The following is a 69,964-nucleotide window of genomic DNA, read 5'->3' as shown; positions in this document are numbered from 1 at the left end:
CACTTTTCACAACCTAATATCACTGTGTGTCATTTCTTTACAGGGTGTGGGGTGGCGACACAATGAATGTCTTACTCATGCTGTGTCCTCAGGACCTGTCCTGTGCCTGGCACATCCTAAGTGCTTAATAAATGTTTGCAGAACCCAACGGTAGTTCCCTGTCCTAGCCCTGCTCTCAGGAGGGGGCGGCTGCGCTTCCGGAGGGCCTGGCCGCTAATGGGCCCAGGCAGGTATTTCACAAGGGACCTGGAGATCGCTCGGAATCCCAATACAGGCTGGGGCCTCACGGGCGCCCGTGCTCCCAGCTCACCTGGGAGATGGTTCACTGCAGGCGGTGACTCAGCAGGAGGAACCTGAGACTCTGCATGCCGAGCCTGCTCTTGGGTGAACCCCATGCACTCAGACCCCGCGGGAGAAGCCAGAGCACAGTCCCTAGAAAAGCCTCCATCTTTGAGCCTGGGGGTCACGGACAGGGTGAGCGTAGGTGCCCGGGAGTCAGAGCCTGGCTGGGTGGTGGGTGCGTCTCCCGAGCTGGAGCTGCTGGGACCCGGGACCCAAGGGCAGGGAGACGAGGAGCAAAGAGCTGGGTCCCTCTGGGCCCCCAGCCGCGCAGCTGGAGAGCAAGAGGCTGGGATGGACTGTTTCAGGTTCTCCTGGTCCCATAGAGGCTTCCAGCCAGGAGCCTGCTCCTTCCTTTATTCACTTATTTCCTCAACCAATGTCCGCGCATTATCAGCCCCGAGGACGCCGTGGGGACCAAAGTCTCTGTCCCCTTGGCATTTACAGTCCGAGAAGGACCTGGATTTGAGCCCTTGGACGTGTGCATGCGTGCACACATGTGGGTGTGCGTGCATGTGCGTGTGGGTGTGCGTGCATGTGCGTGTGTGTGTGGGTGTGCGTACATGTGTGTGCGCGTGTGCACTTGCGCGTGCAGGTGTGTGCACGCGTGTGTGCATGTGTGTGTGCGTGTGTGTGCGTGTGTGTGTGCGTGTGGGTGTGCGTGTGGGTGTGCGTGCATGTGCGTGTGCGTGTGGGTGTGCGTACATGTGCGTGCGTGCGTGCAGGTGCGCGCGCGTGTGTGCATGTGCATGCGTGCGCGCATGTGCGTGCGTGTGTGCGTGCGCGTGTGCACTTGCGCGTGCAGGTGTGTGCACGCGTGTGTGCATGTGTGTGTGCGTGCAGGTGCGAAGGGGACTTCGGTGCGTCCTGTCGGCCCGCCAGCCCTGGCGTAAGGTGCGGCCCGCCCGGGCGCAGGCGCAGGGCGCGTCGGGAGGAAGCGGGAGCCCGCCGCCGCCGCAGGTGCAGGTGGCGCTGCTCACAGAACCGCTGCCGCTGCGCCTGCGCCCGCAGAAGGCGGCGACCCGCGGGAGGACCGCGCCCGGAGTGTCCGTCCGCCGCTGCGCCCTGTCCCGCAGGCGTCCCACGGCCCGGCTCGGGGCGCTGCGGGGGAGCCGGCGAAGGCCCGTCCTGCGGGCAGGTGTGTTGGGAGGGGGCGGGACACCGGCCAGCGCGCACGTGTAACCGGGACAGCCAGTGCCGAGTGGTCTGGGAAAGCGGCCGGGCCGTCTGGGGGGACGGGCGCGAGGCCCTTCAGCCGGAGCTGGAGGAGCGGCTCCCGCAGGCGAGATGGAGGTGAGGTCCGAGTAGCGACAAGAGGACAGCCTGCCGGCGTCTGGGGGGGTGTGCTGGGCAGAGGGAACGCCCTGCCGAGGCCTGGGCAAGGCTGAGTGCGATGGGTTCAAGGAGGAGCCGGTGGCTGGGCACAGCCGAGTGGGGAGAGGGGCCTGGATGAGCTCAGGGAGGCCGAGGGGCCAGGGAGAGGCGTGGACCCTGTTGGAAATAAGATGGAGAGCAGCTGCGGGGAGGGGGCTGAGTAGACTTGTGATCTCCCTGGAAACTGCGTGGGGACCTGCTCCTAGGGGTCAGGGGGCATGAGTGGGCAGGAGGGCCGCTGAGAGGGGGTGGCGGTGGGCTTGGTGAACATGACGGTGATGACGGGGGTGACGGTGATGTCAGTGGGTGACGGTGGGTGACGGTGATGTTGGTGGGTGACGGTGATGTTGGTGGGTGACGGTGATGTCGGTGGGTGACGGTGATGTCAGTGGGTGACGGTGATGTCAGTGGGTGACGGTGCTGTCGGGGGTGACTGGGTGACGATGCGGGGCCAGGATGATGGCAGTGGAATGGAGAGGCGGGAGCGTTAGGGCTACACGTTGGAGGGAACAGGCGGGGGAGGGCGGTGAGGAAGATGCCGGGAAGTGACGGGTTTGGGCACAATCCCACCTGCTCTGCTATTTGGGGAGGAAGCACAATGTCCCGGCAGGACTGACCGCACTTCTCTGCCGGCGGCAAAGGCAAGGCCCCCTGGGACCAGAGGGAGACAGGCCTGTTCCAATGCAGACACGCGGGCTCTTCCTTCCGAGGGGGCGGGGGCAGAGGCAGAGCCGCCCCGGCCCCCTTCCCGCCCTCTGACGCCTCGTGGACGGTCTCTGCTTCTTTGAAAGGGGGGAGCGATCACCTTTAACAAGGAACGAGCGGCACTGAGACGCGCTCGCTGCGCAGGCGCTAACTCTGCTGCAGCTGCTTCTCGCTGGGAGGGGCCTACGGAAGGGCGATGGGAAGGACGGATGGGGCACTCTTCCCAGTTTCCCGTAGGGCGGGTTACGCCCGTCCCTTCGGTCCCTACAAACCCAGGAGATGGAGAATGCTGGCATTATCCCAGGCTAACGGGCCGGGGACACCCCTGGGCAGGTGTGCCACTCGACTCCAGCCGTCACATGCCTTTAAGCTTGGGTGCCACGCTCATACCCTCTGCTTACCATGCGGGAAGACTGCAGCTTAAATTAGCCCCATTCTCATCACAGGGAAGGAAAGGTGTAGCTGTGTGAGGTGAGGGAGGTTACCTAGACTTACTGTGGCCGTCATTTCCAAGCACACGTAAAACGAATCATTATGTGGTGCACCTGAAGCCAGTGTCAGGTTAGACGTCAATTATATCTCAGTGTAAAACCACCCCAAGCTTCGGCAATTTCTGGAGAAAAGCACACTTCAGGCACGTTGTATTTTGCAGGTTAACAGCATTTATTTGTTTAATGTAAGAATTTAAAAATATCTCACAATTTCTTCACTTAAAAACATACAGCTCCCCTCTTGTTGCCCCAACCACGGGATGGGCCGGGCCCCTGCCCTCCTGGCCGGTCCTGGGGGGAGTGTTTTGAAAGCTGAGGCCGCCTTAGCAGCCAGGACCATTCCTGTCCCGCCCCGTCCCCTTGGACTCAGTCCCTTCCACACCCAGGAACAGAAGCACAAGGCAGAGCCCGTGGAGGGGGAGGAACAGGTGAGGTGGGAGGGCCGGTGGCTGTCACAGGGGCCACAGTCCCCCTCGGTGCCCGCCCTGGCCCCACGGAATTGACGGTTTTCCTCGCAGCCCGGCAGCTGCTTGATGAGGCCCAGGAGAGGGAGGAGGAGATCGTGTCTTTTGTGGCTGCAGTGGCATCTTCAGAGTTGCCCCAGGTCTCCCCACACCGAGCACCAGCCAAGCACGCCCTGCACTGAGCCAGCAGTCAGGCGCCCCCCCCCCCCCCCCCCCCCCCCAGTGCACACGGATTGGAATGCACTTTCTCCACGTGCCTGAAAGAGTCGTGGCTGGAATTCCGGCTACTCCTCGGCAAAACATGAGAATGGAGTTCTTTCTTAAAGGTGGCCAAGGGAGGGGAAGAGACGGTTTTATCTGGGAGCTGTGACTGCCACCTGGTGGCTGGTAATAGATGAGCAACTAAAAAGGCTCCTTACCTGAGGTTCGCCACTCTTCTGGTCCCTTGTTTCTGGGCAGTGGGGGGGCGGGGGGCTCAGTGAAGGGGAGAGAGAGAGAGAGACAGCTGCAGCGCTGTGTGTTATGTGTGATAGAGGCTGTGATGGGACAGTCCTGAGGAGGGGACTAGGGCGTGGACGCAGGACCCACCAGCCCGGGTTGCAATCCCTGCTCTCTGACCGCCCTGCTGTGACCTTACCTCTCCTTGTCTTCGCTTCCTTATCTATAAAATGGGGCTGACAACGGTCCATATCTCAGAGGGTGGTCCTGAGAATTAAAGCACACACTCCATGGAGATGCTTAGCACAAATTAGGTAAGCCACAGATGAGAGACACATCGTGCAACACATACAGCTGAGCTAAGGTACAGAATATATGAAGAACTCCTCTTAATGCATGAGGACCCGTGTATACACAGAGAAGGGATTAAAACATCAGAGGCGATATCCAGTGGCCAACGAACTCAACTTCATAAGCCACCAGGGAAATGCAAATTACAAGAAAGAAATGCCACATGGTTAATTTCATGTGTCATATTGGCTTGGCCACGACCCAGGATTTTGGTCAAACATTATTCAAACATTTCCATGAAGGTACTTTTTAGACGAGCTTCAGATTCAAACCAATAGACTTTGAGTAAAGCAGATTACTCTCCACAATATGGGTGGGCCTCATCTAATCAGTTGGAGCCTTAATGGCAAAAGAATGACCTCCCTCAAAGAAAGGGGAATTCTGCCAGCAGACGGCTCTCAGACTTGAACTTCAGTGTCAGCTCATCAATTCTTCCCTGGGCTGCTGGCCTGTCCTGAGGATTTTGGACTTGCCAGCCTCCCCAATTGCGTGAGCTAATTCCTTAAAATCAATCAATCTCAATCTCTCTCTCTCTCTCTCTCTCTCTCTCTCTCTCTCTCTCTCTCTCTCTCTCTCTCTCTCCCCCCCCCCCCCCATTGGTTCTGTTTCTCTGGAGAACCCTAATACACATATCCACCAAAATGGCTAAAAGAAAGACTGACAAGCCCCATGGTTGTGTCCCTGTGGAGCACCTGGAATTCTCACACTTTGCTGGTGGGAGTGTGAATTGGTGCAGCCACTTTGGCACCTGCCTGTCAGTAGCAACTAAAGCGGAACATATGAACACCCTACGCGGTTCCACACGGAGGTACATGCGCTGTAACCTGTGTTCAACAAGAGGCATCTATAAGGATGCTCCTAGCAGCGCTGTTAACACCTGGACGCGGCCGAATGCCCCACAGCCGTGGGACGGATGGGTAAGTGGAAGTCTGTTCCACGATGGACAGCTCGAGCCGGGCATGCCTCTCCCAAACACAACGTGAGTGAGGGGGTCTCACAGGAGGGCCAGACCTAGTTGATGTTTGAAACCGGGAAAGAGGAAAGGAATTGGTCCTGGCTGAGGACGCGAGGTGCTTCTGCAGGGCGCCCTCTCTCGCCCGGCGTGGGCATTACACGGTGTGTTCACTGTGGAAATCCATCCAGCTGTATACCGATGTTGGCTTCACTTTTCTGCACTTATCTATAATTCCATTGAAAAAGTTTATTTTAAGAAAGTATGTCACTGCCTATTTCTTTGGGGAAGTCACTCCACATCTTGGAGCCCCAGTTCTCTGCTGTCAGATTGTGCACGGCTTGAAAAAAGAGGGTCTAAGGCAGTGGTCGGCAAACTGCGGCTCGCGAGCCACATGCGGCTCTTTGGCCCCTGGAGTGTGGCTCTTCCTAAGCCTTAGGAGTACCCTAATTAAGTTAATAACAGTGTACCTACCTATATAGTTTAAGTTTAAAAAATTCGGCTCTCAAAAGAAATTTCAATCGTTGTACTGTTGATATTTGGCTCTGTTGACTAATGAGTTTGCCGACCACTGCCCTAGGCGATGTATCCATAAACATTGCTACGAGAGATGTCTGAGATTTTGCTGCCTGTGGTTTCTTCTAGGATTTTTATAGTTTCACGACTTACATTTAAGTCTTTTATCCATTTTGAGTTTATTCTTTCTTTTCATTATTTAGAGAATACTTTATTAGTTTCTGTAATCAAACCCATGTAGATTAAGACCTTACATATTTAATACAGTGCGTTACCCCTGTACAAATGGAAAAAAAAATTACGTTAAATGTTTCTAGACCAATATGGCTGTTAATTTCTGTACAATGCCAACCCAACACAGTACAACTGGGATAGTTTTTCCAAAGTTGACAGCACAGCTAAAGTTTCCAAAAATTCAAATCATATATATATATATACCAATAGCAGTATGTTATGCATCAATAGTAGCAACAGCTTTTCCAGGTTCTGCAGTCATCTGAACAAAATTATAGACATCCAGCACACTCCAATAAAAAAAAAGGTAAAAAACAAATCTTCAGAAAACAGCAAAGTTCTGTTACTGTTGTGGTACCTGGCACCATTTTTTTTTAAGCTTCTCCATCATCATCTGGAAAGAAAACATTCTAGGATAACACCATTAAAAACAGCTCTGGTAAAGTAGTGATACGGTCACTACTATGTATCATCAAGCAGGTACAAGGTATTTTCCATTCACAGAGGTACGATACTGCCCTACATCTATAATACCAGAGACACAATTAAAAAGGCCTTGTTTGAGACTTGATTCTGTTTTCCCAGCAGAGGCCCCAAGGGTGGGACGGCAGCTCTGGGAAGACGCACCTTCTCAGACAGGCTTTCCTCTCATTAGTGGCAGTTCGAGGTACGGACTGCCCTTCATGAATATCACCTAAAAACCGTTTCAGAAAGACCAAAACGAACAAAAACAATAATCCCCCCCACGCACACCTCACTGGATTCATAAAGATGACCAAGTGGAGGCAGGCGAGACTCTCCCCAACCAGTGTTCACCAAGCCCGCGGTGTGAGCGGTCAGCGCTCCACAGAAGCGAAGCCCAGCAACACTTCACAGCCTGGGCCACGACCAAAGCACGGCGTCATTTCAAAAAGCAGCAGCAGCCGGGCACTGCCCACCGGGCATGGTCAGGGTGCTGACGCCACTATTTCACCACCATCGCGCGCTCATCCAGGAAGAAGGGAGGCAGATCAGTTACTATACTTTGTGTTCAACTCAATTACCATGTTATAAAAGCAGCAGGCTGCCCGGGGAAGACGTGGGCCCCTCTGTGCAGCCCTAGTTCTTCAGCTCCTCACCACTGCGCCCACCAGTGCCACCACCACATCCACAGGCCGGAAGGGATTGCCACTGCTGTGTTACCAGCTGGGACCAGGCGCTGTTCGGGCTGGGCTACTCCTCTGCAGCGTTACTTTCTTGATTTCTGGTGTCTTCCTCTAACCATAAGGACTGAGTTCTAAATGGCACACACTCCCAGAGCGTGTGCACGTGTTTGTATGTAAAGACAGACTGAGATGCATGGCCATCAACAGGGGGTGTGTGGTGTAGTGGGTGTGAGCTGGCAAAGCCTCGTTGTATGGGTGTTGAGTTTATATTCTTTATGTGGTGTAAGTTGGTGGTCTAGTTTCATTTTTTTGCGTGTATCTGTCCAGCTTTCCCAACACCATGTATTGAAGAGACTGTCTTGACTCCATTGTATGCTCTTGCCTCCTCTGTCAAATATTAATTGAGCGTAATGGCTTGGGTAGATTTCTGGGGTCTCTGTTCTGTTCCATTGATCTATATGCCTGTTCTTGTCCCAGTACCAGGCTGTTTTGATTACAGTGGTTTTGTAGTATAAGTTGAAATCTGGTATTGTGATTCCTCTACCTTTGTTTTTCTTCCTCAAAATTGCTGCAGCTATTCAGGGTCTTTTTTGATCCCACATACACTTTCGGAGTATTTGTTCTAGATCTGTGAAATCCGCCATTGGTATTTTAATTGGGATTGCATTGATAGTATAGATTGCCTTGGGTAGTATGGACATTTTAATGATGTTGATTCTACCAATCCATGAACATGGTATAGTCTTCCACTTGTTTATATCTTCTCTTTTTTTCTTTTTCTTTTTCTTTTTTTAATATATTTTATTGATCTTCTACAGAGAGGAAGGGAGAGAGATAGAGAGTTAGAAACATCGATGAGAGAGAAACATCGATCAGCTGCCTCCTGCACATCCCCCACTGGGGAAGTGCCTGCAACCCAGGTACATGCCCTTGACCGGAATCGAACCTGGGACCCTTCAGTCCGCAGGCCGAAGCTCTATCCTCTGAGCCAAACCGGCTTCGGCTATCTTCTCTTTTTTTCAATGTCCTGTAGTTCTCCGAATACAGGTCTTTTGCCTCCTTGGTTAAGTTTATTCCTAAGTATCTTAATTTTTGTTGTTGTTGTTGCAGTGGTAAATGGGATTGTTTGTTTAGTTTCTGAGTATTCATTATTGGTGTATAAAAAAGCCACCGATTTTTGGGTGTTGATTTTGTATCCTGCTACATTGCCAAATTCCTTTATTAAATCTAGTAGTTTTTTGGCGGCATCTTTAGGGTTTTCTATGTACAACATCATGTCATCTGTGAATAGTAAGAGTTTTACTTCCTCCTTTCCAATTTGGATGCCTTTTATTTCTTCTTGTCTGATCGCTGTGGCTAGCACTTCCAGCACTATGTTGAACAGGAGTGGTGAAAGCGGACATCCCTGCCTTGTTCCTGCTCTTAGGGGAAATGATTTTAGTTTTTCCCATTGAGTATGATGTTGGCTGTAGGTTTGTCACATATGGCCTTTATCATGTTGAGATATGCTCCCTCTATTCCCACTTTGCTGAGAGTTTTTATCAGAAATGGGTGTTGGGCTCTGACCGGTTTGGCTCAGTGGATAGAGCGTCGGCCTGCGGACTGAAGGGTCCCAGGTTCAATTCCAGTCAAGGGCATGTACCTTGATTGTGGGCACATCCCCAGTAGGGGGTGTGCAGGAGGCAGCTGATCAATGTTTCTAACTCTCTATCCCTCTCCCTTCCTCTCTGTAAAAATTCAATAAAATATATTTTTTAAAAATGGGTGTTGGATTTTGTCAAATGCTTTTTCTGTGTCTCTTATTATGATCATGTGATTTTTTGTCTTTCAGTTTGGTTATGATTATTGATTTGCAAATATTGTACCAGCCTTGCATCCCTGGAATAATCCCACTTGGTCATGGTGTCTGATCTTTTTAATATATTGCTGGATGTGATTTGCTAATACTTGGCTGAGGATTTTAGCATCTATGTTCATCAGGGATATTGGCCTGTAATTCTCTCTTTTCTTAGTGTCTTGATCTGGTTTTGGAATTAGGGTAATGCTGGCCTCATAAAATGAGCTCGGAAGTGTTCCTTCCTCTTGGATTTTCTGAAATAGTTTGAGGAGAACGGGCGCTAGTTCTTCTGGGAATGTTTTGTAAAACTCCCGGCTTTGCTGGGAGTATTTTGATTACTGCTAGTCCCTCTGGTCTGCCCCCACCCCAAGGGAGCTGATCCCCAAACTCTTAACACCGCTTTCCAGATGAGTGGTCCGTTTCCCCCCCACAGTGGTCCAGTCCAGGTCCTCAACTATTTACTCCTTGCTGGCTGCCCCCCACAGTGGTCCTGCCCTCACTACCGCCCCCCCCCCCCCGCAACCCCCCCCACACACAGTGGTCCTTCCCCTCGGCCCCTCCCCCACACACACACAGTGGTCCAGCTCTGACCTGCCCCTCCCCCACAGTGGTCCTTCCCCTCGGCCCCTCCCCTCCCCCCACACACAGTGGTCCAGCCCCGCCTGCCCCGCCCCCACAGTGGTCCTTCCCCTCGGCCCCTCCCCTCCCCCCACACACAGTGGTCCAGCCCCGCCTGCCCCGCCCCCACAGTGGTCCTTCCCCTCGGCCCCCCACCACACACACACAGTGGTCCAGCCCAGTCTGCCCCGCCCCCACAGTGGTCCTTCCCCTCGGCCCCTCCCCCGACACACACACAGGGGTCCAGCCCCGCCTGCCCCGCCCCCACAGTGGTCCTTTCCCTCGGCCCCTCCCCTCCCCCCACACACAGTGGTCCAGCCCCGCCTGCCCCGCCCCCACAGTGGTCCTTCCCCTCGGCCCCTCCCCCCCACACACACAGTGGTCCAGCCCCGCCTGCCCCTCCCCCCCACACACACACACAGTGGTCCAGCCCAGTCTGCCCCGCCCCCACAGTGGTCCTTCCCCTCGGCCCCTCCCCCCCCCACACACACAGTGGTCCAGCCCAGTCTGCCCCGCCCCCACAGTGGTCCTTCCCCTCGGCCCCCCCCCCCCCCCCACACACAGTGGTCCAGCCCAGTCTGCCCCGCCCCCACAGTGGTCCTTCCCCTCGGCCCCTCCCCCCTACACACAGTGGTCCAGCCCAGTCTGCCCTGCCCCCACAGTGGTCCTTCCCCTCGGCCCCTCCCCCCTACACACAGTGGTCCAGCCCATTCTGCCCCGCCCCCACAGTGGTCCCTCCACTAGGCCCCTGCCCCCAGGCCCCTGCCCCCCCCAACAGTGGTCCAGCCCATTCTGCCCCGCCCCCACAGTGGTCCTTCCCCTCGGCCCCTCCCCCCCACACACACAGTGGTCCAGCCCCGCCTGCCCCTCCCCCCCCCACACACACACAGTGGTCCAGCCCAGTCTGCCCCGCCCCCACAGTGGTCCTTCCCCTCGGCCCCTCCCCCCTACACACAGTGGTCCAGCCCATTCTGCCCCGCCCCCACAGTGGTCCCTCCACTAGGCCCCTGCCCCCAGGCCCCTGCCCCCCCCCAACAGTGGTCCAGCCCATTCTGCCCCGCCCCCACAGTGGTCCCGCCCCTCCGCCCCTCCCCCCACACACAGTGGTCCAGCCCAGCCTGCCCCGCCCCCACAGTGGTCCTTCCCCTCGGCCCCTCCCCCCTACACACAGTGGTCCAGCCCAGCCTGCCCCGCCCCCACAGTGGTCCTTCCCCTCGGCCCCTCCCCCCTACACACAGTGGTCCAGCCCATTCTGCCCCGCCCCCACAGTGGTCCCTCCACTAGGCCCCTGCCCCCAGGCCCCTGCCCCCCCCCAACAGTGGTCCAGCCCATTCTGCCCCGCCCCCACAGTGGTCCCGCCCCTCCGCCCCTCCCCCCACACACAGTGGTCCAGCCCAGCCTGCCCCGCCCCCACAGTGGTCCTTCCCCTCGGCCCCTCCCCCCTACACACAGTGGTCCAGCCCATTCTGCCCCGCCCCCACAGTGGTCCCTCCACTAGGCCCCTGCCCCCAGGCCCCTGCCCCCCCCCAACAGTGGTCCAGCCCATTCTGCCCCGCCCCCACAGTGGTCCCGCCCCTCCGCCCCTCCCCCCACACACACAGTGGTCCAGCCCCGCCTGCCCCGCCCCACAGTGACCCCGCCCCTCCCACACAGTGACCCCGCCCCCACAGTGGTCACGCCCCCGCCCCTCCCCCCACGCACACGTGGTTCCACTGGGTCCGCCCCCGCGGCGCCCCGCCCCGGCCCAGGGCCCTCTGGTCCCCGCTGGTGGCGGTTGAGGTGGTTGCGGACGGGAAGCTGCGATGGCGAAGGCGGCGGCCGGCAGGAAGCAGGAGCGGGACCCGGCGCGCTTCGTCTACGTGCCCCGCTTCGGCTCGCACCAGTGCGGCGGCGTCCTGCGGCTGGGCGGGCGCCGGGCCGGGGAGCGGGGGGCGGCGGGGGCCCGCGGCGAAGGGCAGCTGCCCCCCGGCTCCGAGCCCGGGGCCCCCGCGGCCTCCTCGGCGGCGCGGGCGTCGAGCGCGCGGAGCAGCGGGCGGGCGGCGGCGCGTGCAGGTGGCCGAAGGGGACGGGGTGGGGACGGCGTGGGAGGGGCGGGGCCCGCGGGAGGCGCCTTCCCTCCTCCTGGCGGCCGTCTGTCCGTCTGTCCCGCGGTGTCGGAGTGGCGGCTGTCAGTCCTCCCGCCTCTACGCCCCCGGCTGGCGGGCCACTCGGACCCCGCCCGGCCCCGTCAGCGTCCGGTCCGCTCCTGGGTGCCCGGGACCGGCGCCCAGATGCCCGTGAAAGGCATCGCCACCCGCCGGCCGTCTGCGTCGGAGCGGCCATTGGCGGAGCCCCGGGCCCGGAACCAGGGCCGCCTGGCGCTGAGCGTCCCCTTGGGGGGCAGGGCCTCGTCCAGACGGTGTCGCTTCCTCCGCTGCCCCCGCTCCGGCCCCCCGCGGGTCCTCCGGGGTGTCTGTGTTAAACCCCGTAGGGTAGCCGGGTCGCGTCCAGCTCCGCCCGGGTGCGGGCCCTTCTCGGCTCCTGCGAGAGGCTCCCTCTTCCATAGCGGCCCCTTCATGCCTGTCCTTTGTGCTTATGAGGCCTCTGACCTTTAAAAAGCCACCCGTGTTCAGCATGAGCTACACACATGGTGAGGAGGTTGGCCCAGTCCCGCGGCCTGGTCAGCGGCAGAAGCCCTGCTGGCGGGGCGGCGCCCTCCGTCCGCTCTGCTGAGAGATCGCCGGCCACGCAGCCCCCACCGAGCCGCTCCCCTGTCCACCCGGAGCCTTATCCCCCCCGGAGGAACCCTGCCCCGTCAGCACTCACTGCTTCTCGCGCCCCCTCACCCCACCCCTGAGCCCAAGCAAGCACCAGACTCCTTTCTGCGCCACAGCTTTGCCTGCTCTGGACACCTCTGCTAATAAAAGGGCAATATGCTAATCAGACCGGGAGACCTTCCGGAAGTCCTTCTGGACGTCCTTCCGGACAAAGCCATGGTGGCAGGGCCGAGGCAGAGGCGGTTAGGGGTGATCAGGCCAGGAGGGGAGGGCAGTTGGGGGTGAGCAGGTCCATGAGGGGGGCAGTTGTGAGCGATGGGGGAGGGCGGGGGGAGGCAGTTAGGGGGCGAGCAGGCAGAGTGGTTAGGGGCCATCGGGCAGGCAGGCAGGTGAGCAGTTAGGAGCCACGGTCCCAGATTGCGAGAGGGATGTCCGACTGCCGGTTTAGGCCGGACCCCACAGGCCGGCTATCCCCCAAGGGGTCCCAGATTGGAGAGGGTGCAGGCCAAGCTGAGGGACACCCCCCTTGTGCGCGAATTAGACCGGACAGCCAAACGACCTTCTGGACGTCCTTCCTGATGACCTTCCGGACGAAGCCAGGGTTGGGAGGGCTGAGCCCCTTGCTGAACAAATTCCGTGCATCAGGCCTCTGGTTTCATATAAGTCGAATGATACAATATGTCAGTTTTCCTGATTGGCCTCTTTCACTTAGCCTAGTGATTTCTGTATGTTAATTTCAGATCCTCGTACTTCACTGAATACTTTTATTATTAGAGTTAGTGTTATTGTTGATATGCATTTTCCAGGCATACTATTATTTATAAACAGAATTTTTTTTTACCCATTGTTAGGCCTGCAATAGATTTGTTTTGCATAGGCTAATACCTCGAGTATAGGTTGATGAATTGTGGTGGAGATTGTGGGCATTCTTGCCTTATTCCTGGTTTTAGGGAAAATGCTTCTAGTGTTTGCCATTGAATAAGGTATTGGCTTTATGACTACAGCATCTACATTTAAAAATATTAAAAAGCATTCCTCAATTTTTATTTTCTTCAGTGTTTTCATCATGGCAAAGGGGGTGTTGAATTTTGTCAGAGGCTTTCGCAGATCTATGGAGATAAACATCTTCCCCTTAGATTTATTAATATGGCATATAAATAGATTTCCTAATATTGGACCAACCTTGCATTCCTGAAATGAATCCTACTTGGTTATGATTCATTATTTCATACAGTAGTGTTGGGCTCTGCTAATAATTTGATTAGCATTTTTGCATTGGTGTTTGTGAGAGACAGTGAGCTGTAGTTTTTCTTTGCTTTTGTAATCTGGTTTAGGTATCACAGTTATACTGACGGTGTAAAATGAATTAGGACCTTGTGTTCCTTTCCAATGCTGTGGCATAACTTACAGAACATTAGGACTATCTGGTGTTTGAAGGTCTGGTGGGTCAAGGTCTAGTACTTTTTGTGGGATAATTCTGTAATAACTTTCTCTGTATCTCCTGTGGAAACTGAATGAGTGGCAGGAAGCCAGGTAGAGAGTGGTGATAGGGTAGGAATGAGGTGAGGAGGGGATGGGGGTTCCAGACAACAGGAGAACACGTATAAAGGCTTCCAGGGAACCGTGCCATCGCTTTATGAGGATGTCTTTGGACTCACAGCTCTTTGGTTTTCTTCTAACAGTTAATTTGGGGAGACAGTGTGAGTAGAGGCAGGAAGCTTATTCACTCTGACGAACTCTTATTAGTGTCCCCGATGTGTCTGGTGATTGGACAGGAAGGTGAACAAGCCCACTGATTGTCCTCTGGAAGGTCACCGCCTAGGGGGGAGCCACTGCAGAAACACACGGTGTAACGTGTGCTCAGTGCTCCGTATGAGGAGTCCCAGGCGTCCGTGCCGTGTGCGGGAAGACTTCACAGAGGAGGTGACGTGCGAGCTGAGTCTTGAGGAGCAGGTAGACATTTGCCTGGTGCGCGTGCACGTGTGTGTGTACAATTGTGTGCAAAGGCCGGGAGGAGTAAGAAGACCTGTTTGAGGAACCGCGGGTGGTTTGTGTAGTTGGAAGCACGGTGCCCCTGAAACTGAATGGAGAAGGAAAGGGCTGCTGGAAGCGCGCGGGCAGGATGGGTCAGGCATCTGTTACTGTCGCTGACCTTCTAGGGGCTCACCTTCAAGTCGGAAAAGGAAGGACGTTCCCTAGGCACTTCCAACGTTAGCTCTAGTTTTCTTTCTTTCTTGTTTCCCCACCATTATATGAACTAATTGATAAGTTGGTATTACCTAGTGATCAGCAATATACCAACAATTGTAAAGATCCCCAGAGAGCTCAAGACCCTCATCGTTGTCTCTGTTCTCAGGATAGCGCCTCCTTTAAAATACGCAATGACCTTGATGCTTCACTTTGTTTTTTAACGATCAGGTTTAGCCCAGAAGATGTTAGCTAGGAAGTTTGAGTTTCCCGTACATTTCAGTGGAGCTTCCAAAGTGATGAAGAAAAAGGAAAAGGTATGTTATAGAGCCGGGGGTGAGCCGCTGAGTTTAGATTAAGCTCTCTGAACACAAGTGTGTGAATATGCTCAAGACGGTGCCAATAGTGCCGCCTTTTGAAAAGTCTAATTTACTGAAATGAAAAAGTGGAAGTAATTTATCAGAAATGGAATTTGGTTTGGAAATACTTATTAACAATAAAGACTCGTCCTTGTGGTGTTTGAAGGTATAAAACATTTTAATCAAAATGTAACCCACCGGGAGATTTTTCAGAGCATTAAAATATATGTCCTATAGACTGTAACAAACCCTGATGGGTAACATAGGAGAAAATCGTGGATTTCACAGAAAAGAACGCATCTATTGGGTTATGTTGCTTTTTTAAAGACAAGGAACGTACATTAAGCATCTGGCAGGAAAGCTGACGAGGACGAACCGTTAGTGCTGAATCTTTTCCCCTCTGGCCCAAAGGTCACGGTAACCTGAATGTTTAAACATGTTCAAGATCATTTGCTCATCTTTCATTTCCATCATATATTTTGTACTTCAGTTTAAAGAAATGGTTAGTTAATAACGGCACATGAAATATTATTTTCTGAGCTTAGTGTGTGAGTTGTAGTTTACATATAGTATGAAATAGCATTCAAGGTGGCTAACCCTTGCAGCAAATGTATTTTGAATTTCCCACTAGAAATATTTTTTCCAAGAACCAGTTCCTCTTGGTGAGGAGAAAAGAGCGATAGCCTGTAGTATGACTAATGTGCACCAGACACGGCACGCGCTTACAAATATTTTTCATTGATTCTAATAATCGGGTGTTTGAGGCTTTTCCTGGATGAGATTAAAACACTTGCCCAGTGCCAAGCAACAGCGAGGGCAAAGCCAGCGTCTGAGCCGAGGTCTGTGTTCTTGCGTCCGTGGTCCTCACTCTGCATTCGAGGACATTCATGCTCTAGTCATCTGGCTTCGGTGTGTCTTAGTAGAAGTGTTTCTTATCTAAAATAAAACACATTAAAATGAAATTACTGCCCACTGGCTTAGACGTAGGAATAGAAATTCATTATTTTTATTATCTTTTGAAACAAAACCGAATGTGTTGGAACCATTAGGTAGAGCTTCGTAGACGTGGCCTTGGAGAGGAAGCTCCATCCAGGACAGGTGCCTTAATACAGAGAGGGAATGCTAGGAAGCTGGGCAGAGAAGTCAGAACTCAGTGATCACGGGAGACGGTTACATTTAAGTTTTAGGTCTCTACGTGCTAATATTGCTTTATAATTATAATATCAATTGCCATGCAGCACAGTTGAGTCACTCCCAGTGGGCTCCATCAAAATGTAGGTTCTTAGTACAGTCACTCGATAACAACATCTATTTTGACAGTAAATCTGCAGAATTTAATTTTGCCTTTCTGCTCAGTGTTCCTAACCTGTACTTATCTTTTTTTAAGGTTTCAGTGTGGAAAAAAGTACACAAAGTCATTTCTAGAATGCTCGAAGAAAATGAAAACTATAGACTCAGGCTGAAACGCCAACGACTAGCTGGTGAAAGTAAGTTATAATAGTTATTGTATTAAAGGACTGGCTTCTATACAGTTTAGTTTCCCTGGATCACATGAGAACAGTACTTTTCCTAATTGTCATACAAGGTCCAGAGCTCTGGAAACGAGGCTAACCACTGTTCGTCGTCATTAAAAGTACAGCAAACAGCACAGCAGTGAGGTAGAGTAGAGGCCGGAGGAGGCAGGAGTGGAGGGCTGCAGAGGTGAATGCTGACGGAATTTAGTGAACAAGGGAGCACGCTTACCTCTTAAATCTGAATTTCAATGCCAACCTTTTAATACAGATTACAAAGCTGATCCCTATCAGCAATGTGAATTATGTGTCACTTTACATAGTCACACGGGTGCTGCCGTCTAACGTAATGCATTTTGCAAAACCTGCCCTTGAGCTGCGGCCTTGATGTCACTCCATTCCTGGGAAGCATCCTGTAGATTAGACCAGGTGCTAAAGCTGCATCAATGTGGAGTTCCCCGCGCGGCCAGAGCAACACTACATGTGACCTAGTGCCTTCACTAAAGTAATTGCATTCGCACGCAATTAAGTTGGATAGAAATCTCTGCGTATGTAACTAATGACGCCACACAGATTGATAATCATAAGTTATTTTCTTCCCTTCACATGCATGTCCTATCACACGTGTTAACATGCTGGATGCTTCTGTAGGTTCTTAGTACAGTCACTTGATGACAGTGTCTATTTTGACAGTAAATCTACAGTTTAATTTTCTGAAGAATATTTTCAAACAATAATAATTAGAAACGGAACGCCGTTTTGTAAACAATGTGACACTAGAAACTCATTACTGTTTGTGTAATAGTGCATCAATAATGGCAGAAATTGTTTGCAATTATGGCATATACGCCAGTGTTCAGATTAGTGATGCTCTACTTTACTTTTCTTACCCAATTAAGAAAGAGAAAGAAAGGAGCAGGAGTGATTAGGAGAAAAAAGTAGCCAGTGGCGCCTTAGGGGAAAGGGTGTTTGAATAAGCGGCGCCATGTGCAAAAACCCGGCCCTTGTTCTGATGTTAGTCCAGACCCAGTAACGTGAGTACACGTGCTGGGTCAGACCTAGTCTTGCTTTGGCCGTAGCCTTGAACTTGCGGGTTCTCTGGTGCCTCAGCAGAGGCTTTCTATTAACCACCAAACACTCCTGTGAGGATCGTGTAACAACTAAAAATAATCCGCTGTGTTTTTCAGAAACAGCCTCTTATAAACAAAAGATATCCTTGTAATTCGTTATGACAATTTTAAACAGATTACAAAAACTAATAATCCCGCCTTTAAGGTGTATTATAACTTATTCCCTAATATGCATTTATTAATGGGAAAACCTTTCCTAGAGGCCCACTTGAATTTCCTTATATTTTATATTGTTTCTAGACTGAGATTACACAAGATGAATCTTCTCATCGTCTTCTGGTAAGAATCTATTTTGGTAACAATTATAAAGTATAGACTTTAACCCTTTGAGTGCCAACCAATATCATAGGAACTATGCTAAAATTGCCAAGGCATTTTTGCTGATTTTACAGCAGTTTAGGAAAAAAATTATGAATCGCAAGTAAATGAAGTTACATATTCAAAAACTTAAGGAAACCTTTACTACATTTGTTTTCATCTTTGGCATATATTGTTTGCTGATTGTATTATAAAATACTAGTAGAAAAAAATTTGAACAAAACATATAATGTTAAAATAGAGGGACACCTTCTCCAATATCTTCCACAAAATCGTCGTCTTTACAGCAAGAATTGACATATTTAGCAATATCATCACTAATAAAAGCAGACTTAGAACTGGACACCATTTCGAAGCTTTAGAGCTACAAAGTCTGAGTAAACTTTATAAAATCGTAGTACCTGTAAAAATTAGGCAGATAAATGCCAGTGGTCGATTTTAGAACTACAAACATTCGGCATCGTAAGTAATCTGCCCTTCGGTGCCATCTGTCAATACAGAGTGAACTGCTAGCATCTAACAGTGACACTGCAGGAGGAGCGCGATGGCGCCCCCGGCACTTTTGGTGAAAGACAGGAGGAGTGGGATCGCGCTCCCCGGCACTCTAGGGGTTAAAATTTCCCCTTTATAGCCTCCTTTCTCCAACCCTGAGTGTATGCCCATTGCTAACTCCAGCCAGTTTCCTTCCTGAAACCAGGGTTTGGCACACAGTAGGCACTCATTAAATATTTGTTGACATTTAATGAACTCTCTGGGCCCCATGTCTGCAGTGCTATTGAAACTGCTCTCTCCATGGTCCATCGTTTTCCTTTTTGTTCCTGTATCTGCTCAGTTCTCTTCTCTCTCTGTGCCCCCCGTTGCTGCTTCCCGCGGTGACAGGTCCTCTTCCTGTCCAGCAGGAGGGCACCGTGGCTTCCAATCTTCGGGCGCTGAGAGGCGGGCTTCCTCGTTTCTCTTACAATGGCTTCCCAAAGTGGCAGTCACACAGCGTTCTCACGAAATAGCACAAGAAGTAAGGTCTGTAAAGTAATTCCTACTTTTGTTTCTTCCTTTAGTTATAATTTAATTACGACGAGACTAGGATTTGTGACAGCCTGTTCTTCTGTGACTGTTCAGCGAATCTGCCTGTTTCCCGTGGAAGGACACGGTACCCGGGCAGATGGCCCAGGCCTTGCCCGCCACGCAGTGTCCAAAGCCCCCGGCAGGGCGGGGCCTGCACCGTGGGAATGTGCTGGGTAACTTTGAGGCTGCTGAATTCTTGGGGAAAGCTTCCAGATTTAGCTTATGAAGCTCAAATCCTTGTAAAATGAGACATTTACTTGTTTATGCTGTAATTTGTGCTGCACAAAGTTTTGTGGTGAATGTGAATGTTCATTTCAATGTCGGCTTTTTTTATGTAACTTACACTACTTGACATAGTCAGGTAACCTGTTTTAATGATTGAATGTTTATTAGATTTAAAACTAAGTGTCAAGCTGGATCCAGACTCAGTGCCTCGCTGTTCCAGAGCCCTGGGTAGTGGAGACTCCTAGGGAAAGAAATGTTCTAGATGGGCGCTCTACATCTTTTCATTGTTATCTAAACATTTCTGGTGAAAATGTATTAAACCTCTGTTTTTTTAATAGAACATAATAACAACTTTTCTCTGCTGACAATATCTAGAAAGTACTCACATCTGATCACAGTGCCCAACCCCTTCCGCCCGCCTCCCTGCCTCTCCCACTCAAGGTAACCATCACCGCATTTGTGCACATGATTACATTGCAGTGATCTATATGTCTTCCTGAAAGTGCGTCTAGGTGTCTGATTTTCTATGCGGCATTATGTCGCATATACTCTTTTCGGACTTTTCCTGTTACTTTGTAACATTCATGCATATTGCTGACTGCCATTGGGGTTCGTTTGTTTTGCTCTGCACTTTCTAAAAGTCAAGTAACGTGTGAGAGAATCGCCACGTTCCTGGGAATAATGCACTCTGAGCCCCGATCCTCTCACTGTTCCTCAGGATAAACTTACTAACCACTTGCTTGATCTGTTTAATTTTAAAGATGATCCTAAATGATCCCTGTGCTGTTAGAACTCCGGTGTGTGCCTAGAAACATTTATATTCCCAGAGAAGTTACAGCAGGAAATGAGTTCACCTGTGGATGCTAAGGGAAGGGCTGTCTCTCGGCTCCGTGGAGCACCCTCACTCCCCTGTTCTGTCCTTTCTGAGGTTCTGAGTGCGAGGGACACTCTCATGTGTCCGGAAGTGTCCCAACCTGATCTCAAGCGGCTCCATGTAACGGTCACTTGTTAAGTTGGGCTTCCTGTGACTGCTGTGCCCTCCTAGGACTCTCTGCCTGGGCTTGATGGCGTTTAGAGAAACCTGTTAAACAGGCGACTGGATGAGCCCCGTGTGCGGGCGTGTCGTTTTAGTATTTGTGTTAGGTGATTGAGCACAGGCCAGAAGCCAGACCTTTTACTTTATTTTTTAAAATCACCATGAAATGGAACCTCCTGGACATCAAGAGACAGAGACCGACTGAAAGCTGAACTTATCCCAGCAAAGGTAATGCCAAGTGCAGGAGCCACACACGTGCACTGCCCACTCCTTCTTGCAGGCGGGAGCTTCAGTTACACGCCATCTGGGGCAGAGGCGGGAGTGGGCCAGGCCGCATGAGGCTCCTGCCTTTTGTGAGCCGCGTTCAGGGGCTTCTTTCGTTCACTCATTTATTGGTGTAATACTTACTGAGGACATATTATGTCCTAGGTTCTGTTCTAGGCACTGGGGGAGCAGAAGGGAAAAAACATATTAAATGCCTGGCTTCAGGGGAAGACATAATAAACACCTAAAGTATTCAGTATGTTTAAAGAGCAGGTTCTGTGGAGAAAAATAAAGGGTGTGTTGAGGGCTGCAATGGAGGGAAGGCTCCACGCAGAAGGTGACATGGAGATGAAACTGGAAGGAAGGAAGCCAGGCGTGCAGAGGCAGGACCCTGAGGCTGGAGGAGCGGGAAGAAGAGGTCCCGGGGCGGGGCGGGGGGGGGGTGAGAGGGTAACAGACGCCAGACTGTGTGGCACTGTGTTGAGCTCTCCTTTTCCTGAGTGATGAGGAGCTGTCGGAGCGCTGAGAGCAGAGTAGTGATGTGAGCCGCCGACCTTTAACAGCTACTCCGGCAGCTGTTTTGAGAAGGGACTGGTCTTAGCTTGAGAGTCAGTGAGGGATGGTCTTTCTCCCTGTCTTCTCATCTATAATAATAAAGGCATAAGATGCTAATTAGAACGGACATCCTTCTGGATGGCCCACAAGGGCTGAGCCCTTTGCATGAATTTCGTGCATCAGGCCTCTAGCATAAGCATAAAAAATCAAGCAGGTGGAACTGCTCTGCAGAGAGGGACTTTTCTGGGAAATTTGCAAATTCTAAAGCTCTCTTTCCTTGGCAAACACATATAGTCCATCTCCTGGGAGGGGACACTCACACTCTTGTTGCACTTTAAGAACTACAGGTATATGAAACAATACTAAAAATCTCTAATAACCGGGGAAATGCACAAAACCACAGTGACATCTCACCTCACACCTGTTAGAATGGCTGCTATCAAAAGACAAAAGGTAAGGTTTGGTGAGGATGTGGGGAAATGGAACCACGTGCACTGTTGGTAGGAATGTACATTGGTACTGCCACTGTGGGAAACAGTACAGGGGTTCCCCAAAACTTAAAAATAGAACTGCCATACAATCCAGCTATTCCAGTTCTGGGTGGGGATGAAGAGGAAATTAAAACAGTGTCTTGAGGAAGTAACTGAGCTCCCAAGTTGACTGCAGCATTATTCACAATAGTCAAGATATGGAATCAACCCAAGTGTTCGTCAGTGGGTGAATGGAGCCCAGCTGGCGAGGCTCAGTGGTTGAACATTGACCTATGAACCAAAAGGTCATGATTCAATTCCCGGGTCAGGGCACATGCCCAGGTTGCGGGCTCCATCCCCAGAGTGGGACTTGCAGGAGGCAGCCGATCAGTGATTCTCGTCATTGATGTTTCTATCTCTCCCTCTCCCTCTCCCTCTCCTTTTCTGAAATCAATAAAAAAATATATTTTTAAAAATCTGAAAGTTTAAAAAAAGGATGAATTGATAAAGAAGATGTGATACATACATACATGCGCACACACACCCACACACACACAATGGAATATTAGCCTTTTAAAAAGAAGGAGATTCTGTCATTTGTGTCAACATGGATGAGCCTGGAGAACATCATGTTAAGTGAAACAAGCCAGGCACAGAAAGGCATGCTGCATAGTTTCACTTATAGGTGGAATCCAGAAATGCCGAGCTCATAGAGTAGTGGGGGCTGCCAGGGGCTGGGCGGTGGGGGCAGTGGGAGCCATTGGTCGAGGGACAGTCACGCAGGATGAGTGGTTCTGGAGCCCCACGGCACATGGTGACTGTAGTGAATACTGCTGTGTTGTCTATTCTAGTCTCCCTCATGCTTTCTGTGGTTTCAGTTACCAAGAGTCAACTGTGGTCCGAAAACATTAAATTGAAAATTGCAGAAATACACGGTTCATAAGTTTTCAATTGCATGCCATTCTGAGTATGTGTGATGAAGTCATCCGCCTTGGTCATCAGACCAACTGTCGCAGTGCACCAGTGCTCATGCTCAAGTCACCCTTATTTTACTTACTGATGGCCTCGAAGTGCAAGAGTGGCGATCCTAGCATTCACACATGTCAAAGAGAAGCTGTAAAGAGCTTCCTTTAAGTGAAAGGGCATCTATGTATAGGAACAAGCAGTATATGTAGGCTTTAGTACTAGCCAGTTTCGGGCATCCACTGGTCTGGGAAGCTATCTGTGCTTGATATGCTAGATCTTAAATGTCATACACACACGCACACACACACACACACGGTAACTGTGAAGTGATGAATATGTAAATTAGATTAACTGTGGGATCACTTCACAATGTATACATATATCAAACCATTACATTTTACATCTTAAATATGCACAATGCTTATTTGTTAATTATACTCCAATGAAACTGGGAGAAAAAGTAATAATAGATGTTTATAGTGTGCTCATCCTCTCTGGTGGATCAGAGGGTTTCAGGGCCATACTGGGAATCTTCCACAAGGTCTCCCATGATGCCCAGCGACCTTGCCTTCAACTCTGACTTCACCACGTGGCTTACTAGCCTCTTACAAGCCCACTGCTTTTAAAAAAAGGTAGTTTTTGCCTAGCCCATGGCTCAGTGGTTAAACATCAACCTGTGAACCAGGAGGTCACGATTTGATTCCTGGTCAGGGCATATGCCCGAGTTGTGGGCTCGATCGCCAGTGTGGGGCATGCAGGAGGCAGCCAATCAATGATTCTCTCTCATCATTGATGTTTCAATCTCTCCCTCTCCCTCTCTGAAATCAATAAAATAATATATTTTTTAAAGTTTGTTGTTTAGAACTCAAAATTTTTTTTCTCTAGCAGAAAATTATTCATGTTTTTTTCCATGAACTTAAAAATAATTAACATGTTTTGGGGAGACAAAAAAAAGTATTAAGAAAAGATGAAAATCACCCATAAAAACATCTAGGAAAAAAACCCTATAAACATTTTAGTGTCTTTAAATCTTTATATTTTCGCATAGTTGAGATGTTTATACAATTTTATTCTTTTTACTCAACATTATAAACATTTGCCATATTGCAACATTCCATGACATAACTTTTAATGACTGAATAGTATTCATCAAAATGAATGAACCAAAATGTACTCATCCACCCACTGGTTAACATGTAGGTTGCAAGAACTCAATCCCGATTCTTACCCAGCCACCATTACACAAATAATCATGCAGTTTAAAAGAATGATCCGTATTTCAACAGAAGAACAGTATGAAGGGAGCATGTGCACGAGGAGCCAAATATAGTCTGGGGTCTCAGGGAGACTTCTCTGAGGAAGTCATGTCTAAGTGGCTCTGAAAGACCCTGGGACATGGGAGGAGTGGAAAGAGCATTCCCTGAAGAGGGCGCCATTTTCGTGCTGAAAGTCTGGGTTGGGGAGAAGTGTGTGTGTGGGGTCAGGGGAGGGGGAGAGTGGCAGGAGGTGACGCTTGTCAGGTAGGCAGGAGGCAAATCATAAAAAGCCGTAGAGGATAAGTTTAAGATTTTAGTCTTTATCTTAAAAAAAAAAAAAAAAAAGCCCCTGTAGAGTTCCAGGTAAGGGGCAACATCACCAGGATTTCATTGTACAGACATTGCTTGGACTCTGGTATGGAAAACAGGTGGGCGAGGGGGGCGATGCAGGTGTCAGGAGACCTGTCAGCTCGGGAGGGAGAGGGGATAAGGAGGCAGCACAGAGACAGACCGTGGGCTGATTTGGAGATGTGGGAGGGAGAAACAGCGAGCTGGTGATTGAATGAAGGAGGGAGGAAGATGTCGAGAACCCCTCTCTTTCCTGGCGGGGGCAGTGGATGGATGATGGGGCCACAGGAGGAGGGGCAGGTCCAGGGAGTGCAGTTTGGGGACACGTTGAGGCTCAGCTCAGTGCCTCTGAACCATCCAATGAAGATGTCAAGGAACAGTTGTATTTTGGGATCTGAGTCTATAACCGGACAATCAAGGGGTACGCCCTGCCTGTCACTACTTGAGCCAATTAAGCAGAGAGAGAGTGGAATCATGTATGAGTGTTTATTCCAATACTGCTGGCAATATGAGAGCAGCAGGTCACCCACAAAAATCTCCTCTGTCTCCCCTCCCCCATCCCACCCCCCATAAGCCAGCTGCTTATATTGAGTAGAAGGACAAAGATTACACAGGGAAGTAGGCAAAATGATATGCCAAATGGGCAGTTTACAGGTAATATAGGCTGGAGATTTGCAAAGGCCTGCGGGTAAGCAAAGGCTGGGGGTCTTCAAAGGGCTGGAGGCTCTGGTTTCTGCAACAAAGCTGTTCATCTGTCCATGACAATAGGCTGCATCTCCAGGCGAGCTCCCAGGTCCCCGGTACAACTCCCAGCCAGGTTAGAATGTGCCTTCAATCATCAGAACAAAACCATCACGGTTAACAGAGCGTGCTTAATATTTCTCACAGTTCCGGCTGGTCCCCAGCATTCTGTTTCTGCCCCATCAAGTCCAGAAGAAATCTCTCTGCTGGAGATCACATTTAAGACTTATTGGCATCTGGGAGAACCAAGATGGCGGCATAGGTTAACGCCGGAGTTTGCTGCTTTGAACAACTACTTCAAAAGTGAAACCAAAAAACGGAAGGGACATCACCCAGAACCACAGGAACGCTGGCTGAGTGGAAGTCCTACAACTAGGAGGAAAGAGAAACGCATACGGACACTCAGAGGAGGCGCAGTGCTGAAGTCAAATTCTGAGGTGCGGAGTGCGCGGAGCGGGCTGGCGGCGGAGGGCGCGGTTGGCGTTTTCAATCGGAAGGGAGTCGCAGACTCTGAGCTCCAGATACAGGCGAGTCTTTAGGGACCCAGACTCAAACGGGAGAAGTGGGACTGTCTGGCTTCGGTCAGAGCGAGTGCAGCTTTCTCTCCGAGGTTTGCAGAGGGTGCTGGGACTCAGAGAGGCAGAGCCCCTGGGGACAGGACTGAGAGCCGCCATAACTGCTCTCTCCGGCCCACCCTGTTGATCCTGTGCGACCCGCCCCGCCCAAGCCCTGCACAGAGGCTTTTGCCGGATAGCCTCAGGCAAAGGCTAGATTAGCACCTCCCTAGAGGACAGAAGTTCTCTCACTGCTGACACAGCTGATTCTCATAGCCACTTGGCCTGGAGGTCAAACCCTCCCTGGAATTAGCTACAACAATCAAGGCTTAACTACAAGACTGCGCACAAAGACCACTAGGGGGTGCACCAAGGAAGCATAACAAAATGCGGAGACAAAGAAACAGGACAAAATTGTCAATGGAAGATATAGAGTTCAGAACCACACTTTTAAGGTCTCTCAAGAACTGTTTAGAAGCCGCCGATAAACTTAATGAGATCTACAAGAAAACTAATAAGACCCTCGATCTTATATTGGGGAACCAACTAGAAATTAAGCATACACGGACTGAAATAACGAATATTATACAGACTCCCGACAGCAGACCAGAGGAGTGCAAGAATCAAGTCAATGATTTGAAATGCGAGGAAGCAAAAAACACCCAACCGGAAAAGCAAAATGAAAAAAGAATCCAAAAATGCGAGCATAGTGTAAGGAGCCTCTGGGACAGCTTCAAGCGTACCAACATCAGAATTATAGGGGTGCCAGAAGATGAGAGAGAGCAAGATATTGAAAACCTATTTGAAGAAATAATGACAGAAAACTTCCCCCACCTGGTGAAAGAAATGGACTTACAGGTCCAAGAAGCGCGGAGAACCCCAAACAAAAGGAATCCAAAGAGGACCACACCAAGACACATCATAATTAAAATGCCAAGAGCAAAAGATAAAGAGAGAATCTTAAAAACAGCAAGAGAAAGAAACTCAGTTACCTACAAGGGAATACCCATACGACTGTCAGCTGATTTCTCAACAGAAACTTTGCAGGCCAGAAGGGAGTGGCAAGAAATATTCAAAGTGATGAATACCAAGAACCTACAACCAAGATTACTTTATCCAGCAAAGCTATCATTCAGAATTGAAGGTCAGATAAAGAGCTTCACAGATAAGGAAAAGCTAAAGGAGTTCATCACCACCAAACCAGGATTATATGAAATGCTGAAAGGTATCCTTTAAGAAGAGGAAGAGGAAGAAAAAGGTAAAGATACAAATTATGAACAACAAATATGCATCTATCAACAAGTGAATCTAAGAATCAAGTGAATAAATAATCTGATGAACAGAATGAACTGTTGATTATAATAGAATCAGGGACATAGAAAGGGAATGGACTGACTATTCCTGGGGGGGAAAGGGGTGTGGGAGATGCGGGAAGAGACTGGACAAAAATCGTGCACCTATGGATGAGGACAGTGGGTGGGGAGTGAGGGCGGAGGGTGGGGCGGGAACTGGGAGGAGGGGAGTTATGGGGGGAAAAAAAAGAGGAACAAATGTAATAATCTGAACAATAAAGATTTAATTAAAAAAAAAAAAAAGACTTATTGGCATCTGAATGGTATTTGAAGTCACGAGGTGTGATTGTCAAGTATGGTGTGGAGACAGCCTGGAGTAGAGCCCGCGATGGAAGCTGCGCTGCCCAGGTAGATCGCCTTCAGGACTGAAAGTCTTGTCCCTCTGCTGTTAGCTGGCACTGAGCTGTGACCCCTGTCCGGGTATTGCCCTTGGCTGAGGACAGCCACCTTGCCCAAGTCTTAACCTGCTGGGGAAGGGCACCCAGTCGGGGTTAAGGATGAGTACAAAGGGCCAGCCTAGCTGCAGAGGACCCGGGAGACGGCTGAGGGCTTTGCTGGGACTATGTTGCCGTTCAGGTTCTCTGCCTGACCAAGTCTGCTTCCTCTCCTTCCCACTTCATCCTGAGCGCTCTCCCTAGTAAACGCCTGCGTTCCAAGCTCTCAGCTTTGGCTTTTGGGGAACCTGTTCTGCAACCCAAACTTTCCACTCAATGGTGACTTATTTTACAACACAGACTGGACAGCTTTTGTTGAAGAGACAGCTGAATGGATCATGTAACAGGAAGAGAGCCTCGGGATGCCTTTTAAAGACAAAGTTCTAGACAAAATACAAAAACTCTCATCAAATTATTTCTTCCCCAGTGCATCCCCAGGCTTCCGTGGGAAGAGCTCTTTGTAAGTCATCCTGCTTGTGTGAGCTGATGTCAGTTTCACCCACAGGGCCTGCCTCCCTCACTTCGAGGCCCCGTCCTCAGCCCTTCCAGCTACTCAGAGGAGAAGTTGGGACTAGCCTTTCTGCCATGGCCTCTCTGCCTCGCCATTGTCCTTCCCCCTTTAAGCCCGAAGTCCGCAATGACCCATTTCCTTTTTAAGTGGTAAGAGAACCTCATGCTTTTCATCGCTCTCTGACTGCTGCTATTTGAAATTTAAATATAGAGCTCCTAGCAAGAGCCTGAGCATAGCTTCCCTTTCTGCTTGCCTCTGGGAGAGTCTGAGAACAGATTTCTAAAAGGCTTATATTTCTACCACACCATTAAATTTGGGATAACATTCTTAAACTGACAGCGTGATTTATAATGAGGCATTTAAAGTGCTTTTATCACCTCTTTCATTGGAGATATATCTATACATGGAGACAAAGCAAAACTCTTAGTGCTGAGACGTGATGGCACTGATCACAGAAGACCCGGCTCACTGACATGTATGTATGTAAAGTAATTATTTTCACACACAGCCTCCTCCTCTGAGTCCTTTGGAAAAAGACTCGCATTTGTTCACTTTCCTCCCACTTCCAGTTCTGACAGGCGTGTCTCAGGGAATGGGAATAAAATGTGAAAAAGTAAAGACAGGCTTAGCCTCTGATGGGCATGGGGAAAAGGAGAAGCAGGACAAGGACACGAATGTGATAATTATCTCTTTTCCATGGGAGGAGATCAAAAGAATTTGTTTTATTCTTCAGGCTGAGAGGTGGCTGTCGGTTCAGGGATGTTTTTTGACATTAAAAAGTCACCAGCCCAGCTGGCGTGGCTCCGTGGATGGAGCGTCGGCCTACGGACTGAAGGGTCACAGGTTCAATTCCGGTCAGGAGCACGTGCCCGGGTTGTGGGCTCCATCCCCAGTGGGGGGCGTGCAGGAGGCAGCGGATCAATGATGCCCTCTCATCATTGATGTTTCTCTCTCTCTCCCCCTCTCCCTCTCTGAAATCAATAAACATATATTTTTTTAAAAAATCACCAAAGGGGGAAAAAACAACACCCCACGTATGTGTCCCAAGTAGCTAGGGGGGAAAGTGTATGTAGAAAACAATGAAGGAAATCACAAGAAATAATAAAAATAATACAAAATGTAAGACAATTGTCTTATTGTCAGACTTAATTATAAGTATTTAAATTCCCATGTTAAAAAGGTTCCTTCAAATGACCTAGTCAAGAAATAAAGTGCGATTTTAAAAGGCTGGGAAGAACAAATAGGATCTGCAGAAGGAAGGGTTCGCAACTGTATTTTAGATAGAGAGGAACTCAAATCACAAAACACTAAATGGACAAATAGATTCTTTTACGTTCATTAAAGCAAAGCTCACAAAAAGATGCAAACTTGTGAGGCTAATATACCAAATAACATAGTTTTAATACAAGGAGAAATGTCACAACAGTAATGGCACATAACAACACCCCTTTCTAATTCCTTGACAGGTCAAGCAAGTAAAAACAAAATCAATGAGTGTACAGAAGATTTAAATAACTAACAAACTTGATTTTTTAATAGTTATGTATAAAAAACTATATTTATATAGAATATAATTTCTTTCCTTATGTTCAGAGAATTTTCACAGAAATAATTCATATCTTAGACCTCAAAGAAAATGCCATACACCCCCCAAAGCAGAGAATATACAGAAAACACTCTTGGACCACATGCAATAAAACTAGAAACGAGTCTTAAAAGAGAGAAACTAGCAATGAGAAAAATAACATTTAGAAATTAAAATGAAAAACAAACATTTTACTGAATGACTGGAGTCAGAGAAGCAGATCTTTAGTTATAAAATAACTGAGGAACTGTAATGAAAAAGCAAGTATTTCAGAAGTAAATTAAAATAAGAGCATTAATTTCTTTCATTACCAGACAGGGACAAGGCAAATCAATAAACTAGATATTTGTCTCAGGAAGTTCAAAAGAGAAAAATGAGATAAACTCCAGGAAATGAGGGAGAAGAAAATAATTTTTTTAAGTATAAATTGGTAAATTAGAAAACTTAAAAATGATTGCTGTAAGAGATGATTCTTTAAAATGCTTATCTAATAATTGAGTAAGAGTAGATATTTGTTTTACACTTAGAGATGTTGTTCTAAGCACTTTGCCTGTATTAACTCATGTAATCTTTATAACAACCCAATAGTACCCTCAATTTACAATGTGGAAATTGGGTCACAGAGAGGTTAAAAAACTACCCAAGGTCACAAATCTAGCAAGTGGCAGAAGGGGGAATCCCAGACAGTCTGGCTCCAAAGACTGTATCTTTAAGTCCCACACTACACTCAAAATTATTCAGGAAACTGGTTACAAATTCATAGAAACAATAAATAGCAATTAAAATTTTCAAGTGAAAACAATGCATCTAATTTTATGCTAAAAACACAGATTTAAAAAAATTCTTTGTAAGTAACTGATGGTGAAAGCCTCCTAGGATTATCAGATGAGGCTCAGAAGAACAAGTGTGTCTGTTTCATCCAGTCTGGGCCATGCACTTCCTTTAAGGGCGTATTATTAGGTCAAGAGTAAAGCCCGTGAACTTTGAACTGTGGGCACGGTGTTGTGGTGACAGGTATCTGTTGTTGGGACTACTCGGCACTCCTGTCCACTTTGGGAAATGCTCCCTTGCTTTCTTCCAAGAAATGCCTTTGTCCACTTCTGCGTGTGGCCTGGGATCAGGGCTCAAATCCCAGTTCCCGGTGTTTTGTGACCTTATGTGACCCGTGTGCTCAGGGCGCATTGTGAGGACAGCAGTTTATGTTGCGCACTGCTTTCCCCGAGCTAAATGCTTTTCCCACGTTGTCGCCTTCACACCTCCCACCAGCCCCTCCTGCAGGCACTACATTGTGCAAATGAGGGACGTGGTCCCAAAGAGCCTGGAGCGCTGCCCACCCTCTGCATGGGAGGTGATAAATACCCCCCCCCCCTTCCCGCAGGCAGGGCGAGCAGGGCAGGGCCTGAGCCCCTGTGCCTCACAGCATGGTTCTGGGAGATCTTCAGCGGCCGTGCTTTTCCCAATAAATGTGCTTTTCCAGTTTTCCTACAGGCGCGGGGATGGCCTATTACGGGGTGTATTACATTTTATGTGCGTGTGTGACCAGAATCCCTGCCACTTTCTCGAAACCATTTTGTCCCGCGCTGGTTGTGGCCATGCATGAGAAACAGCAGGTGGTGCCAGATGACAGATGGTGTGGGAGCCCGGTCCCCGGTGGGAGGGGGCGAGCGAGCGAGCGCGCAGGCAGGCGGCTGCCAGCAGCTCATCCCCTCGCTCCTGGCGGCGCCTGCTCGCAGAAGCTCCCGGATCCAGACACGCGCAAGGCGCTGTCCTTTCAGCACCACGAGCCCGGCCGAGGAGGGAGGACTCTTGGCCGTGCTCCTGCTCTCCAAATTGGCTTGAATCTGCTCGGACCCCCAAGAGTGCAGCACAGTAAGTAGGCATTTGTTTTTGCTCTAACCACTCCCCAACACCCTCCACCCCTCCGCCATCCCTTCACCCCCGCAACAACCCTATTTTGTCTCATGGTGTTCCACCGGCGGGATTGACAGGAGACGTTCAGTTGTGCTGGGCTTCTGGGGGTGGGGTGGGAGCCGGAGAGGAATACATGCGATGTGTTGATCTCGTTGGCAATCTTGCAATACCGGGCTTGCTAACTTTCCGTGGGAGCAAAAAATAAAATAAAAAATGGCCCTTTGCTATTGAGGAAATGGAGGCGTTCGTGGCTGAATAACAGGGTCAGGTTCAAACCGGTTCCTTTTTTGTTTTGTTTTAGGGACTTGTATCTTCTGTACAAGATACACGTTACATAAAAGGGCCCACTCCCCACAGAGACAGTGAAGATATGTGTTGTGCTGCAGGGAGATTGCTGAAGAAAAGCCAGTAGAATAAAAAGCAGCCAGGGCATAGGGAGAAATTTGCCATGCTGCAGGGTGGCCCGGAATAACAGGATTTAATTGTGCACTGTAAGCTTCTCCCTAGATCCGACGCCTGCCTTCGCTCTGGCGTCTGGGATACACTCTTAAGCTTGTATATGTTTTGTGTGTGTGCACCTGGGATGTTCGCAAATTTGAGGGCTGTCGAGCCCTGGGGGCAGATGGCGTATTTTGATGATTAAAGAAGTTGTCCTGGGAATTGTGTAAGGAAATCTAGCGGGAGATCAATGCCTGCTCTCTCCATTGAAAGCCGCCCGGTGGGCTGCTGAGAACAGCGCTATTCCTCTCCCTGCCTCGCCGCCCACCGTAACCAGAATCCCACTGCTCGCCTAGGTCCGGGAAGAAAGGCACAAGGATGGTGAAGCTGAACGGGACCCCGGGCGAGAAGGGCGCCAAGCCGCCCTCGGTGGAGGATGGCTTCCAGACCGTCCCTCTCATCACCCCCCTGGAGGTGAATCACCTGCAGCTGCCCGCTCCCGAAAAGGTAGGGCCGTCCCTTCTCTGCCAGCCCCTCCTCCCGGCTCAGGAAATAAAGCGGCAAAACATCCCACCCAGACCCTTTCCTTCTGCGTCAGCCAAACACGGCCCCTTTCTTGTCCAATATAGTCATTCCTCCCAAAGGCATGACGTCACCTGTGTGCTTTCAGATCTGTGGTGAGTGTGCCTTCATTTGTTTGGTTCACATGTCTTCCTTTTTAAGGGTTGATCCTGGCAGATGAACACTGATAATCAGCTTCTAAAAGGTGGCCGAGATTATTTTGGGGAGATGTTTCAGAAATTGACTGCTGCAGATTTGGGGACAGAGAATCGGATGTGGTCCAACCAGCATTTAGTTAGCACATGTGAAGGGCCTGTCCCTGTGCTGGGAACTGGTTTATGGAAAGACAGGCTACAAAATCCCTACCAATGTGTGCAGCACGGTAAAGGCTCTTGCCAAGCAGTGCAGACGGTGGGAGCCCAGGTGGAGACAACGCAATCCTGGGGGGGAGGGGGAGGAGGGGGGGGCAGGTGAGGTAAGCTGCAGAGGACATTTGAATTTGGCTTTTAAAGGTGAGTACAAACCTTCCAGGTAGCCCATGGGAGGGAAGGGCATTTAAGGCGAGGGGCACGCATGTGCAGAGCAGGGAGGGCTCTGGGAAGCAGCACGCCTGCTGCAGAGTCTTCGGGGGAGGCGTGGCTGGAAATGAGTGCTTGTGAGGGCACATCTCCTGACATGGGCGCAGTCCATGAGGGATGGAGGTGGGCATTTATACACAGGTGTGTGTGTGTGTGTGTGTGTGTGGCATGAGGGGGGAGGTATACCATGGGCACAGGTGGGAGAAACATTACTGTTTAAGAACCATCCAGGAGCACCTGGGGTTTTATCGGGAGAGCTTTTGCACACTGGACGAGATGGATTTGGAGGCAAATGATGGAGTTCCCTGGCTGAAGAGTGAACAATGGATCATTCCGTCTGTTTGATTGCCTCGTTGGCGTCTCCGGGAGGCATTGTGTGTCTTAACCAATTGGCTCTCTCCAGTGAACAGAGGAGCAGAGCTCCATGCAGGCCTGGCCCGTGGCGGGGGTTGAGTCATCCGTTTTGAAAGTGACAATGTGCGTGGGGGTGTCAGAGCCGAACTGAGAAAGGGACACAGCCTTTACAAATGGAATTCACCGGACGTGGAGTGGGGACAGTGTTGACTGGGCGCCTGGCACAGGGATAGCAGAGGCGCCCAGTGTTTGGCTGCAGAGTAGGATCACCTGGGAGCTTTGGCGCATCCTGAAATCTAGGCCACGCCCCGGACAATGGACTGAGAAGCTCTGGGGTTAGACCCGGGCATCAGAGTTCATTCCATCTTCCCAGGTGACCCTGTGTGCAGCCAAAGTTGAGCACCACTGATCTGGAGGCACACTCCCCCGGGGAGTCAGGGTTACGCACTCACATGTATGGGTAAGAAGGTGAGGATCAGGGAAGTCTGGTTAGTTACCAGCTCAGAGAAGGAGTATGGCGATGCTGGACTTTGAGCCCAGGAATAATTACAGTTGGAGAAAAGGGGCGATGTTCTCCTGAGGTTTTGTGAGGCTTCAGGAAAAACCTTTACCCTGCAGCCCACAGCCACAGCCTCAGATCTGCAAGGAGAAGGGACTGTGGTGTGGCCACCCCCCTCCCCCCCGACACACACCTGCAAGTCATCCAGAGCTATGTGGCCTCTGCCCCCCTTTTCTGCCTCACCCGCCCCATCCTCCCGCCTCCAAGGGCTTCTCTCCTTGAGGAGGAGACAGGCCCATTCACCCCTGAACGCCCAGTCCGGACGGACCCAAACTCTGCCCAAAGCCTGGAGGAGAAGTGCATTGTGGGCCTGCACGGGAAGGGCAGCCAGTGCACCCGAGAGCAGGTCCCTAAAGGAACACCTCCCACAGGCACATCCCGGACTCCTGGCGTTCATGACGAGGTCTTCCGAGGGGGCCTCAGTCTTCTCCTCTGTAAAATGGGGACGCTCACACCTGCCTCTCAATGGTCAGAACACAGTCAGAAGTGGCCTCGAATGTAAAGTGCTGGTACAAAACCGTAAGAGAATAGTAATGGCCATTGTCAAGTGCCTCCCAAACGCTGGATGCTGTCTGAGCCACACGTACACACACGCACAATTTTCTTTCACCTTTTTAATAGTTAAAAGGACCCCACAAAGAAGTTGCTACTTTAACCCAGTATTTAAAGATCATGGCGCTCAGGCACCAAGCGGTCAAATAACTTCCTAACGCACATAGCTGGTAAGCATCCCGGCAATGTCTGGAGAACCTAGAACCCAGGCACTGTTGTTCTAGAAGCTTCCACCTTGGCAGGAAGCAGGAGCCGGCTGGCCCGGGCACTTGCAGACGTGGGCTGGAGCGTGAGCTCAGCAGCCGACCCACAGTGCGGCCCGTGAGAGTGCGTCTCCTCGCGCAGGCCTCTGTGCTCTCCCCTGCGTGGGAATGGAGGCCACAGCTTTCTGTGCTAGGATTCAGATTTCATCACCTTCAGAGGAGCAAGCAAGCTCTTTCCCTGACATCGGGACACTTGTCTGCAAAGTGATTGCACTCCAGAAGCCAGAAGGGTCCCCCAAATGCTTCCTGACCAGCACAGGCTGCTCCCCCTTTTATTAGTCGCCTGGGCCGAGCTGAGCAGCGTCCTAAAGTGCCCGGCCTCCCCGTGTGTAACGTGGGGCTGACGACATTGGGACCCGCCCTCCCAGGGCTCAGGGCGGCAGAGGAGTCAGCTCTGTGGTGAGGTCCTAGGCAGGGGGCGCGTGTGAAGCCGGAATGGGGTCCGGAAGAAGCCTAGTGGACCCCATGTTCCATCACAGTTTTCTTTTTGGAGGTGAGGCGAGGTGGGCGCCGGCTCCTGGGGGCCCATGGGACTTCTAAAGGGGTTAAGGCAGGAGAGTAGTGGCTCGGACTTCCATCTGAGGAAGATTCCCCTGGCTGCTGCGGGCCACGGGAGGGACGGGACTCGGCTTGGTCCTCTGGTCTGTCTCCCTCTCTCCTTCCGAACCGCCCTCCTGGAGGCACCAGACCCACTTCCCAGAAAGGAGGCACTGGGTGTCCTGCAGCACCAGGACCAGGGAGGGAGGGAGGCGGCGGGGGGCGGCCGGGGGGCGGGCAGAGGTCAGCCGGAGGCCGCTGCCCTGTGCATGAGGGGGAAGGTGGTGGTGGGCACTGGCGGTGGTGGTGGAATGGGGAGGTGGGTGGATTTATGCAGACTTGGTCCTGGGTTGGCACGGAGACTTGCCCAGAGCCCAAGGGCCCTGGCTGTCCCTGTTCCCTGTAGCCCCAGTCCTGGCCCGCAGCGTGCAGCGTGCAGTGCTGGCTGAATGAGGCCCCCTGGGCCTTGGGCTGAAAGCTGAGCATAATTCCTCCAGTGGGCAGGCGAGGGACCAGGCGAGAACTTGAGCAGTGGGGTGGCTTTCTCCAGGCTCTGGGCGCCCGAGAGCCGGAACATCAATTTCAGGACCTGCCTTTGGTTTATCTAAATGACCACAGTAACCCAGATGTCCCCACAAACCCTCTTTGAGGTCACACCATTTCCCTCATTTCACAGATGCAGAAACAGACTCAGAGAGGTGACGCGCCACAAGGAACCAGCGTGGCCAGTCAGCACACAGGTGTGCTGGGAGCGAGAGCGGGCAGGGCGGCGGAAAGCAGCCCAGACAGCCCAGCCCCGCTTGGCAAAGCCCCAGGCGAGTCGTGCACTTGGCAAGCCCGCTGCCAGGCTCTGGGCAAGCGCTCCTCCTTCCCGCTGATTTCCAAGTCTTTCCACATCCTGGCTCACCTGCTCGTGGGGAAGGAGTGCAGACATTTCGAGATCGATTATTGGCGCTTGGCACACAATCGATTGGCACACTCCGTCTTGTGCGTGGCAGACCACGAGCGCTCTGTAGTCCTAGAGACCTGGGTCCAAACCCCAGCTAAGCTACTTACTCGCTGTGTGGCTTTAGGCACATAGCTTAGCATCTCTGGGCTTTGGGGGTTTTTCCCAACTGGAAAGTGAGCACAACACCTACCTAATGGGGTTGCTGCGAGGGAAAGCCGTGCAAAGGTCTGAGAAGTGTCATAGGGGTGCTCACTGGTGCCGTTTCCTTTCCTCACTGGGCTGAGAACATGCCTCCCAGTGGACAGCTTGGAAACCAGCTGTAAAGGTGACATGAGCTGAGAGGGGTGGGGTTTCAAGGGTCGGGGTTCAGGGGCAGGACATGTGGACGGGAAGGGGGCGCAAACGAGATACCACCCTTGTTACTGAGTCCTGCGTCCTTCCTTGGGTCTCCTGTGGCTTCCCCAGAGGCTGCTTTCCTCTGCCTGAGACACAAGATCAGAGAACCATCAGCCCCCCTCCCCTCGCCTCCCCCGCCCCCCTCCACCCCTCACCCCCCCTGAGGGCAACAGAAATGCCCGTCTCTGCCGCTTCCAGCTCACAGGGCCCCTGTTCTGCTCTTCAAAGACCCTTAAGAAATGGATTGTAAACCACCATGCATTGGGGGAAAGGCTCTGACTAGACGATTCTATCACACAGATATAAAATGACCACTGAGCATCTTTAAAAATCCTTATAACTTAAAAACATAATTTTCAACAAAATATAACTTTTTACCTATCAGATGGCAAAAACGATCGCTGCTGCTGGTGTTGCTAACGCTGGCGGGAGCAGGTCCCAGACTCCCTTGTTGGTTACGTAACCGGCTGCACTGCTCTCAGGGGCTGTTTGACATTGTTTATAAAACGATACGCTTCCCACTGGCAGGCAGTGGCCCCATGGGTATAGTTTTGCAAGTATGCAAAGGCCTTTATGTATTTTAAACATTGGGAACAACGGGAATGTTCCATGAGAGGGAACGGGTTAAATCAACTCGAAAATGAGGCAGGTTTGCGTGGGCCAACGCCCAGACACGGTGCTCAGTTAAAGCGACTTCGTAGAGTACAGTATGGAGGGGCCCATTCAGGGGATTCTTACAATTTATAACAGTTTCAAAAGCCATCGAGGAGGAGACGGTCTGGGCCGTGACCGGCACAGAGCGGGCGACCCCTTTAAAAACCTGACAGGAGCCAAAACCGGTTTGGCTCAGTGGATAGAGCGTCGGCCTGCGGACTGAAGGGTCCCGGGTTCGATTCCGGTCAGGGGCATGTGCCTGGGTTGCGGGCACATCCCCAGTGGGGGATGTGCAGGAGGCGGCTGATCGATGTTTCTCTCTCATCGATGTTTCTAACTCTCTATCCCTCTCCCTTCCTCTCTGTAAAAAATCAATAAAATATATTTAAAAAAAAAAAAAAAAAAAAAAAAAAAACCTGACAGGAAAGAGCAGGATAACTCCTGGTCGGAGGAGCAGACCCCGATCGGAGGCGAGTGACTGAGCGCCCTGAGGTTGAATTCCTCGTGAAAAATGGGACTAATACGATTTTATTTATTTATTTGATCCTCACCCGAGGATATTTTCCCATTGATTTTTAGGGAGAGTGGGAGAGAGAGGGAGAGGCAGAGAGAAACATGGATGTGAGAGAAACACATCCATTGGTTGCCTCCTGCACGAGCCCTGACCAGGGCCCAGGCCGGGAAGGAGCCTGTAACCGAGGTACGTACTCTTGACCGGAATCGAACCCGGGACCCTTTGGTCCACAGGCCGACGCTCTATCCACTGAGCCAGACTGGCTAGGGAATAATAATGATTTTAAAGGAGAGATGCGAGGGTCGGAGAAAATGCCGCAGGGTGAGTCAGGAGAATGAGCCGGGCCCTCGGCGTGCCTGGCACAGAGTAGGTGCTCAGCCCCGGCCTTTGTCTGCCCGGCTCTGAAATTCTCTTCCTGCCGCAGCGGTGGCCGGAGGTGCCGCTCCGTCTGTTTTTGGCCGTGCACGTTCAGCTCATGAAAATACAGCCCTGCTCCTTGTTAGCTCTTCTGCACTTTTATTTATGCTCCTGCCAATCCGGGGCTCGCCACGTGGGACCCTCTTCATTATTGATAATCCCGGGAAGCAGTATTTAAATTTTTATGATCTGTACTTTGCGCCATCTGAACCGCCATGTATTATGTGGCCTGGCCAGCGGAGGGGGTCCATCCAGATGAGGGTCCTCCCGGGATGAATAATTTATCCGGTTTTCACAATGCCGTCCCTTCACCATGATGGTAAATGATGTTCTCCGTGCCCGCCGCCCACGGGACAAGGGGACTGATACAGAAATAGGAGAAGGAAACACATTTATTTCTTTGCCCAGACCCACAATGATATTTGGAAAATCTGGAGGTTCATTTTTTCCAAATATCTCTAAAACCACCCCTTTGAGTACTAAGGCGAGTAGAGAGAATTTCTCCTGCGCTCTCTCCACTTTTGCCCCATTCCTGTTATTATTCAAGGAGCTCGGGGCTCTGTTTTGCTCCATTTTTTCCCACTGCTGAGAATAGAGCCTTTCTTCGCACATTGCGTTTCCTCTTCTCTTTCTCTGCTTATGCAAGCTGATTCCTCCAAGGTCCAATTAATAATGACTGGCTAGCATTTCAATGCTTTCCCTTCTTGGCATTAAAAAAAAGTGGGTGTTACCGCATCTCTTCGACAGAAGGGGGTTTCTGCTCTTCTCCCTGAGAACCGCGCAGCGAGCCGCAGGCCACGCCTCGCAGCGGTGGGTTCTGGTACCTTCATTGGGCTGGACTTGCCTGCTTCCTCATCTCCCCGGTGTTCGCTCCTCTCCCTGGATGCACATCTACAGCCCTTCCCTGCTCTGCACCCCTCAGCTCCTCACCGCCCTCCAGTTCAGCTCCAGGGCTTGGCCCGCCGTCCTGAGCTCTGCCGCCCTCACACGCCTGCCCGGGGCTCTGGCCACTCGGAACCACCTGCTTGTAGTTTCCCGGGCGCCGCCTCCAGTCTCTGAGTGTGTGCTGCTGCGTGCTGCCCACTCGGCGTTGAAAGCTCATGTCCCTGGGTTTGGGGAGGCAGGAAGGGAAATGAGGGAGCTGGCAGGGCCAACGTTCCTGGAGGGATGATGACGCTCTGAACAGGGTGGCAGAGGTGTGACTGCATAAATAGGTCGACTTGGGAGACATCTCTGAGGAAGCAGGAGCTGGCGATGGAATGGATTTGGGATGAAGGGAAGGCAAGGGTCATGGGAGACTCCTGGATATGTTTTGACATACATGATGGTGTGGCTAATGCTGCTACTTCCTGAGCTGGGGATGACCTGGGGAAGAAAATGTCGAGGGGCATTGAGCCGATCCAAGGGCCGATGTCCGGTGGGTCATCTGAGTGCTGGGTGAGGCCCTGGGGTGCTGTGCAGTGAGACCTATGAGGGTGCAGGCGGACTTGGAAGAGATGGAGTGTGAGCACTAAGAGGAGAGAGGGAGAGACATCGATCGGCTGCCTCCTGCGCGCCCCTGACTGTGGATTGAGCCTGCAACCGGGGCATGTGCCCTGATGGGAATTGAGTCAGTGACCTCTTGGTTCATAGGTCAGCACTCAGCCACTGAGCCACACCAGCTGGGCTGGGAGGAGCTTTTGATTGAAGATAGAAATGGTGCTGGAGAAGCAACCACAAATGTTTATTATGACAATTAGAACGATACTGCCTGTAGTGATTATTCATTGTCTCATTCCAATAGTAGTATATTTTTAGTTCTGTCTCCTGTTTCAACATGTCGGCTACAGCATTGGGCCTTTTAAGCTTAGGTGGAACAATGAAAACGGTTTTGAGCTTGTTGAGAAGCTTTGGGACAGATGTTTCTAAGAGAGGAAGAGGGAAGGACTAGGACACAGATGCTTGGTAGCGTCTGCTGTGATGTGCCGGCACTTGGCCTGTCTGCTGGCTAAGGATCTAGGAAGGAAGGGATCAAGCCAGGCGATCACTGAGATGGAATTGGCAACGTGGGAAACTGTATTCATTTTATTTTTTAAAATATATTTTTATTGATTTCAGAGAGGAAGGGAGAAGGGGAGAGAGAGAGAAACATCAATGATGACAGGGAATCACTGATTGGCTGCCTCCTGCACATCCCCCACTAGGGATCGAGCTCACAACCCAGGCATGTGCCCTTGACCGGAACCGAACCCAGGACCCTTCAGTCCCCAGTCTGACACACTCTATCCACTGAGCCAAACCAGCTAGGGCCTGTATTCATTTTCTATTGCTGTGTAACAAAATACCAAAAATTAAGTGGCCTGAAACAACACAAATGTATTATCTCACAGTTTCTGTAGGTCAGAAGTCCAGGCACCGACGCTGGGTTCTCTGCTCAGGGTCTCTTGGGTCTGAAACCAAGGTGTCAGGTGGGCTGCATTCTTACCTGGCACCTGGAGCCTCTCCAAGCCTGTTCAGGTTGTTGGCAGAATGCAGATACTTGTGGTTGCAGGACTGAAGTTCCCATGATCTTGAATGACCCATTGTTAGCTGAGCTCACTTTCAACTTCTAGAGGCTGCCCTCAGGTACTAGCGCATGTCCCACTCACAACATGCCAGCTTCCTCCTTCAAGGCCAGTCTGCTATGGTGAGTCGTGTATGTCATAACGTCATTAGAGGAGTGACTATCACATACACAGGTCCCACCCACACTTTTGAGGGAAGATATTATACAGTACATGCACACTGGGTGGGGGTGGGACCTGGAGGCCCATCTTAGAATGCTGCCTACCATAAGCTGCCCAGGCTTTGGCTCACAGGCACCCTGACTGGTTAAAGAGGGGTTATGTTATGATTATTGTCCGGATTTCACGGGTGAGGCCCTGAGGCCCAGGCAGCTTTTGCGTTCCCTGTAGCGCTGTGGCTCTCTGCATAGTCACAGGTCATCTGTCAGGCTTCGTTCTCCTCCACTCTGCCTGCACAGTGGGACAGCGTTCCCTCCGTACATGTCTACGCAGGTTGCAAAATATTCAGACTTTAAGAAAACAACATAGATCTAATAGACCTTTATGTTTTTGTTTGTGGAAGTCCCTAAATCAATTCAGAATTAATATGTGTGCCAGGGTTTAGCTGCAGGATGTTCACCATAGCTTGTTTGTATAACCCAAACTGTGGAAGCAATCTGAATGTTCAGCGATAGAGATTCTGTGCATACACTGAATATTATGCTACATTAAAAGGCAAAATATATTTGTCTACGTGGACTATGTTAGTGTAGTGTTGTGTGGTAAAAGCAGGTTATAATTCATAGAGTGCAAAGCCATCATAAAAAGGACCTATGTATTTGCCTAAATAGCAAGTATGCATAACAGCTGCATCTGTATGCATGTAAAACATCTGGAAAGGTGTGACCAAATCGTTGGCCATGGTGGTCTCTGCTGGAACGGGGAAGTGTGATGGGTAATTTGAATTTTCGGTTTCCTTGCGTGTGCGTGAGAGGGAGGCTGTCTGTTTGCTGCTCTTACGCACAGTGCCGTGATCCTAGCGAAGAGAGGAGAGGGAGGGTGTGGTGTGTTTGCAGTCTCCATGCGTGTTAACTCCGCTTGCACATTCCAGGTGATCGTGAAGACAAGAACGGAGTACCAGCCCGAACAGAAGAACAAAGGGAAGTTCCGGGTGCCGAAGATCGCCGAGTTTACGGTCAGTGTCTTGATGGTGTAGAGAGAGATAAAGGTAAGGCGGCTCCGGCGGCTCCGGCGGCTCAGAGCCCGCGCGAGTGCAGCAGGTCCTCCTGGAGACAGGAAGCGACAGGCTATTTCTGGACCATTTCTTGGGGCCACGCTGTCTGGGTCACCGAGTCTAATCAAACAACAGAAGCGCTGCCTCTTGAGGGTGGCTCACGCTCTCTCCTGCCCCGGAATGTTTGGATAATTTGGTAACTGATAAGTGTGTCTCCTTTCTTCTCTTTCCTCCTGTCCCCATCTCCCTGCCTGCCTGGCGCAAATCCAGGAAATGTATAAGGAAACGCAGGTTTTACTCAGTAGACGGTTGCAACAGAATCCAATAAAAACAAAGGGAAAGAAAAGCTGACTTTCCAGTGGAAAAAGAAGATGGTTGCCTTTCTGTTTCCTGGTGGAGGGGTCACGAGGAAAAGTGACCAACCTGTGTCATGGGGACGGGTTGCGTGGAGGAGCCGAGAAGCCTGCTCTGTGGAAGGAGGAGCCCCGGGAAGTTTTCTGGACTTTAGTGGCGAGGCGAGCTCGGCTTGTGCAAAGGCCCTGAGGCTGGAGAGAGTCTGGCCCCAACACTGAATCAGGAAAGGGGCAGTGAGGCTGGGCTCTAGGAGGGGCACAGGGAGCAGGTAGAGATGAGGCAGGAGGAGTGGGCAGAGGGCTGACAGTCCCAGGTCTAGCTCACGTATGGAGAGTTTGGGTTTAATGCTAGAAGCCCCTGAAAGATTTTAAACAGGAGTGAGACATGATTGAATTTGGGTTTTGACCAAAGCACTGGCTTTTATGTGGTTGATGGGCTTAGAGGGCAAGAAGGACTGTGGGGAGACTCAGGCTACTGCAAGGGTCCAAGTAAAAATCAACAGTGGCTCAGATAAGGATGGTAAGTGGATAGAGAGACGTGGGAAGACCTAACGAGAATGAGGAGGCAGTCAGCCACAGAGGCAGCAGGACAGGTGGTCCTGGGGGTGGACAGTGGAGCGGTCTGGCTGGGCTTGAGCCGTGTGGCCCCAAGCAGGGCGTAGCCTCCGTTACCAAATGGAGACAATAGGATTGCTGTGAGGATGACGCAGAGTACACGCAAAGCACTTGGCTCCGTGCATGGCAAGCGCACAGCTAACAGTAACTGTTTGTGTCAACGGGGACTGGGGCCTTCGATAGGCAAACAGCGCTGGGCAAGTTGTCTGGGAACTGGCGGGTGAACATGGATAAACATACTGGTCTGTTTCTGGTCCTCTCTGTCCTTGTGCCAGATCCGTGTTCCTGCAGCCGGTGCGCGAGCTGGAGGGATGTGGCATCTCCCCGAACCCCCTCTTTGAGAGCAGGGGGCTCTTATTGCTGGCTGCAGCTGCAGTGTCTGGCACACAGCCGGGGCCCAGGGAAGGCGGACTCGGCCTGAACCGCGGGCAGGTGCAGGCAGGGACCAGCAGGTAGCTGGCGGGGGAGGGGGGGGGGAGTATGGGGTGTCATACACACGCACCAGGCCTTGGAGAGAAGCCGACCTGTCTCCTGGCGGCAGGGGGCTTCAGAAATATGGGCAGAGTCACGTGGAAGACCGTGTTGGGACAGCTCGATCACCAATAGCTCTCTCTCCATCCTGTGCATAGGACCACACCCGTAGGATGGACTATTTTAACAATTTCCTAAGAATCACCTTTTTTAGAGGAGTTTATGATTAATCACAGGCTTATGAGGTATTTTCCTTATCTTATTATTTCCCTGTGCTTTCCACATTTCATATGAGCACATACTACTTCAATAATAATAAAAATTAGAGTGGTTTTTTAAAATTTGCTCTTTTTATCAAATAGTGTTACAAGTTCTTTTTAAAAAAATCTTTATTGTTGAAAGTATGACATAGGCCCTCCTTCTCCCCATGAACCTCTTCCATCCGCTCTCCCCCGCCCCCCAGGCCCTCACCACCCTATTATCTAAAACTACTTCTCATCCAGCAGTCATTTGAAATGGTGGTTGTGAAGACGTAATAATTCACACAAATACTCCACAGAGAAGATGGTGTGGAGAAGGCAGAGATCACAGTGTGTGTTCCCTGGGAGGAGCTCTGAAAAAACGCCAGCGGGCGGAGGAGAGGACAGGAGAGAAAGGAGTCAGATTGGACTCCGGCGGCTGTGCGGGGGGGGGGGGGGGGGGGGGGGGGGGGGGAGCGGGGGGGGGCGGGGGCGCGGCGCAGACCCTGGTTTTGTTTTCTCTTTGGCCACTTTGATGATGTGGCTCTTTTATCAACTGAGAGAAAAGGAGTGTCTGGGTCGGTCCGGGCCTACCCAAGCCATCCACGTAGCCTGACTCGGTCAGTCCTGGGGGTCAGGAGGAAGCATGGGTTGGGGACAGCCCTGTCAGGTGTGGGCGCGGGGCCCTGCCACTTGGAACAGAGTGGGAGGAATGAGCCACTCTGAGGCTCTGCTTTCCTAAGGAGGGCGCCTGGGCCTGCGGGGGGGCCTCTGCTGGGAGGTAGGTGCGGGGGACTGAGGAGGAGGCTGGGTGGTGACTACCAGGGTGTGAGGGCTGAGCTGGCCCCGCAGCGGGGCTCGGTCAGGGTGGGCTGAGATGGAGGTGGGCCTGACAGGTGTGTTCCTGGTTGGAGGAGGAGAGGCGGGGACTTGCCTGACTGGGGGAGGCCACCCACTGAAGTGGGAGCTGGGGGGGACACATTGAGTGTGAGGCGCCTGGGGGATAGAAGGAGGGTGGTGGTCGAACCTCCCTTGCATGTAACTGGTCTGGAGCTCAGATGGAGACCGGGTGGAGACCCTGGGCTGGAAGTCAGGTGTTCATTGTCTCAGAGAGCAGGACGCTGATACCCCGCGGGCCACCCTCCAGCATACTGCTCAGGCAGCGGTAACCATGGGACAGCAGAGACACATCTGCCCCGCGTTTCAGTACCTGCGCAGAGGTGCAAGAGCTATGACTGCACACCTCAAAACTGCCCCGGAGAGCAGCTCCCAGCACTTACCCCGAGGGAGAGGATGCGAGAGAGAGCAGGGCAGGGAGACACGGTGAGGAAGATCGGCTGCAAGAGTCGCCTGGTACTGTCTTTTCTAAAACCTAGCAGGCTCTCGCAGTCATTGCAGAGGCTTGTTGAGGAGATGGGGGCCTGAGAAGAAGCCCCTCCTTCTTTCTTACTCCTGGGAGCTGGGTGCTTCGAAAGCTGATTTTGCAATGGGAGGGGCCGGGGCCACAGGAGAGGCTGGTGCTTCAGGAATCCTTCACCGCCAGGCAAACCCCACTCATCCCTCAACACCCAAGTCAGGGGCTCCTGGCTTGTGTGGTCTTGCCCGCCGCCCATGCGCAGTCTGTCCTTCCTCCTGGGGGCCCCGATTCCTGCTCTATGACTCCATTCTAGCACCAGTCACAGTGGTGGCCCCATGGAGTGACCTGCCATGTCTCCCACTGACTTGAGCTGGGACGGTGTCTTCTTCATCTTTGCACCCCGAGAGCCTTGCCAGTCCCTGGCCACCAGGCACCGAACGCCGTGTTAGTAACTGAGCACACAGGGGCATGAGCCAACAGAACAGGCCCCGGGCTGATGGGGACCGCACGCTGACACACAGAGCTGGCTGCCTGGACCCAGGATCTTTATTTAAAATCGGGGCCTCGCTTTGCTTCTTGCCCGCGACACATTTTTATCAACGTCTCTGCCTCATGCCACTCCTAGGGAGGTGAGACCCCATTTTCAGCTTGACCGTTTGCTTCTCCTAATTTTTCATCCAAGCGCCAGGGGCCGCCTTCCGTGGCTCAGGATTCTAATATTTGCTGACAGCAGCAAATGGAGATAAGCTATTTTACTTTATTATCTGCTGCCTTGGTTTTTATTGCTCTCCTATTTTTTTATTTTATTTTGAGGAGCATTTTAGGTAAGTTATTAAAAACAATGCCTGCTGGGTGAGGAGAGAGTGTTACCTGGCGGGGAAGCATTTGCATGTGGGGGTGGGGAAGGGGCGGGGGGGGGGGGCGGGGGGGGGGGCGGCGGTGTGCAGGCCGCCCTCTGGCGAGGGTTTTATTGAACATCAGGAGGAAGATGCTGGTCTGTGTTTGTGCTGGTGCTTCCTCCGGCCGATGCAACTGTGCTGCTACAGTGACCTTCAAAAATCTCTGTTGCCATTGACATTGAAAAGCAGGTGTGGCCTAATTGATTTTCTCTTTAACAAACCCTGTGTGGCTCTGCGTCAGGAGGAACATGCCGGGGGCTGGCAGGAGGGACTGGCTGACGGGTGACCACGCGGGGCCAGGGACTGGCTGCTCCCAGGGCCAGCTTCTCCTCCTCCTGGACTCAGACCGGGCTGAGTAAGGGCCGTGATGGAGAACGCCACTCGTTAACACATGCAGTGCAGACGGGGACTGGAGAGCTTAGTGAGTATTCTTGCCCCAGGCGCTCCTGCAGGGGAGGGCTCCCCAGGGCCAATTAGTATGTTTGAAGACCAGTTGTTGACAACTATGGTAGGAGTATTTACACCACGGAAATGGGCAAATCCTACAAACCATACCCCTCCCCTCCCCCCACCCTCAGGAGCTGCTTCCCACACTCATTGTGAGAGGGGCAGCATGGCAGCAGGGAACATGGATTGGGGTTGGACACTGTGGGGCTGTGTGACTAAAGCAAGCCACGTTGCCTCTCTGTTCCCGTCTGTAGGATGGATAATGACGCCCACGCCAAAGGCCTGATGGGAGGACTGAGTGAGAGAACATAAGCTAAACTAAACTGGCAAGTGGTTGCTGGAATGCTAACAGTTTGCTGCCTCTCTGCTATTTGAAAAGCATTAGGCTAATTTTCATTTGGCTCTTTTTGCTTCTCTCTTCTCTTTAAATATACTTTTGGCCGAGCCCTGACATGCATTGAGCCCAAAGAAAATACAAAAGCAAAGACTTCCCAAGGGAGAAATGCCGTTTTCCTCTGACCTGTCACGTGGCCTGCCTCCAGGCTCTTCACACAGTGAAAGGGTCAACCGCCCGCCTTTCTCCTCCCCTGGCCTCCATGACTGTAATGCGTAATTACATTAAATGTGGTTTTTTAAAATTGTGATGCTTAAGCTCCTGGAACTGTCAGGGGAAGACAGGTCCTAACAAAGCAACTGTATGTGCAGCTTGTGGTGTCACCACCATGCTCTATAATTATAAGAAAACTAGTTGTCATAGCAACTGCCACACAGACTGAGCCTCCTTCTGGAGATGCTGACAAGCTCCCAGCGCCGGAATCGGAGCAGTTCGGAGAGAATGTGGCTCCCTGAGGGGGTTCAGCTCTCTCGGGAGATAATCACGAGCTCATCCTAATTCCACATCCTGCACCTTGTGGCACCGTGCAACCTGATAGGCTCTAGAACGCACTGGCTGCGTGACCTTGGACCAGTCACCTCACCTCCATGGGCCTGTTCCCACTTGTAAAACGGGGTACCAGTGCCCCCTTCAGAGGGGAGTGTGTTGATTATGTTTGGGCCTTGCAGATGGCCTGCACAGAGCCGTCTGCACTGTGTGTATCTCAGACACCTTCCATTAACCTCTTCACTGCGGACAAAGAAAAAGAAAAAGTGCTGAATTAGGGGCTGTTTTTATAATCTTCATTATAATAATTATTAATCTTGATAGTATTTGTAGCTAGATAACCAGGTTGTAAATAGAAATTCTAGCATGAATCATGCATATTAGGAAGAAGGAGCAGGGAGGGAGGGAGAGAGTATTTGGCGACATGAAACTGACTTCCATCCTCCGATATTTTTCCGTTATCGCACTTCTCTGAGGCTAAGAAAAGTATCTCTAATCTCTAAAAACATCTCTAAACAGGGATGTTTCTTGTCTCCATCTTTGTGCCTCACTTTCCTGTTTGTAAAATTCTGAGTCGGTGGCTGGTCCCCAGGGGCTCTTCTGTCTCTGATGTTTGCCGACAGTGGTTCTCAGCCAGGGACGACTTGGCTCCCCGGGGACACTTGGCAGAGTCTGGAGACATTTGTGGTTGTCAGGACTGGTGTGTGTGCGTGGCCTTTAATGGCATTTAATGGGTAGAGGCCAGCAATGCTGTTAAGCCTCCTAAGGGACAGGAGGGCCCCATAACAAAGAATTATCCGGCCCCCAAATGTCAGTAGTGTCAAGGCTGAGAAACCTCGGCCTAGGATTTCCCGCCGTGGTTATTGGTCTAAAAACATAAATCACACCGCTGTCAGCCCACCTGGGGCGGCAGGTGTGGCGGGTGGCGGCTGATGCTCCCAGCAGCTCCCGGTCACTGCGGTCCTAGCAAAACCAGTGGAGAGAAAGACAGAAGACTTCTCAAGGGCCGGGGGCTTCATAAAAACGAGATGGTGATGGGGGTGGGACCGCGCATTCCTTCAGCTTTTCTTTTCTCTTGATGCTGAATAACTCAATGATCAAACGTGATTGTTTTTATGGGCAAACACAATAGAATGTACAGAATGCAATTTAGGTCCATAATAGCATTACTGTGATTTTCCTGTGGAGGATAAAGATGAGTCTTTTCCAGCTTCAGTCTTTGATTTTGACATTCCAAGTCGCAGCCAATGCATGTCTCTTCTCAAAGTCCAGTGTGGCCACTTCTTCCTCCTGCTTGAAACCATCCTGGGGCCGCCCCTGGCTTCCGGGTGGAATCTGGGCCTCTCGGTCCATGGAACCTGCTCTCTGAACCTGTCTCTTGCTCCTCTCTTCCGCCTCCTCTCCTTTCGGAATTACTCTTGGAATCCTGGACACACCACCCAGGTTGCCCCCACTCCTCAGCTTAGCTGTCCCCGCCGCCCTGAATGGTCCCCCCTTCATCATCTAGTGCACACCTGTTCATCTCATACCCCTCACCCACATCACCTCCTGCATGCACCTGTCCTCACAGCTGGCCGTTTCCTCCTCTGGGACCTTACCCCTGGGGATTTGTCACCTTGACCTCCTTCGGCAGTTCCTTCCTCACCTGCATTTTTCCACGGCCCTGTGGACCTGGCTCTGAGGACAGTCTGCATCCCTATGACCATCGACCCTGCGAGGCCAGCCATTTTCCTTTTAAAATAAAAGGAACACAATTACACATGCAAATCCCAACAGAATAGAACGGCATGGACTGGAAGGAAGTCTCCTTTCTCTCTCTCAATAATCCTTCTCACCCCAGATATCCATCATCTGTGCCTGTGCTGTCCACATGTGGCTACGTGCGCTTAAATTCATGAAAATGAACCAAAACTCACACTTCAATTCCTCAGTCACACGAGTCACCTTTCAAGTGCTCAGTGGCCATGTGAGCCTAGTGGCTACCAGATGGAGAGCTCAGGTCTGTGGGCCATTTCCGTCATTGCAGAACGCTCTATCGGTCAGTTCAGAAATAGCTTCTGATGTTCTCACGCCTTTTCTACACATCGGCACATGTATCTTTATATACACATGTATACATTTGGTACCTTTTCATTTTCTCAAATGGGACCATTTTATACACATTCTTCTGTACCTTGCTTTTCCCTCTTAATCATAATCTCAGTGATCCTTCTGCATCAGCACATCGAGGTCCTTTTCTGTTCTTGTTAGTGATGTACACCGAGGATGGCCCTAATCTTCCTCAATCAGTCCCTATTGTTCCAGCTCTCAGTCCTCTGCAATGAACTTCCTAGCTTCCTAGTGTGTGTGACACACACACACACACACACACACACACACACACACACACACGTCTTTCCTAGATTTTGCAAGGATATTTGGAGGGTACAAGAATCTTCATCTTAAAAGTCTTGCCAGAGACTACGGTAATCTCCAATTTTAATGGATTTTGCCACATTATCTTCCGAAATTGTCCCACCAGTCCTTCCTCCACCATCCCTACAAATGCGTTCTTCCCGCATTGTTACTTTTGCCAAGCTGATGGGTAGAAAATGGCACCTCGGCTTTGTCTAAATGTGTCTTTCTTTCATTATTGGTGAGATCGAGCCTCTGTCCGTGTACTTATGGACTCTTGACCTTGGCTTCTTGCCTGGAAAACATTCTATTTGGTTGGAGCACCTGTTAGTCCCTCCTCCCGATGTGCATGGCCTCTTCCCCCAGCTAGGGACGCAGTCCTTCTCACTTGTGTGAGCCTTTCTCAGTTGTCCTCTGCCTTTTGGCTTTGGTTATGGTGTAACTTCTTTTCCAAGCCTATGGGATTTCTTCCTTTGGCTGTAATCACAAACTCCAGAAGGCATACAGGAAAATATTGATACCCTCAACTCTATAAAATCAAGGCCTTCTCCCGCCCTGAACTCTTTTCTCCTGGTGCTTCTTTTATTTTATTTCTTATGTTGAAATTTGGATCCATCTGGAATTTGTAAAGAGTAAGCTGGGAATCCAATGTTATTTCTTAGTGAGTGGCCAGTGGGCAGTTGTCTGTGGTCACCAGCTAATCCTCTCTCTGACTTGACATGCCACCTTTTTAAGACACGGATTCCAATATGTATGTGAGTTACTTCTGTGCTCTCTTTTCTTCCATTGGTCTGACAATTATTTGGTATTGAAAATCAAGACAATACCAACTTTTCTCAGTTACGTAGTTTTATAATACATCTTAAAATCTATGTAAACGGTTCTTCCCCCATTCCTTTTACTTTTCAGAAACTCCTTACCCATTCTTACATGCTTGTTTCTCCATAAATATTAATATATTGTTTAGGTTCCAAGAATCATGCTACTTTTTAATTTGGATTCCATAAATTTATAGATTAATTTGAGGAGAAGTGACATCTTTAGAAATTTGAGTCTATCTAGAAACAAGATTGAACTTCGCATCTGTTGAAGCCTTTGTTCAGGGTTCTCATGAGCTTTGAAATCACCTTTACAGTCTTATTTCATTTATTTCAAAGCATTTCACTTATTTTTTTGTTGTTGATATTTTTAGAAAGGGCACCTTGTTCCATTATATATTTAAACTGGTTGTTATTTATACTTAGTAAAAATGCTTTTGAATCTTGTACATTTTGGTAAGTACAAGATCGGTATTAGTGTACAAGTAATCAACTTTTCTTATTGTTTCTAATAATTTGTTTAAAAATTAGATCCTTTGGATTTTCTACACATATAATTGTATCGTCTGTCCATAATGCTACTATCGCTTCCTTTCGCTGGTATTTAGTCTTCTTATGTTATTTCTTCTTTTCCATTTTTACACTCCTAATGTCATTTTCTTATCCAATTGCATTGGTCAGTATTGGTCTACTGTTTCTAGTGTTTGACCATGTACATTCTGAGGGATTCTTTTCTGCATTTAAGGAGAGGATCATGTGGTTTGGCTTCTTTGACCTAGTTTTATGGTGAATTGTGCTGATAGAGTTTTAAATATTAAGCCATTCTGACATGCCCTCCTTTGGTCATGGTGTAGCACTGAATTCTGTTTGCTAATATATTAGTTAATTTTTTTCTTTATTAATATTGTGAGGCTGCGTTGTGTGTGTGTGTGTGTGTGTGTGTGTGTGTGTGTGCTGTCTTTGTCAGGTATGGTATTAGTGTTATGCTGCCTTTGTAAAGAGAACATACCTTTTTCTTTCACCAAGCTCTGGGAAATTTAAAAGAGGAGAAAAATAATCTGTTTCTTCAAGTTTGTTTTTTAAACCAAAAAAAGAATTAACCCATTAAACCATCTGGCTTGGTGAAATTTGGAAGGGTGTGGGTGGTTTTCAGTAAATATGTGAAGAATTAATAGACAAATTCCGTTTTGTACCTAGGTACCCCTCTTGAACTATGACATTTTGAAACGAACCCATTGTCATCTCTTAATTGTAACTCCCTTCAGAGATGTTGCTCCAAGTGGCCCACTCAGGCACTAAGCATTGACAGAGCAGCCACCACCATGGGGTAGGCGGTGTGGGCGGCTCATGGGATCCCAGGCACGGCCCACATGTGCCGTCCCGGAAGGCTGGCTGCCGCTGAAGCCCCCGTTCTCGTGAATTTGATTCGAAAGCTGCCTGGCTGATCATGGAACATGGACCGAGCCCAGGGCTCTGTGCACTAGTCACACTGACCCTCAGCAGAGCCTTCCCCGCAGCGGCACAGCCAAGGCAGCGGGTCCCCTCCTGTGCAGGAGCCGCGGCCGCTCGATGCTGGGCCGCCCTGTCTCCGGGAGGGGAGCCCGACCCGCCTCACTTGCCAGCTCCCCATGTGACTCGCTTCTCTTTCCCTCCCTGAGATGCAGATACTGATGTTGACTGTAGATTGGATGAGCTAGCAGACGGAAAGCACCAGAACGCAGTGGGCACCTGGTAAACCTGAGTCCGCCGCCTTGCTTTGGTATCTCCCCGATACCTGGCCCAGCGCCGGACTAGGATGAGGGCCGTCATGGATCGTTTTTAGACCCCAAGCCGTGACGGTCTCCCTATCTCCCCACTTCACCCCTCCAGTCAACTGCCAACCACACCGGCAGAGTAATTTTTAAACCTCAGCTGTGCCCGTCAGGGAGCAGCAGCCAGTAGCTACCTGCCAGCTCTCTGGTCCCCCCGCCACATTTCCCTCTGAGGCCCACGCTCCCCGAGTGAGCTTGCCTCTGTTTCCCTTCCAAGCTTCCTCCTCGCCATCTGCACCGCCCACAGCTGCAGGCCTTTGCACAGCCCTTCCCCCCCCCACCCCCCCACCCCCCCTGGTGCTGTCCTGACCTCAGTGCTCCTCGCCTGGCCTCAGGGCTCTCCCGAGGCAGGGGCTGCTATGGCGTCTCCGCCTCCCATGTGCCCGGCCGGGCCGTGAACGAGGTGTTCCGCCAGGATCAGGGACACAATTAGTCTTGGGTTACGTGGTGAAATATGAATGAGATTTTCTCCATTTCAGTTCTCAGAGGAGCCCTCGGGAAACGGTTCTTTAAAACACGAAAATGAGGCCGGGAAAATCAATTGCGCTCCTCGCTGCAGGAGATGAAGGCAAGCGTGACTTTCCCGAGCCTCCCAGGGCAGCGCAGTATAGGGGGTGGGGTGGAGGCACCTTTCGTTCTAATGTGGATTCCCAGGCTGGGAGCCGCCAAGCCTCAGCCGCCGCCTGTGGAATTCAGGAGCACACGGTGGCAACGCCCCCAGCGCCTCACGGCCTTTTTCCTATTTTTAAGCAACAATGAGCCGGCTGCAGCCCTGCCCACAGCTAAACACCCACGGCCACCACGCCTCCTTCCACGGTGGAGGGGAAGGCCAGACACTGGGCAGGAGGTGGGTATTGACGGCGTCTGCCAGGCCCAGGCCCTGTGCCTGCGGCATCCAGCCTCTCCTTGGGCCTCCAGACCAGCCGTGGGGGCAGCACTGTCATCCCTTCTCTGTACAGAGGAAAGTCAGAGCCCAGGACAGAGCGACCACCTGGGCCACGCGCGTGAGGAGCCACGTGTGCATCTTCTGCGCAGTCGCGTGTTATCATCTCGGGAGTCTGTGGATGTTTAACGATCCAGGTCCTGTCTTTGGTCAGGCTTCCAGAAAACCCAGAGCCAACGTGCTGCCCCTGCTGCAGGTACGGGCTGTGCTAGACCCACCTCCAGGAAGGGCCGTCCTCCATCCTTCCCTTTATTCGCTGCTATTTTCCTCATCTGTGAAATGGGGACATAACAGCACCACCGACCTCTGAGGGTTGTGCAGGCACGTGGAGAGGCGCTGGCATGCTCGAGGCAGCACTGGGCACATGACCATCTCCCCGGGGGGCGGTCAGGGCTGCTAAATCCTGGGGCCTGCACGGTGCCTGCAGTCATTTCTGGAACCAGAGAGGATGGAGTACAAATAGGATGAATGAAGCTGGTCAGGTGGCACTTACTGACTTCCTACTGATTGATTAATTGATTGATTGACCAGCCAAGCCCTGGGGTCCTCCGGCAGGGCCCTCAAGGAGCAAACAGCTGGGTCCAAACTCAGGTCTTGCCCAGGCAGGTGTCAAACCTGCTTCCTCAGCCGCTTGCTGACCCGAACTCACCCTCCACCCGTGGGTTTCCAACCCTGCAAAGAGCAGCTTCCCCTGCAGGAAGGGATGCTGACCCTGCGCTCTGGGTCATGACGCCCTCGCATCACCCCCGCTGGGCCGCTGGGCGGGAGGGCGAGGTCACAGGTGAGTAAGCACAAAGCCTGACCCAGACCCGGACCCGGAGCGCAGCCACGGAACCGGCTGAGGGAAGGTCAGGTCACCAGGGCCAGCCCTGCCCTCGTGCTGAGCGCAGAGGCCTCTGCGTGCGGGCGGGCTGTGTGCAGCCCTGTGGGTCTGCTGGCTGAGGCGCTCGACTTTGTAGTCAGGCAGTTTATAAGGGACAGGCACTCCCATTATGAGGAGCGGGGGAGAGTGGGCGAGAGGCTGGGGCCTGGTTACTTCCCCAATAAAACCAGGGAAAGTTAATTAAGGCTGTGACTCAACAGGCTTTTCTGGTGCAATTAGAGGTCCAGCTGGGCAGCCTGCTATTTGAGGGACAGGAAGTCAGCAACTGGCTCCACAGGCCACTGCCTGAGGCAGGGATTTCAACAGCAACGCCAGCCCAAAGCCCAGCCCGGCCGGCCGGCGGGATGCCCAGCCCAGCAGGAGCCTCACGTCAGGTCTGTGGGAGTCGCCCGTGTGCCTGGCCCTGTGCCTGGGCCGTGGGCACTCCAATGGATCCCACGTCTGCAGGTAGGGAGACTGCGGCCCAGAGAGGGGGTGCCACTTGCTTAAGTCACACAGCCAGTCTGTTCCTAGAGCCTGCTCCTGCCACCTCCCCCCGATTCCCTCCTACACCCTGCACCCCAGGCTCTGAGGAGCCTGAGTGAACTGCACCCTGCCATACCCCGAACCCATGGAAGCCTTTGTTTTCATAATAAACTCACATATAATCAGGGGAGCAGTAAAGGAGCTTCGGACCCGTCTGCTCAAAGTCCGCCACTTGCACGTGGGGACGGATCTGTAGCCACAGTCACTCCCGTGGAGACAGCAAGGCCGGTGGCATCTCAGCTACCGACTCTCCCTCCGTCACAACAGCCCTGCTCAGATGGGTGGGGCCTTCTTGTCTCTGGACCACATTTTACAAAATGCAGGCAACTGACAAGGTTGCAGTGGAAGCTCCAACGCCTCCCCCAGCCCAGCGGCCCAGCAGCCCGGCAGGAGGAGGCCCGGGCGTGTGGGGAGATGTAGGAAGAAGGGGTGCAGCCTGGCCTGGCTGTGACGGAGGGGTCCCGGCGGCAAGACCGCTCCTGCACGGGCTCCATGCACCAGGCGCACACACTGGGGGCCGGGCTGGTAGCAGATGCTCCGTAAATGTTAGGTCCTTGTTCTCCGCACCCCACTGTGCCTGGCAGGAGAGGGCAGGGGGCTATTTCATGGACACACAGTCCTGGCCCTTTAACCCCCGCCCACCGGCACCGTAGCTGGCCGCAGGTGCTGCTGGTCTTCTCCCTGACTCCCTCGAGCCCATCGTCCCCGCTTCTAGAACAGACGGGGGGAGGCGGGGGGAAGAGGGGGCAGTCTGGTCTTAGCCTTTACTGCTACCTGATCCCGAAGTCACCACTTCTGAAACCTTGTTTCCTGTAAAATAGGTTGTTGAAAGGTTTAAAAAACGAAAGCTTAGATTTGCATCCACTGCCCCCGGTTTACGAGCTGAGGAGTTGAACTTAGAGCTCAGGGTCTGTCTCTTCTTCAAAAGCCGAGTCAGCCATTATCTGGCCTCCTCCCGTCCTTGCCAACAGGAGTTGTGCCGGGGAGATGGGCGCGTTCCTCCGGTCCCTCCAGCGCCCTCACGCCCCTTCCTCACACGGGGACGTCCTCGCTGGCTCCTGCCGCCTGACCGCTCTGGGCCCGCACGCAGGCGGTGACGAGGGAAGCGTGCTCCTTCCCGCAGGCGGTCTGGGTCGGGGTGCCTTGTCCAGGTCTCATTTGTACTGGTCCTGGGTTTAGGGCTTATAGAGCCACCACCTCCTGTGGCACGGCCGCTGCCCGTCCTGCAGGGGGCGCGCTGCACGGCCTGTCCTCTGCTGCAGGTTGACCCGTGGTGTGAGCTCTCAAATGAGAAACCCAGAGGAGTGGGAGGCCAGAGATTGAGCTCTTTCATCACAGGCCCCGCCCCTCATCCCTCATTTTTAATGCTCATGCGAAAGCGAATTAGACTGGGAACTGAGCTGCAGCTCTGGCAGGTTCCAATGTAAACCGAGCCTTTTCCTCTCAAGGGTTCCACCAATATTAATGCACTGCTGGCCCGGCTGGTCTCACCTCCCGCCTCCTTCCTGCGGGGGTGCCCCCTGGGTTCCGGAAGAGACAAGTCCGAGGCCGCAGATGCTCCCTTTCCTTTCACAAGGCAGCCCACCCAGGAGACTCATCGCCCCCCACCCGCCCCAGCGTGGGCGCCTTAATGGGCTGGGGCTTCCACGGGGAGCTGACCCCGCGGGGTGATGGCGCAAGCCCTCGGGGTGGGGTGGGAGCATGCCGCTCCCCTGTGCTCCGGAGGCAGCCGCCTGGGTGAGTGCGCAGGGCCAGCCTCCGGGCCAGCGGAGCCCAAACCCTGCTGCCCCGGGCGCCGTGTCTGAGTTCCCTCAGGCCCGTGGCTTCTCTGGGCCTCATGTCTTCATTTATCAAATGGGAGGATGGTGAGACCTACTTGGTAGGGCTGGTTTTAAACATTAATAAGAGATCAAGTTAAACAGCCTCATTGTGGTTAGTAATTCTCAATGTCCATCTTAATCTTTCCCAATGAAGTCATCTTGGATGTGGGAGCCTCCCTGTCCGGACGCTGAGCCCAGCGGAGGGTTCACAGAGCAGACGCCCACTCTCGGCCGGTCCTGCCATGCGGGGCTCGGCATTCCCACCCAAGGCTGGCTCACTGAGGCGCCCTGCGGTGTTGGTGGCACCGTGTGGGCACACTGAGCCTCTCGCACCGGTTCTGGGAGAGGTGGGGGCCCTCCTCCGAGCCCAGACCCCAGACGCCAGAGGCCAAGCTTGTAAGCAGACCTTCCCAGGGCTGGCAGCCTCAGGCCCCGCTGTCACCCCTTCTCTGTGAGAACTCCTGTCGGGGCAACTGTGTGTGTCAGTGTGTGTGTGTCTGTATGCCCGTGAGTCTGTGTGCTGGTGTGTGTGTATGTTGGTGTATGTCAGTGTGTGTGTATGCTGGTGTGTGTGTGTATGTTGGTGTATGTCAGTGTGTGTGTATGCTGGTGTGTGTGTGTGTGTTTGTGTGTGTGTGTGTGTGTGTGTACAGGGCGGGAGGGGTGAGGAGGCAGAGCCTGGGGAGAAACCCTTTCTCCTCCTGGGGAAATGCACACTGAGAGCGGGCCGACATGCTGTGTCCCCAGCGTGGCCGGCTGTGCGGGCCCCTGCGCTTGCTGTCGCCGTGCGGCTGGCGTGGTTCCGCCTGCGCAGGAGCTGTGGCGTGTGGAGCAGCTTCGCTGGCCCGGAGCCCCACCGGCACGCGTAGCAGAGCCACACACTGGAGCTGGAAGACGACGATTTCTCATTTTCCAAACCAATTTTGCTGACCTGATTTTCTTTTCTTTATCAACTCTTGTGCCAAGAAAGGGGATTGAGGAATGGAAGTAGCTTAATGGAACGCGCTGTGTGCTGCAGGGCTGGTGTCTCCATGGCGACGGGATGCAGGCCGCGTGCAGACGTGGGCTGAGATGCACTGAGACAGCTGTGCCTCTGATGGGGCCGGGTGCACGGATGGCCTCCTGGACTCGCGTGGAAATGCTGGTTCCTGGGCTCTGTACCGACAGGGGGCCGGGACCTCGGGGTGCAGGACCCAGGACTTTGTATCTGATCTACCTCCTTCCATGGCTCTGAGGCTCAGGGAGTCGCAGGCCCATGGTGTCAGGCCATGAGTCAGCCCACGGGGGTGTGGCGCACTCTCAGCCTCATCACCAACTGTTCAGAGGAGTAATTTCGGGAGATCCCTCAGTGTAGCAGGGGCCATGGATGGGAGGGGAGATGGGAGGGGCCAGGGAGGACACGCCCACCTCAGGAGCTTCAGCCCCATCAGCACAAACAACCAGCAGACCCTTTAAGTAGCAGGACCCAGGGGCCCTTGGAGGCCCCAGGACCGAGGGCACAGCCTTGCCCTGGGGGTGTAGGTAGTTGGGGGACACAGGTCACGGCTGATGGCAGCACGGTGCACTAGCAAACCCTGATGGTCCTCACGCCGAGGAAACCCCTGACCCCGACTCGGCTCCGTGGTTGCAGGGATAACAGCGATGGCAGCGGGAGGCACTCGCCGGTCACCTTCACATTCGCACGGGATCGCCACGGTTGTCCCTCGTGACCGTGTGTGTGGACTGGTGCGGTGGTGAGCCATTTTCCAGATGGGAGAACTGAGGCCTCCTCGGTTCCGCTGCTCCCGGCAGGCATGCGAGCAGGTCCTGGGCCGCAAGGGGCAGAAAGCGAAGCCGCAGGAGAACAGGGGTTCCTGGGGGACGTGTGCGCATAGGAACAGGCGGCAAGCGAGTGAGAACGTGCCTGAGATGGTGGCCGGTAGTGACGGCTGTTTTCCTCTTGGACTTCCACCTTTGTCTTTTTAATCACGGGGCAATGAATTATTAATAAAAATATCGCTCATGTAGTTAGATACACTGGCAGTGGGATGTGGCGGCAGCGGGACTTCGGACCCGAGTCCCTAGCCTCCCTCTGCCCCGTGCGTGTAAAGCCGTCATTCCGTCAGCCTCCGAAAGCCCGCCTGGAAATGGGCACGGTGATGGTGCCCACCCCCAGGCCGCGAGGACACGGTGGGGTGACCAACGCACGTCTGCACTCCACGCGTGCTAACCGAGGGCGTGACCTCGGGCAGCCAGCCCTGGGGCTCCGTGCACCGCCCCGTTTGCCTCACAGCGTGAGAAAGTCACCAGTGTCACCCGTCCAGAGAGAAGTAAACTGAGGCCTCCGAGGGCAAGGAACTCCCCAGGGTCACAGCGAGGGCGGAGCTGGGCTTTGCGTCTGGGCAGCCCGGCCCCAAAGGCGCTGCTCCGACTGCCGGCCCAGCGCTGGGAGGCGGCGGGACTTCTGCAGCCGCTGGCAAGGTGCAGGGTGGCGGCATCTGTCTCTGGGGGCCCAGCTGTCACATACAAAGGACGGGTGTCGCGGGCAGCTGCTTCATCTCCCCACGAAGCGCCCGCTCCTGACGCGCTGGGTCTGCTGCTTCCGGGGCTCCAGGGTGTGCCCTCCTCACAGCAAAGGGCAGTTGTGGGGCCTGTGGGGCCCAGATGCTGCGGAAGCTCCTGAGCCTCTTCAGTTGGGGTTTCTAGGAGGTTCCTTACAGAGCAAGACCCAGCGATCTCCCTCCTTCCTAGGCCAGGGCGGGGCTGGAGGTCCCAGCTTGGGAACAGAGACCAAACATATACCATCCTCCGGCTGCATGCTCACACGGACTCCATCCTCCGGCTGCATGCTCACACGGGCTCCATCCTCCGGCTGCATGCTCACACGGGCTCCATCCTCCGGCTGCATGCTCACACGGGCTCCATCCTCCGGCTGCATGCTCACACGGGCTCCATCCTCCGGCTGCATGCTCACACGGGCTCCATCCTCCGGCTGCATGCTCACGGCTCCATCCTCCGGCTGCATGCTCACACGGACTCCATCCTCCGGCTGCATGCTCACACGGGCTCCATCCTCCGGCTGCATGCTCACACGGGCTCCATCCTCCAGCTGCATGCTCACACGGGCTCCATCCTCCGGCTGCATGCTGACACGGACTCCATCCTCCGGCTGCATGCTCACACGGGCTCCATCCTCCGGCTGCATGCTCACACGGGCTCCATCCTCCGGCTGCATGCTGACACGGACTCCATCCTCCGGCTGCATGCTCACACGGACTCCATCCTCCGGCTGCATGCTCACACGGGCTCCATCCTCCAGCTGCATGCTCACACGGGCTCCATCCTCCAGCTGCATGCTCACACGGACTCCATCCTCCGGCTGCATGCTCACACGGGCTCCATCCTCCGGCTGCATGCTCACACGGGCTCCATCCTCCGGCTGCATGCTGACACGGGCTCCATCCTCCGGCTGCATGCTCACACGGGCTCCATCCTCTGGCTGCATGCTGACACGGTCTCCATCCTCCGGCTGCATGCTCACACGGGCTCCATCCTCCGGCTGCATGCTGACACGGACTCCATCCTCCGGCTGCATGCTCACACGGGCTCCATCCTCCGGCTGCATGCTCACACGGGCTCCATCCTCCGGCTGCATGCTCACACGGGCTCCATCCTCCGGCTGCATGCTCACACGGACGGGGTCTGACCATAGGGTTCAGACAGACACCCCGTGTCCACCTTTCCCTTCGCCAAGTCCTCCCGTCCATGCGCCCAGATGCCAACAAACAACCCCATTTGTGGAGCAGCCGCACGCCGCTTCCTCCTGTCTGCGCGCCCCCGGCCTGGGCGGCCAGGAGAGGGCATGGGGACCCCAACGTCGATGTGATTATTTTTTTTCTTCTGAATCAAAACACCCTCCTCTCATGAGAGGAGAACTCCATGTTTCTAGGCCGACTGACTCAGTGGGCTGCCAGCTTTGAAAGGACCTGAGAAAAACATATATAAACAGCATATATATTGGACCTCGGTGCCGGCGCCGGGCGGTGAGGGAAAAGAAAAGAAATGCAAAAATAAAAGAAAAAGAACATGAGACACACACAGCTGGTTATGTAACACCCGATGCGTGCTATCCTGGGGCCGGGCCGGCCAGCTGTGCACAGGGACCGGGCCAGGCCCCGGGGCCCAGGGGCCCGCACCGCCCCCGGTTTGTTGGGTCTGTGTTATTTCGAAGGCTTGCTTGTCCTTCGCGTTAGGGGCTGGGCTTGGGGCTCGGCGATGAGACCAGCAGAGCGGGGCGGGGCCTGGCCTTCGATGCTGAACGGGCCTCTGTGCTGGCGGCTGTGCGAGTCCGCGTGGGGGCGCGGGGGCCGCAGGTGAGAGGCGGCGATGGCGTGGGCCAGGGTGGAGGTGACCGAGGTGACAAGCGGGCGGATGGCGGACGTGTCTGAAGGCAGAGGGACAGCGCCTGCCGGCAGGCTGAGCGTAGAACCTGCGGAGAATGGAGCCAAGGCGGACGTCCAGGGTTTGGCCTGAGCCCGCGAGGGCGGGGAACGGGCAGGGCCCAGGTCAGGGGCGGGAACGTGTCCTGGGCGTCCACGTGGAGGTGAGCAAGCAGTGACACCTGAGAGTGGACCTCGGTGCCGGCGCCAGGTGGTGAGGGAATGATCGGCCCCCGCCCCCCGCCCCCAGAGAGCTCGCGGGGAAAGTAAATGGGGGGAGGGGGGGATCATGTTGGACCCAGAAGCAGCTTCAGAAAGTATCTGGCAGGAGGGGAAACCAAGGCCCAGAGAGCGCAGGTGGTTTGCTCAGGGTCACAGTGCAAGTGAGCGACAGCCCGTCCCTTGCCCGCCCCCCCCGCCCCCCCCCCAGGCTCGAAGGCTGCCGCCTGAGGCAGGAAGCCGGCGGTGACCCTTTCTGTCCCCCCAGGTCACCATCCTGGTCAGCCTGGCCCTCGCCTTCCTTGCCTGCATCGTGTTCCTGGTGGTTTACAAAGCCTTCACCTACGACCACAGCTGCCCCGAGGGGTTTGTCTACAAGGTAAGGGCCTCCCCAGGTGAGCATCCCGGGGACAGCAGCTTCCGGGGGAGGCTTATCAATGTCTTCTTCTCTCTGGCACCCAGATTCCAGGCCCGCCCCTCCCTGCAGACTGTTTAAGGGGTGACCGAGGGTCTGCCACTTGGCACGAAGGACTGGTCTCGGGGGACAGTAGATGAGGTGCACCCTGCTGTGAGGCGTCGCAGTGAGGAGAGTCCCGCTCCCTGGGGGACACTGCCCGTCCCGTCCTCGGGGCTGTCCCTGGCCAGAGCGTCCTGGTCTGAGGGCTGCGTCCTGTCCCCACGGCCCGCAGAGATGGATGACAGGCAGCTGCTGAGGGGCCCCTGGCCGCAGCCCCACTCTGCTCCTTCCCTCCAAGACCTGGGCCGGCTGCGTGGCCCCGGGCGTCCCCTCGCCCCCTGAACCTCAGCTGTCTTACCTGCCAAATGGGCACGCATCACCTGCCCATAGGCTTTCGTGAGGCTCAAAGGAGAGAACTTAGTAAAGCCAGCCAGCGAAGGGCCTTCTACATCAGCCTTTCCCACCTCACAGACCACTGGTTAGCGACCGCTGTTCCAGATAACCGCTCTCCACAAACGTTCGTCAGAATAGACGTCTGATCCGGATCTAGAGCAGGGGACGTGCGCCTTCGTAAACTACCCTTCCCGGGAGCCCACGCTGGGCGTTTCATGCACGTTCCCTCCGTGGAGCTGCACCCCATTGAGAAATGCAGGGGTTCGCCCCATTTCCATCCGACGGAAGGGAGGTGAAGGGCGTTTGGGGAGCAGCGGTTTCTGAGACGTCACCCAACATTGCAAAGTGAGGGAGTCGCACGTGCAACGTCCCCTTCAAAGCAGGTTCCCCAGGAAAGGTGCCACGTGTCTCCCGAAGACATGTCCTGAGCAGGAGCCCGGGCTCTGGGTGGTGGTGACACTGTCATCGGGGGCAGGTGCATATGCTGCGACGTAGCCACACGGGGGACTCTGTGCTGCGGTGACCATAAGGCAGGGAGGTGTCCAGCCCGGACACGGAATCCCCCCCAGGATAAGACGAAGGCAGAGGTGCCGCCATGTGTGAGGGAGAGGGGGCGGGGCGGGTGTGCTTCCATTGGCAGAGACGCTCCCTAAGAAATGCACTGGAAAATGAAGACACATGGGTCCTGGGGGACAGTTAGGGCCCAGGGCCCCAGAGCCAGGCCCCCCGCCCGCGTCTTGCTGAACATCTGCCCTTGATGGTGGAATTGCATCGATGCGGTCAGGAACCAGGCTTTTTACAAATAGATGCTTTTATTGATCTCAGACAGGAAGGGAGAGGGAGAGAGAGAGAAACATCAATGATAAGAGAACCATCGATCAGCTGCCTCCTGCACACCCCCTACTGGGGATTGAGCCCACAATCCGGGCATATGCCCGTGAGTGGAATCGAACCCGGAACCCTTCAGTTCACAGGCTGGTGCTGACCCAAACCAGCCAGGGCGGGAACCAAGGCTTTGATGGAGAGGAGACACAAGAGCAAACTAAAGGAAATAGGCGGCCACGGCTGCGGGCAGGGCGTGGGGTGGGGTGGGGTGACGGGAGCCGCAGGTGAGGGGGACCCGGTGGCGCCCACAGCGGCCACGGCGGTGACCAGCCAGTAACAGAGGAGGCAGCTGAATTAGCACCGTCCGGCCTCCTTCTCCCGCCTCAGGGAGTGTCGGCCTCAAGGCCGATGGTGACCTGGCGGGGGAGGCCGGCGGGCGCTGTCCCCTGCTCTGCGGCTGGGCCCCGCGGGGGGTGGGGGGGGTGTCGCCAGGCGGTGGGAGGGGGTGTGCGCGGTGCTGACCGGCTCTCTCGTCCCCAGCACAAGCGCTGCATCCCGGCCTCCCTGGACGCCTACTACTCGTCGCAGGAGCCCAGCTCCCGGAGCCGCTTCTACACGGTCATCAGCCACTACAGCGTGGCCAAGCAGAGCACCGCCCGCGCCATCGGGCCCTGGCTCTCGGCCGCCGCCGTCATCCACGAGCCCAAGCCGCCCAAGACCCAGGGCCACTAGGGGCCACCGCAGCCGGGGGGCGGGGCGCAGGGGGGACCCCGCTGGCTAAAAGCTCCAGTTACCAGACCAGGCTGTCCTCCCGGGGTGGGGGGCGGGGGGCTCCCCTGAACTTCCATGCGCTGGCGTCGTCCAAATCGCTTTCTTTTCATCCCTGGTATTGTCGCTTCTCCCCGAGTCCGGCTCGTGTACAAAGGCATGTTGCGTGTTGACCGTCCCCATGTAAGACATGTTCAAGGCCACTGCTTAGTGTTTGTTAGGAAACATTAAAAACAGGACAGGAGACAGAACACCAACAGGAAAAGGGTGAGCAGGCTGCGTGGGGAGGCGTGGAGGGCAGCGAGGACCCTCGGCTGCTCAGATGAGGGGCCGCAGCTTCTGTGTGGGCTCTGGGGGTGCGGGACCCGGGGCGACACAGGGGGGCTCTGTGGGAGCCACAGCTCACGGTCACAGCCCCCAGCAGGGGTGCCCGGCAGTCGGCACAGACGTGTGAGGGTTTCCGAGCCGCCTGGGGGGGTGGTGTCCGCAAACAGGAGCGGGCGACTCCCTGTGTCTTTTCCTGGTGTTTCTAGAGCCTCACCTGGGCGCTGCCCTCGTTCCTGACAGGCCGGGGGGGGGGGGGGGGGCGGGGGGGCTGCTGAAAGCGCACAGGCACCCGATTTTAAACTTTTGTTCGGTTGTTTGTTTCCCGAAGTGCTAATAGCAATGAGAAGAACAATAAAGGTCGTAACCAGGAAGCTCAGGGGGGGCCGGAGACCCAAGGCGGGGGCCGCAGCGAAGCGAGCTGGTTCTGAAGGAGGTGCACACTCGGGTCTCCTGCCCACGCGGGGTGTCGAAGCGACATCTGTCCACCCCTGAGCTGGTTTAGAGGCTCCTGACAAGGAGGCGGCACCGGCCTCAGCCCGCCCCACCCCGGCCCTGAACCCCCTCGGCACCCACGGTGCGCCCCACAAACACTCTGGGGAGGCCCACTCTGCGGGCGTGGGCTGCAGGCTGGGAGGTGTGCTTTGAGATGAGGTTTCCGCACGGAGCTCTGACGGCCATGCCAGGGCCTGGGTGGCTGCTGTGCGGCCGTCATTGTCATTGTGCACAGCAGCTGGGCCGAGAGCAGCGGCTCCCGGCGTCCCGCCAAGGCCGCCAAGGCCACCGTCCGACCCTCCCCCCTCCGCCCGGCCCCAGGTCACCCACCTCCATCCGTCATCCACAGCCCGTGACAAGCTGTCCCTAGCCCAGCCGCTGAGCGCTTTCTAACTTCGTGGTGTATTTTTGTCAGTAGGTAGCAGAGGCTGAGTATTTTTTGTGTAATTCTTGAACTTTTCTGACAGGAAACAAATAAAGATAGATGTGTCTGAGAGTCGTGGCCTTCCTTTATCTTCTGCTCCCGGGCCCGGCGGGGAGAGGCTGGGGCAGGGTCCCCGGGGCTGGGCCTGGAATTGGGTGGTGGGGGGACCTCCATCCTGAAACGATGCCGAGGTCAGAAGCAAGAACCGAGAGAGGCACCTGGCTACCTGCCTGCGGCCCAGGTCCTGCCCTGTGAGCGCCTGGGGGGCCGGCTGTGCGGGGCAGCACCCAGCCTTTCCCTGCCTGCAGCCCAGGTCCTGCCCTGTGAGCGCCTGGGGGGCCGGCTGTGCGGGGCAGCACCCAGCCTTTCCCTGCCTGCAGCCCAGGTCCTGCCCTGTGAGCACCTGGGGGGCCGGCTGTGCGGGGCAGCACCCAGCCTTTCCCTGCCTGCGGCCCAGGTCCTGCCCTGTGAGCGCCTGGGGGGCCGGCTGTGCGGGGCAGCACCCAGCCTTTCCCTGCCTGCGGCCCAGGTCCTGCCCTGTGAGCGCCTGGGGGGCCGGCTGAGCGGGGCAGCACCCAGCCTTTCCCTGCCTGCGGCCTGGAGGTGGAGCCAACGCGGAAGCAGCAAGGAAGGGCGAGGAGCACCTGTGCCCCGACCTAATGTGATTGGCCGCTAGCCCCCAGCCTGAGGGGGAGGCTGGGCGATGGGTGGGGCCCACTCCTGCTTGGCTCATTTAAATCTTCTCATGGCCTTGGGAGGTAGGGGTTATGGACCCCATTTGACAGATGAAGAAACTGAGGCTCAGAGGGATGAAGAGGGGCCCGAGGGCTGTGGCAGCTGAGCTGGGATTAAACGCAGGTATGTGCTCCTTGGCCACTCACCCCGCCCCCCCGCCCCCCCGCCCCCCACCCCGCTTCTGTGAGACCCTGAGCCGTCCGTCCGTCCGTCTGTTCATCTGTGGAGGCTGCGGCTCATCCTCAGACGTCAAGTCACAGAGTCACCAGCACTGGCTCGCCCCCAGCCGGCCTCGGGGTCCCGGGCTCGCGCTGACAGCGACGCCGGTGCCCGCGCCACGTGCCTGGTTAAGCGCTGTGTGTTCAGATACCTGCGTGGGGTGGGCCCAGCGTCCTCATCGCTGTCGTGTCCTCAGGAGCCCGGGCAGGGCAGCCCCTGGCTCCCACCCCGCGGTCAGGAGGCAGCTCCGCGGTTCCGGTACCGTCATGGTCACCACGGTGCCACTCGGCACTGACCGCTCCTGTCTGCCGTGGGCCTGGGAGCCGTGGGAGCCGGGAGCTGCGCTCACCCCTCCTCTCCCATGGGCGGCAGGCGTCTGAGGGGGGGGGGGGGGCAGGCCTGACCGGGCGGAGCGGGAGGCTGACTCCAAGCTCATGGCTGCACCAGGGCTGTGACCGAGCAGGCGTGCCGGTGGGAGGAAGGGAGGGCGTGTGGCTCCTGCCCTTTGTGGCTGCCGAGCTGGGGCGTGAGGCAGCCCCCACCCCCACCCGCGCACCGCCCGGCCTCCAGCCCTGTGAGCACACGCTGGTTTCCCATTACACAGTCAGCTCGCGGCTAAGTGGACACAGGTTCAAGCGCTCCGTCTCCAATGACCTGCTGCTCCGTGGCCCGAAGAACAAGCCGCGGCTGCAGGTGCGACGGGAGCGAGAGTGAGGGTCGGAGGGGCCTCAAGGCGGGACCAGCCCACACACTGCTCCCACCGAGTCAGGGTTTCTCCTCGGAAGGAAGGAGGGCCCTGTCGGCCCCCAGGAGCCCGAGGTCGGGGGTCGGTTCTAGGAGAGGGTAACAAAGGGGCTGCTCAGGGAGAAGCCGCTCGGGGTCCTGGAGGGTGCGGTTTCTGGTTTGGGAGGATGGGGTTCCGCGGGGCACAGCTGCCCGGCAGAGAGGGGGGCGGGAGCCAGGAAATGCTCAAAAACAGCACGTGGTTCACAGGACAGCTGTGTGTGCCTGTGCACACGGTTCAAGTCTTCTCGCCAACACTCGGACGTTCGCCCCGGGAAGCTCGCCCGTGCGGTGGGAGGGGCTGCTCCTGGGTGTGCCCTGCGCCAGGCTGGGCACCAAGATCCTGTAGGTGCAGGGGCTGCGGACGCCGCGGGCTCACAGTGAGGGCTGGAGAGACCGGATGGCACCCGGTGAGCCCGCCAGTGACCAGGTCAGGAGATAGGGAGACAGACGTTCTCCCGGAAAATGGAAAGACCACCTGTGGGAGCGGCTGTCGATGGGTTCACCCCCCTCCCCGCCTGTGATGCGGTCTCACCTAACTGGGGAGTCACGTGGGGAAAGGAGAAGAAAGAAATACCCAATCATTTTTCCAAGATGCACACGACACCGTCTCAAAGAGAAACAGAAAAACAGTCTCCTGGGCAGTTGCTAGAACAGGGCTGGTTTCCATGGCAACACCGCGCTGTTCCTCGGACCTGCGCAGCCTGGCACAGCGGGTGTGGATCTGCCTGCCCTCCTCTCAGGATGATGTGTGTCTGAGAACCTAGACTCCGGGCGCACCCCGAAGCTGCCCCCACAAACGGCCTCTCTGCGCTGGGCCCTGTCTCCTCTCTCCCTCTCCGTCTCGTCTCTCCTGATCGCTCCTTGCCTGTGTCTGCCTCTCTGGGGTCCCTGGCCAGCGCCTTGCTGGGTGTGGGGTGGGCCCGGGGCAGAGGGGAGCCCAGAGCCCCCGGGAGGAGCCCGGCCTCCAGCTCAGCGCCTCCTGGATCTCCAGCCTCGACCAACTCCGGCCCCTCCTGAGCTTGTGTCTCCATCTGTAAATGGGGATCATCATTGTACCAACTGCTCTTTTTGCAAGAATTCAATGAAATATTTTTACAGATTTACCTGTAGCAGGTACTCAACAAATTATAGCTACTGTATCTTGAATAAGTGTCTTACTTAGCCTCAGTGTTTTTATTTCTAAATTGGAATTATTTATAAACTAGAGGCCCGATGCACAAAATTCATGCAACGGGCTCAGCCCTCGCAGCCCCAACTTTGTCCAGAAGGTCGTCCAGAAGGTCGTTCGGCTGTCCAGTGTAATTAGCATATTATACTTTTATTATTATAGATAGCCCTTATAGGGCTGCTGTGGCTTAAAATGAGGCAGTGGCTGTGATGTGCCCATTCCTCTCCCTGGACTTAGGATGCTCACAGCACTGCCCTCGCCTCTAGGCCAGCGGTTCTCAACCTGTGGGTCGCGACTCCTTTGGCGGTTGAATGACCCTTTTGCAGGGGTCGCCTAAGATCATCATCCTGCATATCAGATATTTACATGACGATTCCTAACAGTAGCAACATGACAGTGATGAAGTAGCAACGAAAATAATTGTATGGTTGGGTCCCAACATGAGGAACTGTATTTAAAGGGCCAGGAGGTTGAGAACCACTGCTCTAGGCCTCCCTTACATCATCACCACCGATGCCCAGCACACAGCCACACCTGCCCCATTGTCCTCGGTCTGTCTCCCAGGCGCGGTGGGTGACATGATGTGATGGGTGTCCTGGGGGACGCAGCGGCGCGGTCTCCTTGACCACCTGAGCCGGGTGCTCCAGGACTGTCCCCGTGGGGGGAGGTGGCCCTGCTGCTGTAGCTGAGTCTGGGTTGCCGTTGGCCCGTGCATGCGTAGGGCCGTCCCTCGGGCTGCTGCCTGTGAGGTCCACCCGACCCGTGTGCGGGCTGGGCAGGTGCTGCCCCCGCGGAGCAGGATTCGCCCCAGCAGGGCTGCTGCCCGCCCAGATCTCGCCTGGGGGGCCCTGAGGAGCTAATGGGTGCTCTTAAGTATCTGCTTCCGTCCCGAATGTCACTCAATACCTGCCCCTTGCCTACAGAGAAGGCCATTTATGTAACTGTCAGCCAAATCCAACTGTTAGACAGCATCTGACTTCATTCCTCAGTTCACATACATTTGATCTTGAGACAACTATAGCACCTCTGGATTCTAATTTTAAGATAGATAGATAGATAGATAGATAGATAGGTAGATAGATAGATAATTGATAGATAGATAAATAGATAGATGATAGATAGATAGATAGGTAGATAGATAATTGATAGATAGATGATAGATAGATAGATAGATAATTGATAGATAGATAAATAGATAGATGATAGATAGATAGATGATAGATAGATAGATAGATAGATAGATAATTGATAGATAGATAAATAGATAGATAGATGATAGATAGATAGATTGATAGATAGATAGATAGATAGATAGATAATTGATAGATAGACACACAGACAGTCTTGGCTACACCTGTCACCATCATGTGGCCCAGACAAGCCATCTCACCCTTCTGAGCCTCATTTTCTGTAAATGACAAAAAAAACAATACCTCCAACAGGGTTGTTGGAAAAACAAGTGAAATAATTTAGGTAACATGTCTGGCATGTGGCAGCACTCCGTGTATAATTAGCTACTGACGCTCACTGCCACTGTGCCCTCCCTCCTGTCTCTCACCACAGTGCGTCCCCACGGCTGTCCTCACGCCGGGCTCTGACCTCCCGAGGGGGTGCCCAGCGCAGGGTGGGCCAGCGCCAGCCTGTCCGTGTCTGTCAGTGAACTTGTCCTGGGACAGGCTCCTCCTTTGTTTCTGTGTTGTCTGTGCCACAGCAGCGGTGCTGAGTCCTAGGGACAGAACCCACACGACCCACGAGGCCTTAAATAGCCGCTCTCTTGCCATTTGTAGAAAAAGCTCTGGCCTAGAATCATGTCTCACCAACAGATGCTCATAAATAAATACTTCTTAGAGAATGAATGAACAAAGGAACGAATGGATGGATGGATGGATGGATGTCTGGATGAACGGATGCAATATAACAGCATCCCACAGGCTGAGCACCATGGGCTGTGGTAATGGGTTAGCTCAACTGGAATTTTCCTCTTGCTGGATTTTTTTTTGACAAGTAGATTCTCTCCCTTGAGCTAACTGGTGTTTAAAGCTGACACCCCTGTCATTAACTTCATCAGCATGCGGCTGCTGTGTGGGTGTGAAGCTCTAGAGAGAGGAAATGAGAGGGAGACTACGCAGGGGAGAGCCAGGAGGAGGCACACAGAGCTGCCCCCTCACCCCTCTGAGCTGCCCCCGCTCGGGGCCAGGCTCTTGTGAAATGGAGCTGGGACTGTGCAGTAGCCCAGCCCAGGGCCTAGACCTGGGAGCACTCAGTAGGTTTTGCTGAATAAGTGAGATGGCGCGACGTGGAGCTGTGACAAGAACGCAGGAGTGGAAGCCACGGACGGACCGTACAATCCAGCTTCTCCCGCGAGTGCCTCCGAGGGATCGTCACCTCTCTGCTCCAGCGAGAACACGGACCCCTGTCTTGCTTCCCTCTTAGGACTGTAGAGAGCAAAGGAGGACCGAGTGGGCACCAGAAGGAAGAAAGGTTGTTTGTAGAGCAGCAACTATGAGCTGGTCCCTGAGGAGGACGTTCCCTACACTTTCATCAGTGTTCTCAACCAGCCACTGGGGTGGACATGACCGGAGGGGAAACTGAGGCCTGGGAGCATAGCCTGAGGGTCTTTTCATGTCTCCTGGAGCTTCGCGGTCTGGTCTGGGCTTCTGCCAGAGGAGAAGGGGGAGAGGGGTTGGCAATTCACTAAGAGCACGCACAGTCCATCGTCGTGATTCGATGACATGCTATCAAGGTGCCAAGTAGA

The 69,964-nt window shown here is 53.4% G+C and overlaps 2 protein-coding genes across 2 annotated transcripts; both read left to right on the top strand.

Moving 5' to 3' along the window:
• The first annotated feature begins 11,266 nt into the window (after positions 1-11,266).
• CUNH5orf47 (chromosome unknown C5orf47 homolog) lies at positions 11,267-19,468 on the top strand. The gene is made up of 5 exons (XM_036312488.1): positions 11,267-11,516; positions 14,639-14,724; positions 16,154-16,253; positions 17,648-17,686; positions 18,781-19,468. Exons 1-4 carry the CDS (start codon positions 11,267-11,269, stop codon positions 17,650-17,652), a joined length of 441 nt encoding a protein of 146 aa, XP_036168381.1. The 3' UTR covers positions 17,653-17,686; positions 18,781-19,468.
• Positions 19,469-30,751: 11,283 nt separating this feature from the next.
• On the top strand, positions 30,752-63,637 carry NSG2 (neuronal vesicle trafficking associated 2). The gene is made up of 5 exons (XM_036315107.1): positions 30,752-30,953; positions 31,790-31,940; positions 41,401-41,484; positions 60,884-60,994; positions 62,831-63,637. Exons 2-5 carry the CDS (start codon positions 31,812-31,814, stop codon positions 63,020-63,022), a joined length of 516 nt encoding a protein of 171 aa, XP_036171000.1. The 5' UTR covers positions 30,752-30,953; positions 31,790-31,811; the 3' UTR covers positions 63,023-63,637.
• Positions 63,638-69,964: the final 6,327 nt, after the last annotated feature.

This window comes from Myotis myotis, unplaced genomic scaffold, assembly GCF_014108235.1.
Source record: "Myotis myotis isolate mMyoMyo1 unplaced genomic scaffold, mMyoMyo1.p scaffold_m19_p_6, whole genome shotgun sequence".
NCBI lineage: Eukaryota > Metazoa > Chordata > Mammalia > Chiroptera > Vespertilionidae > Myotis > Myotis myotis.
The sequence above is the reverse complement of the archived record's forward strand: the minus strand, read 5'-3'. Positions and strand labels throughout refer to the sequence as shown.

What these genes read in the sequence shown, in the direction of transcription:
- CUNH5orf47 (XM_036312488.1), top strand. Translation starts at nt 11,267, where the DNA reads ATGGCGAAGGCGGCGGCCGGCAGGAAGCAGGAGCGGGACCCGGCGCGC. An exon ending in GCGGGCGGCGGCGCGTGCAG is followed by an intron (nt 11,517 to 14,638) that starts GTGGCCGAAGGG and finishes TTTAACGATCAG; the next exon opens with GTTTAGCCCAGAAGATGTTA. An exon ending in TGATGAAGAAAAAGGAAAAG is followed by an intron (nt 14,725 to 16,153) that starts GTATGTTATAGA and finishes TCTTTTTTTAAG; the next exon opens with GTTTCAGTGTGGAAAAAAGT.
- NSG2 (XM_036315107.1), top strand. Translation starts at nt 31,812, where the DNA reads ATGGTGAAGCTGAACGGGACCCCGGGCGAGAAGGGCGCCAAGCCGCCC. An exon ending in CGAAGATCGCCGAGTTTACG is followed by an intron (nt 41,485 to 60,883) that starts GTCAGTGTCTTG and finishes CTGTCCCCCCAG; the next exon opens with GTCACCATCCTGGTCAGCCT. An exon ending in CCGAGGGGTTTGTCTACAAG is followed by an intron (nt 60,995 to 62,830) that starts GTAAGGGCCTCC and finishes TCTCGTCCCCAG; the next exon opens with CACAAGCGCTGCATCCCGGC.